Source organism: Triticum urartu, chromosome 2A (assembly GCF_056163025.1).
Source record: "Triticum urartu cultivar PI428250 chromosome 2A, HENAU_Tu73, whole genome shotgun sequence".
Lineage (NCBI taxonomy): Eukaryota > Viridiplantae > Streptophyta > Magnoliopsida > Poales > Poaceae > Triticum > Triticum urartu.
This window is the reverse complement of record NC_141874.1, coordinates 32,712,708-32,784,796: the sequence shown is the minus strand read 5'-3', so window position 1 is coordinate 32,784,796 and position 72,089 is coordinate 32,712,708. Positions and strand designations below refer to the sequence as shown.

Here is a 72,089-nt window from a genome sequence, read left to right as displayed (position 1 = left end):
CCGCGGCCTTGTTGTGGAGGAGGGAACAGGAGCACGGGGCGGCACCATTGCGGCTGGAGCAGGGCTTCACTTCGAGGGTGGTGGACACGGTTGCATCGTGTAGGTAGGGGAGAAGGACAACCGTGTGCCCCGGCGTTCTCTGCGGGGTGGCAGTCATGCGTCGTGCCACGTCGAGACTGGGTGGAGCACGAGCGGCCATTGTGGCTGGGAAGTGAGCTGCTCATCCTCCATCTGGAGAAGAAGCAGAGTGATTCATGACGTAACATAGCCGTGTACGAGCCAACGATGAGCAAATGAGGCAGCGGTGAGCAAGTCCCCCCATTGGAATCTGAATCCTCAAATTCTTTACTCAATTCCTGACATACAGACTAGTTAATTTTGTATGGCTCGCTGCTGAACCTTTTTATTGCACTAGTAAGTGTGCACGTGCGATGCACGTCTAGATTAACATAAAATTAGACAAACATGACGGTCATCAAAATTATTGTTTGTCGTGAAATACATAATTCATTGTCCATCCAAATTGTAAGTCACGCATACGACATGTACATATGAACTAATACAAAGTTACTCAAACCGATAGCAAGCACAAAAGATCGAATTGTGGCATGTCACGGAACAATAAAGCTTTTTTATTCAAATACCAAAAGCTTTATTTTTCTGTATACAAATATAATTATCCTTTTCTAGACAAGATGCATCATGCACTGCCAACAACATAGATGAAACTTGGTGTATTTAAACTATTATTGCCTCAATGAAGGACAGACCCAGTGCTAAGCTTCTACACCAGGACCTCTTGGAACAGGTGGGCAGTATTTCGCCCACTCGAATACATTCACAAAAAAGTATCAAGCTGCTCAGTCAAAAAACCTAAATTCGTCCACGAAAGGCATCCCTAAGCACTTGGATACGTACTGCGTGCAGAAACAATGTCTCATCCAGGATCTTGGACGAACTTCCATGAAAATGAACACATACTTGCGGCAATTTATAATGTGTTACTCCATGAAACTTCTACAATTATTTTCTTTCTAGAATACACCTGATTATTTTTAAATAGCTAAACATGTTTTGGAAATTTCTCCCATCCATTTTAGCACCTTCTTTGGTGTTCCTTTCTTGCTATGCCAGGTACCAACGGCCATAAATGAAGTAGAGAGGTCCCGACACCTCTTAATCATGCACAACTCATAATTTTGAAACTCTCCAGGCCATTACGTAACACCATGCATGACAATGTCACTTTACATAGTAGAGTACAAATGATGAAACATGTTAATTATCATCAGCTATAATGATTAAAGATCATACACATACATATAAATCGATAATAAAGGTTCTGGTAAAAAAAATCAAAACAAAGTGCCGATCCTGTTGAGATCGTGATGGCACGTAATGATGTTCATAAACATCTGAAATTGCCAGGTTTCCACAAATTGGCCTATAGGAATGTTGAACGTGCAGTTGCCCAGTAGTATATATGCATCAATATATGACTGAATTATTCATGAAAAATAGGACTGTGCCACGAGGACCAGATATATACGAATTAGGAGCATGGAGTTGTGTCATGTTCAGAAAGTCAATGAAACATACCTTGAATTTCTTGAGCAAAGAAGATTGTTGCGGAGGGAAGTCCAGCCCTTGTCTTCAACTTGTTCGATATCGTAGTAACTATAAACACCCTTTGCATAAGAAGATAATATTTCATTATCATTAAACTCACATAGGTAGGGGAGGTGTTTTTAGGGTTCTTAGAGCAACAAGTAAGATCACAAATTTCACCAAGATTTCAAGCATAACAAAGCAATCTGTTTATTTGATCCCATAAGAGTCTCCCCTTTTCAGACAAACGGTGACGCACAAAATGAGCATGCTCATATAAAGATTTCCCATCAACTAGGCTAGTTGGGGTTTGAGCATGAGCGCATTAGGATCGAAGATGATCCAAGTAGAAAACTTTAAGTGGATGCATATCAATAGATTTTTAGCAAGCAAAGATGCAAGCAAATAGAGGGCACATGAAAACACAAAGATAGATACATACGGGAAGAAGGCGAACGGAAAAAAGGCGAATAAAACGGCAAGGGTGAAGTGGGGAAGAGGAAAACGAGAGGCAAATGGCAAATAATTTAATGCGAAGGATAAGAGTTGTGATGGGTACTTGGTATGTCTTGACTTGGCGTAGATCTCCCCGGCAACGGCGCCAGAAATCCTTCTTGCTACCTCTTGAGCACTGCGTTGGTTTTCCCTTGAAGAGGAAAGGGTGGTGCAGTAAAGCATCGTAAATATTTCCCTCAGTTTTTTAGAACCAAGGTATCAATCCAGTAGGAGACCACGCGTGAGTCACCTCATACCTACAAAAACAAATAAGAACCTCGCAACCAACGCGATAAAGGGGTTGTCAATCCCTTCACAGCCACTTGCAAGAGTGAGATCTGATAGAGATGATAATAATAAGATAAATATGTTTGGTATTTTTATGATATAGATTGAAAGTAAAGATTGCAAAATAAAATAGATTGGAAACTTGTATGATGGAAAATAGACACGGGGGCCATAGGTTTCACTAGTGGCTTCTCTCAAGGTAGCATAAGTATTACGGTGGGTGAACAAATTACTGTCGAGCAATTGATAGAAAAGAGAATAATTATGAGAATATCTAGGTATGATCATGTATATAGGCATCACGTCCGTGACAAGTAGACCGACTCCTGCCTGCATCTACTACTATTACTCCACACATCGACCGCTATCCAGCATGCATCTAGAGTATTAAGTTCATAAGAACATAGTAACGCCTTAAGGAAGATGACATGATGTAGAGGGATAAAATCATGCAGTATGATGTAAACCCCATCTTTTTATCCTAGATGGAAACAATACAATACGTGTTGTTTCCCTTTCTGTCACTAGGATCGAGCACCGCAAGATTGAACCCAAAGCTAAGCACTTCTCCCATTGCAAGAAAGATCAATCTAGTAGGCCAAACCAACTGATAATTCGAAGAGACTTGCAAAGATAAACCAATCATACATAAAAGAATTCAGAGAAGATTCAAATATTGTTCATAGATAATCTGGATCATAAACCCAAAATTCATCAGATCTCGACAAACACACCGCAAAAGAAGACTACATCGAATAGATCTCCAAGAGAATCGAGGAGAACTTTGTATTGAGAACCAAAGAGAGAGAAGAAGCCATCTAGCTACTAGCTATGGATTCGAAGGTCTGAGGCAAACTACTCACACATCATCGGAGGGGCCATGGAGTTGATTTAGAGGCCCTCCATGATCAATGCCCCCTCCGGCGGAGCTCCTGAAAAGGCCCCAAGATGGGATCTCTTGGGTACAGAAGGTTGCGGCGGTGGAAATAGGGTTTCATGGTGCTCCTGGATGTTTGCGGGGTATATGAACATATATAGGAGGAAGAAGTAGGTCGGTGGAGCTACGAGGGGCCCATGAGGGGGAGGGCGAGCCCCCCTGCCTCGTGGCCGCCTCGTTGATTGCTTGACGTCCACTCCAAGTCCTCTGGATCATGTTTGTTTGAAAAATCACGTTCCCGAAGGTTTCATTCCGTTTGGACTCCGTTTGATATTCCTTTTCTACAAAACACTGAAATAGGCAAAAAAACAGCAATTTGGGCTGGGCCTCCGGCTAATAGGTTAGTCCCAAAAATAATATAAAAGTGTAAAATAAAGCCCATTAGCATCCAAAACAGATAATATAATAGTATGGAACAATCAAAAATTATAGATACGTTGGAGACGTATCACGCCTCCTTCTCCGCCTGTGCGGCGCGCCCGAGCAGCCAGCCTCCTCCTTCTCCGCCTCACCAGCAAGGGGGGAAGAGACCCGTCGCCGCTCCGGCTGCTCTGGCGCGTTGTAGTCCTTCTCCTCCGCCACGTAAGCAATGAAAGAAGACAGCCACAGCCGCTCCGTCTGTTCCGGCATCTAGCAGTACAGCCAGAGGAGGGAGGCAATACAGATTCGGTCCATCTCTCAAGCCTCTAGAGAAGTTACCATACGGGAGGACCGCGGAGGAAACCGCAAAGATCATGGAAACCGAAGTGAAGGACTTCTTTGATGGGGTGAAAGCAAAGAAACATCCACCTCCGGAGGAGAATATAGATTCGGTGAAATTAAAACGCACTATCGATGCCCTGAGGAAACCACCAAAGTCTCTGCCGAAAACAATCTATGAGCGCATTACTGAAATGGTATATATCGAAGTGGAGCGGTCGGGAAGGACTATCAGTGATCGAAGGTTAGCAGAACGACGAGCTGGGAAAAAATTGCCCAGCTCGGCGAACAAGCAAACCAATCGTGCCCCCCGCTCAAGGTGTCTAGCGGTATCGTCGCTAATGATTAGAGGATGGTGCCCGGTTATACCAATCTTGAAGATTACCTGCCCGACGATGTACATTATGAATTCTTGAAGGTGGACGAACACAAATACCATTACGGGAAGCCTCTCGTCAAAGATGAAAAATCTCTAACAACGATGATGTGAAGATTGCATGATTGGTACATGAAAACCTGCAAAGAGTCTGGGGGGACGAATACTTTGATGATGAGAGTTAAAGAGGAGCACGACCTCGTTGGAATTGATCTGTTGTCTATTCCATTTGAGGAGTTCTTCCAGTTTTTCAAGCAAAAGGCCCTCGATAAATTAACGGTCACTTGCTACTGTTTGTAAGTACTACTTCTGTCATTAAGTCTCTATATATAGCTCAGCTCTTTCATTGCATGTATTTATAATTATCCTCACTATATTATGCAGATTGAAGATCGTCGAGTGCAGAAAAGCAGAAATATATGATATTGGGTTCATTAACACAAATCTCATAGATGAATATGTTGTTAAAAAGAATGCCAATGAAGCCGAGGCCAACTGGCTCAAATCGTTGGTAATAAATCAAAACAAAGATAAAATACTCTTTTCTTACAACTTCAAGTGAGTGTTATTGTCTTATGCATATTCGGTTTCCCTTATTACTTGATGTTATAGTAATGTAATTAATTAATGAGTTATGCATGTGTGCGCAGCTTCCACTATATTCTCATGGAGATTAAGCTTGAGCAGGGACTAGTAATTGTCTTAGACTCGAGATGAAAAGATCCTGAGACCTATGCGGACATGACTAAAATTCTCAACAAGTTCAATTGATCATTATCGCACCATATCGACAACTTTTTGTTCATTTCCTGATATCTCAAGTAATAATTACTATCTTTGTCTTGCAGGGTTTGGAAAAAAGTTCACCACAGAAGGTCCGGGACTGCCGAGGGAGCTGCGATATACACCCGAAAGTAAGTACTACTAGCTAGCTACTTCCGGGCATCTCCCGTTGATTCTAGCTACTTTCATCGATGCCATTTATAATGCTTCATTATCAGTTTGATTGACCTCTATTTCTTGTAAAGTGCTTGTGGCAGGAACAAGGGAATGATTACTGTGGATACTACGTGTGCGAGTTCATCAACAATGCGACTTGCAAAAATAAGCGGGGCTACTCTCAAAGACAATTTGATGTGCGTAAGCAATAATATTCACAATTTCATTTTATTACACCATCATTTCTATTGAGTTTCATTCATATATATGTATTAACCCCCTTCTTCAAATTAGATGTGGCAGATGCGGAATGAACTCCTACCAGAAGATCGCATGAAAGCAATTCAAGAGGAACTGGCGGGATTCTTTTTTGACCACGTCATCAATAAAGCCGAAGAATACCATGTTGAAGCTGAGTTCTTATATAATTAGGGGAGATTATATTGTAAGAGATCTTAATATTGTATATATGTAGCCAGTAGCGTCAGATAGATATACGAAAACTTGTTGTTCGCGCAATCTTTCAGAGAAGGAGAGGTCGATATCACTTCTCTTGATATGCATGACGAACTTCTGTACTTAATGGTTTCTTTCATTTGTTTACTAGCTAGCGTGTCGAGGGCCTCTCTATATGTATAGTACGTAGCGTCGACCAAGCATGGAGATAAGACATGACACTTCTCTCTATTAATTAATTAGCTACCTAACACAATATATGAAACACCTTAATTAACCATACAAAACCCCCAAATCCCCCCCCCCCTTTCAGAAAAAAAATAAAAACCCTAACCCCTGAAAAGCTGACGCGTGGATGTCTTTTGGTCCCGGTTGGTGCCACCAACCGGGACCAAAGGCCCTCCTGTCTAGACTCGCCGCAGCAGCCACGTGGAGGCCCATCTGTCCCGGTTCGTATAAGAACCGGGACTAAAGGCCAGGGGCTTTAGTAACGACCCTTTAGTCCCGGTTCCTAAAGCGGGACAGATGGGCCTTACGAACCGGGACAAATGACTATTTTTCTACTAGTGTGGGTATCCTATACTGGGAGTTCAAATATCTACTACAAGTTGGCTTCATACATTATAGAGTGGGTCACTGTTCACGTGATTGTAATGTTCCAGCACATAGGTTGGCGAGTCATTGTAACAGGTTATTCAGTGCAAACAAACTGTGGCGTACTGACCTGCCTCTGGATGTGAGACTGCAGTGGCCAACGATCTTGCCGTGTTCACTAGTTAATGAAATACAGGGTGTTCCATGTACAAAAAGGTCGGTATAGCTATAAAATATCTCTACTACCTGAAAACAATATTTCGCTCGTCCCTTCCTTCATGATCCCTCTTGTTTCAAAATATGTACAGGTCCTTAGTGGTACCTAGTGGTGCACCGAGTTCACCCGTTTGCATGAAGCAAAGCATGAAAATGCGACCGAACATTGTAGAAAAAGTGAGCAAAAACCAGGTGTTGGGTGGCACCGTGGAGGTTCACCGAGTTCACCGCTCCCTGTAGATTAAGTCGGCCATGTACTCCCTCCGTGTAATAATAATGTAAGATGTTTTTGTGAACTAGTTCAGCTTGCAAAAACGTCTTATATTATGAGACGGACGACGTACTTTTATAGGAAGCACCTGTGTACACCACAACAATACAAGAAGTCTATGTAAATTACGCTAAGTACTCAGTGCCATGTCCTGGAGTGCACACGAGGGCGGTCAGGGCACCATCACGCGGCAAGATTCTTTCTGCACTGATTCTTTACCCAGCTTTCTAGACCATGTTTTGATGGCACTGCCAAAGGAAGTCTTTGTTCTTGCTGCAGCAGGTTTGCTTGTAGCTACAGTGGGTTGTACAGCTCCGGTCACAAGAAGTAAAGTACACTGTCGGAGTATATATGCTTGAGTGCTCCTCGCCGTTGTGCGCAAACTTGAGCTGCAGATGGGCCACGATCAGCAGAGAACGACCTACTGTTTGTGTGATCCTCTCGCTCTTCTCCGCCAGCTTGGTGGTCACCACACCACCCCAAGTTACCCAGTGGTGGCTTGGCCTTGAGGAGGTGCGACGCTAGGCACTGGTGGTCCGCCCTCGTCTCAGGCACCAGATTCTATGGTGGACTGACCCGTACATACGATCGTCTCCGCATCTTTTAGCTTCAGATCATGAAGGACTTCACCCATTTGGGTTTTGACTCTCTAACCCAGCATGAAACCGAGTCCCGACGCTTCCCAATCATAACATACTGACTTGTCATTTTTCAGGGTCATTGCTAGAGGACAAGATGTGGTGTACTTATACATTGTCCGAGAGCACGACGTGCCTTGCTCTTGAATAAGAAAAGAGAGCATCGTGTTCGTTCCAATGTTGTGCTCTTAAATAGGAGGACTGATGAGCTGGATTCAACATAGTGCACCAACCGTTCGTCCCAATTTTATAACCATGTGCAGACATGACTTCAGTCGTACATGGGGCATTATTGCGCAAAGCAGGCTATAGCAGCAAAAATCAAATATCTACCATGTGACCGAGATGATCACTCTAGATGTAAATCATTATATTACAATTAAATGCAATGTTTTAAATAGCCGGTTATAGCCCCAAAATTGTAGTTCGGACAGAGTGCTGCTAAATGGTATTCATGTATAATTATGCAGTAATTAAAGTTATGAAAAAGCCGGCTTTAGACGTGCTACAGCTGATTTGGAGGACTGGCGCAAGTTGGCATAGCCCACTATTTAAAACTATGATTAAATGTGCACATTCATAGTGAAGTAGAGTCGGTATAGCTCTATAAATATGTTAACTATCTTATCTTTCATGGAAAGCGTGCTCCAAAAAGTTCTGAAGAAACTACTAAGCCAGGTGAATACAAATTCACGGATGTTTAAGATATACTAGATGTTAGAAGAATCGGGAAACTGAAAGAGGGGAGGTACTTGCAACCCAAAAGCATGAATCCACACCCTTCTAGATATTATCAAACGATAAGAAAAATCCAAGTTTCTTGAGCTTAGATGCATTTCCCATATGTTTTCAATCCCAGTGTTTGTTGCATGATAATACGCATATATTCATATAATAATGATCAAGTTACAAGCCACGTAAACACTGGTCCGACAAAACTGAAAAGACAGTAGAATTTTATGCTTTGCAAAAAGGAACACCTGTCTAGAAAGCAAAGCATAGTAAAACCGAACAATCCTCTTAGCTTGACGCCAACGCGTTCCACCTGCCTATGACCACTGCAATACCTAAAATAAGAAAATGCGGCGGGTCACCTCTTCACCTAAGATCGACGTGGCTCCATCACTAATATGCTGGTTTTTGGACATGCAAAGTAGCTTACCGAAGGTGAAGCCATTGCCGTTGAAAGAATCAAGCTGCGGCAGCACCCCAGACATGCTATTGAACTCCAGAACGGGCACCCCGACACGTCGATGATGTCGAAGGATGAAACCATACCTGCCAGGCGCCAACCATGAACCCAACACATGTCTCCACCATCTTCTAGTTGTCGTCGACGCAGACCACTATCTGCATCCACTCCTACACTACCTTGTGAGCTTAGCGTTGGCGCTGGAGAAAATGCCATCACAATGGTGGAGCCTCGGAACAAACGTTCACCATAGGGATGCTACCGCCACACCATCCCCACTTGCATAGACTAAAAGCAAGATCCATCCCCACGAACGAGCAGAACACCATGTCAAGGAAGGATATGAAGCTTCATTATCATGCGCTGTCGTTGCCCTTGCCGAGGACATGATCTCGAATGACCAAAAACCTAAGATACTAAGGCCCAAGAACCTAAAGCTACGCAATCCATACACACAGGATCTGGTGATCCCCCTCACCACCAATGACTGAGAGGTCGTCGACCGAGGGGAGCCACTGGAGAAAACGACGCCTAAAGATGGTTATCCTCGAAATCCTAGTCACTGCCGCAGGTTTAGGTTTTCACGGAAAAGTCTGAACGAAACACCTTTTCTTACTTCCTTGTTTCATTGACATTGCCAAAGAAAGTATACATTTCATAGCAAACTCTCCATCAACATAACGCACCACAATTAAGAGAGGTGGAGGACATAAAGTTGAGAGGTGGAGTGAAGCGGAGATGTTCCCCAACACAACAAAATTATTTCTCATGTCCTTGACAAGGTGGGTCTGGATCAAAACTATCTTGGATAATTTTGGGTTGAAACGACTAACAATATCCCAATGCTCATTTGTTCAATTGAACCAACTATCAAGCTATTTCAGTCGTTAGTTGGAAAAACTAAACCGACTGAAGCTGCGGAAGTAAACCGATAGAAGTTGCGGAAGTAAAAAAATAATAATCATTGAGGCTGCATATTATCACAATTTTTTCTCCTTTTTTAGTTTTTGCAAAATGGATGTTCTGAATGTTGTGTATCTCAGTTTTTCTATAACTAATTGAGACTAAAGGAGACTTGCAAGCCTTCTTTTATACTATACTGTATGACTAAGGCCTAAACATGGTTTGTTCGTACGGTAACATGTGATTCATCCTCTATAGGCCACAGGGTGTGTTGCATGTACATGTGCTGAGTGGCACCGTGGTGGAGAACCAAGTCGCCTTTTTTTATGAAACCTGGCAACAGATTTTCCATTTTCATTCATTAAGGGAGAAGGGTTTTTATTTTTTGCGGGTGTAAGAGATAAGGTTTTAGACAACTACCTAAGAAGCAGGGAACAATAGACTACTCTCACGGCATATGTATAAACCGTAGACTTCTATAGGAGGCACGTGCCTATACACCACCAAATGCGGGACCATGTGAAACAAAAAGACTATAAGAAATCCCATGTAAATTATGCAAAGTAATCATGCCACGTCCATGGAGAACATGTATGTTGTTATGCGGCATGCAACACTCTTACCTTCGGTAAATCATTTCCAAGTTTCTAATCCTTTCTAGTAGCATTGCCAAAAGAAAGGGAGTCGACGTTAAGTTCCTGCTGGATTACTTGCTAACGTACGTGCAGGGTGCCCTAAAGCTATACGATCAACAAAAGTGAAATATACTGTGAGCGTACATATAGTGAAGAATTTGATCCATTGTACCCGTACTCAAGGTACAGGCATGCCACTGCATGTGCTGTGGTTTCCCCCTCATCCATGAGCACACCAGGCACCACATCCAGAGCTGGCTTGGCCTTGAGGAGGACATGCAAGATGAGATTGTGGTCCGTCATTGCCACGAGCAACAGATCAGGTGGCGGACTGGCCTATGGATATGTTCATCTTCAGCCCTATTAGCCTGAGGTCACGACAGGCAATCCCCACTTGAGGTATGACCCTTCATCCAGTATGAAACGAAGTCCCGATGTTTCCTAATCCTAGAATATTGATTTGTCATCCGGTTTCAGTGGCATTGCTACAACATCAGCTTGTAGGCTATTTCTACAAAGTGCTAGAGCATGCATTGTCTCTCTCTTAAATAAGACCATATGTGTATGTTTTTAGAAAAGGAGGAGGACCCCCGACCTCTGCATCTGGGCGATGCATACGGCCACTTTATTAATTATTCTCCTAAGACCTTACAAAGTGATACAACAGTAAGACTAAAGCCACCGTCTATGCAACAACTATCGCTATACCTATCCAATTGATGAAGGGGCGTTGATAGTCTGGGCCTAATACCAAACAGACATCGCAGCCAAACCTAAACATCTAAGACCTGAGGTCGCAACCCGGACGGCTGCCGGGTATGGGGCACCTACCAGTCAGGTGCACTCCTCAACCAGGACACCTGCCGGGTATGAGACCGCCGCCGCCACCTGCCACCAATCCATCTTCAGCGTGTACTGCTGCACCACCTTGCCCGGCCTATCTGCCATCGACGCCACCACGGCGCCTGATAACGGCACCCTCCTACGCGAGTCCCTTGCCACACATCAGGCGCCGAGTCTCCACCACGCCATACCGCCGAGAAACGCCACCATTAATGTGCAGGATGAAGCACCGCTCCACCAATTATTCCGTCCACTGGTCCCTTGAGCCCGTGTACACCTCCAAGAATGACGCCACAAGAGGAAAATGACACAATAATGTCGCCGTCATCCGATCTACTGATCTAGGGTTTCCCCCGGAGGTAGCAGATAGTGGCCTGGAACTTCTCAACAACGATGCCTTCAACAAGGGAACGACACCGAAAAATGCCGCCATCGCCGGCCTCGGCAGCAGCCGCGAGCAGGTCTTCACCCAGATCTGTTCCAATGGCCTCCATCAAGCGTCTTGTGCACGGATCGTCCACCACCGCGGCCGCTGCATCACCCGTCGCGAGACCACAGCCACCGACACAACCTCCGCCGTCCGGGGCCGCCGCCCCGAGATCCAGCCCTCGCTGGCCGCCAGAGCGAAACCAACGAGCCCCATCAATGGCGGCGCAGCCGCATACCACGCCGCGAGAACGCCACCATAGCGTCGTCGCGCCGACCGCACGCCGCCGCCAGGAGCGCCCGCTGCCACGCCGCCATGCCCCACGCTATCCCAACGCCTTCCATCGATCTAGCCGTCCCGTGCCAGCCAAACGACGAAGGGGAGAGGCGTCCCGCCGCCACCCACGCCAGGCAGGCTTCGCCGGCCGGCGCGCCTGGGCGGCGGCGAGGGGACTGAAGGAAGAGGGGGGACGGGGACCGGCGGCGGCGGGAGGCCTCCCCTGTCGCCCGCGGGAGCGGCAGAGGAGGTCGATCCACTTTTTTCGGGACCCCCACCGGATGTGTATGTGTCCACTCACGTTGTTTATATTGACACTCGGGAATAGGAGCATTGTGTTCAATTCATCACTGTGCTCTTAAATAAGAGGAATGATGCATTTGATTCAACATTGTGCAACAACCACGCATAAGGCTGGCCATAGTGGGAGTAACTTGGGTAATAACATAAAGCACCCCAATTCAAGTTCGCTTCTGTGACAAGTAGTTAATAAGGAGAGATATGTTTGGGGTAACATAATATGTTACCATAACATAACGTTTGCTCAAAATAGGGTTTCCCCCTGCTTTGTATTACAAAGCAACCATCACCGCATTGCTGGAGCGAACAGCACATCATGCCCAAAGATAAAATAAGAAGAACAAGAGAGAAACAAATACCAACAATGGCAGCTTGATGACACATGGATGACCCGCCACCGCTGCACCCACCGAAGTCATCCCACCACACACCCAACACTCCGGAGCGACGCGTACCAAGCAACACCTTCAGGAAGGAGAGCGATGACGACGACGTTGTTGCCCAGACATGTCCTAGGGATTCCCCCGGCATGCGGAGGAATGAGGTGACAGGGGGTCACCCGACGCCCTCCAAGGAGGGGTGGCGGCACCCGCAGGCGTCACCGTGTCGGAGTCAGACGAGCCAACATGGATTTCTCCCACCCACAGAACACCACTACCCAATCGCTCTGGAGTCTTCCACCCAACATGCCACCCACCTGCTTGCGCCACCACGGTCTTGAGGCCACCCACGCCATCTCATTGAGGCCACCACCGCGAGGCCTAGAGGATGGAAAATGAGAACGAATGGAGCCGGAGGCGGCAGCACCGTCGCCGAGTGGGAGGGGACAACCTCCACTGCCGTCGCACCAGATGCCAGTTCCTCTAGCGCCATCGCCGTAGCCCACCAAGACTCTGCTGCCACGTTGCAGCAAGCCAACAACGGCGCCTCCACCACCCACGATCCCAATGCCCCACGTCGCCTCCAGGAAGCCACACCGCAGATCTGAGCTGCCAGCCCGCCCCGGCCCAGATGGGGCCCAGATCTGGGCCGAACGGCGCAGCTAGCCCGCGCCGCCGCGGAGCTACGCCGCCAACGGTCGTGCCCCACGCCTCCGACCACCGACGTCAGCGGCGAGGAAGCCCGCCGCCGCGCCGCACCATCGCCGCCTGCGAGCACCTCCTGAAGCAGTCCCGCCCCGCGCAGGATCCGCCGCAGGAGAAGTAAAGCCGCGGGCTGCCGCCGCCGCACGGGCTGAGCCCGGCGACGCATGCCGGTGACGGCGGGGGAGAGCACTGGGGAGGAGGGATGGACGGCGCGGCCGGCCGCCCGCTTGGGACGGACGCGGTCGCGTGAGGTACACTTGTCTACCATAACGTAATGTAGCCCAAGACAAAATGAGTCTACAACCTAATAAATGCAACCATCTATGATACTACTTCGATGATACTTTGCACTATGAAGGTAGTAAAACAGACAAGTGGCATATGCATGACACTACTCTAACTTACTCCTCACTATGCCTAGCCTAACAATTCATAATCATGTGCAGATGTTATCTTCGACGGGACATGGATCATTATGTCGTAGCCAAAATTGAAATTTCAACTATGTCAACAAAGCAATAGCTCGATATTTAGATCACAATATTAACACTAAAAATTGACATTCATTGAAATTTTTACTATGTGAACGAGGAAATCACTCGATATTTAGATCACAATATTACAATAAAACTATATTTTTGTGAGAAACAATAACTAAACCTTGTTTTAGATCATGGATACAGTTAAACGAATACAATGATGGTTTCATAAAATGATACTGCTGGTGGGGTCAAAAGGGGCTTAAGTGGAACAAACCAGTTTTGGTTGTTTTAGTTTGTTGTGTTACAACTTACAAGTACACGTGCAGAGCCATTGTATAGGCAGAGCCGACACACATTTGTATATCTAAAATATATGAACAGATCTGGGGGAAACTTTTTCTATTGAGTATTCATAGAAAATAATGTAGGGCCACGTGATTTCCCGTCACTCAGTCTCCCATCATCACAATTAAATGTGTAGTTTCACACACATAATTTTTTGTGCAAATCCTTGCTTAAAACTATTCAACTAACACATACATTAACGAAGTACTACCTCGGTTTTCTCAACATGGGTGAACACACAAGAAATTACAAAAGGTAAACAAATGATAAAAACAAAGGGCCCGCTCACGACCACCGTCGGCCTCTCTGCCCGCTACCTCCAGAGCCATCATCTAGGCCCACTTGTTGCCACATCTTCAAGGGCGCAGAATGAAGGAAGGCATGTTATCAGGAGGGGCGGTAATGAAGAACAAAGGTTCTGGAGGTTGGGAAAGCAGACATGAAGGTGAGACAACATGAGTAGGGGCATTGGATAACAAGGGCCATGTTGTTCGGTCTGGAACTTCGGTCATGAAGATGGAAGGGGATAGATGGTGCGAGTAGGGAGTAGGATGGCTAATTGAGAGTTGAGGCAAAAGGGGTGCTTCGTACTGTTCCACTCAGATTTACCAGTGAGGCAGCAGGCAGGTGAAGATGATCCAAACCACAAATCCTCCACCTTTTGGTGTAGTGGAAATGGAATAGGTGGTGGAACCTAGTTCATTTACTTGGAGCCGGAAAATTCATGCTTCACCAACTCCACTTCGGACTCGCACCCTCCTAATTCCAACTTCCTCCTAGAATCTGGTGGAATTGACCCGCAAATGCTATCAGGTATACCTTATACCTATTGCCCGACCAATTTTACTCGGACCACACTTCTCTAGGATCCCCTGCACTCATCCTCTCCTATATTTCTCGTGGTGATTCCCTAGATAGTTTCTTCAACGATTCTCTAGTACATCACTCATCTGCCATAATACCATAGTTTCCCCTCTCACTTGTTTAGTGCAATGTCACAACCCCACTACGCGGCCAGACAACCGGCATTGTTGTTCTCTGTCCAGGTTGTCCTGCCATCTCTCATTTGAATCTCACCACCAATATTTCATTGCAACCCATCGCAGCCCCTCCATGACCATAGTGCCAACTCTAGGACTGCATTGTGATTTTTGGAAAACAAACTAGATCAAGTTACTACTAAGTAATTAAATGATTGTAAGGAAGTAGGAACCCAAGTACCTAAGGTTAATTGTTCCCCCTTTTCGTCTTAGTGCTGGAGTTGTAATGGTTACTAGTGTCGGCTGGACTAAATTTAAATAAAGAAGCAAACTTGACCTAAGTTCATGAAGGTGGGAGTAAACTAAACTAAGAGTGATAAATTTAAAACTAAGAATATAAAGACACTACACGAAAATAGCCGAGACTTCAAGTATATTTTTTATGCCGTTGGTAAACAAATACCAATTTTGAACTAGTGCGATAGCAACAGGTCGAAGCCTAGAGATTCCATGATGCCTCGTGCACATGCCCTTCACGAACAGTAGCACCATAATTAACATTCTAGGGGTATATGCTAAAAATTCACGGTCTCCCCATGGTTCACAAGGATCTTTCCACTCCATTGAGTCTACGGTCAAGGATGTGGGGATTGTTTATGTTATGGCGGTATATGTAATCCCATACCATCTACCCAGTTCAAATCCTAAGTGGTTTTCCTAGTAAAAGCATATATTATGTACCGACACTTCGAAGCAATGTATGTGTAACATCATGCAGGAGATAACCAAAGCAAGAAAGTGACACCATAGGCCTAGAAAAAGCAATAAGATTATGGTAAAAATTCAGTTAAAGTAGTGGGGTTAAAAATTCAGTTAAAAATTCAGATGCAGTCGTAAAAATGCAGTCGTAAAAAATGCAGTCGTAAAAATTCAGTTAAAAATTCAATTTTAGAGCTTGGCTCCTCATCTAAATATAAAGTGTACGGCAAGCTTATATTGCAAGCAGGTTTAAAATTCAATCTAAAACTCAATGTAAAATTCAGTTAAAGTGATCTGAATATAAAAACTCTTGAAGTAAAAATTCAGTCTAAAATTCAGTTAAAGTTTCAGTTTTAGAGTAATTTTCAGTTCGTAAAACTGAGAAGTGTATTTTTTATTTTGAAACTTAGTGTAACTATTCAATTTTAGAGCTTGGCTCCTGATCTAAATATAAAGTGTACGACAAGCTTATATTGCAAGCAGGTTTAAAATTCAATCTAAAACTCAATGTAAAATTCAGTTAAAGTGATCTGAATATAAAAACTCTTGGAGTAAAAATTCAGTCTAAAAGTCAGTTAAAGTTTCAGTTTTAGAGTAATTTTCAGTTCGTAAAACTGAGAAGTGTATTTTTTATTTTGAAACTTAGTGTAACTATTTTCAATTTTGATGGAAAATCAGTCTAAAAGTCAGGAGGGGGGGGTCTCTGTAGATTGCATATACAGATTTCTTGAACAGTGCTATTAATTACAAATAGAGCAATGTTGAAAATGAAACAAAAGGAATTGGAAAACCAGAAAGATAGGCATTCTGTTGTAAGTAAGCTAAGATAAAAAAAATTTTACTTTAAGTAATTATTTACAACAAGCATTGTGTAGGAAAATGTCATGCAGGCTGTAACTTGAACTTGAAAAACTCCTTAGATAGTTTTTTAGTCTCTTTATACAAAGCAAGCTGAAGTTTGAAACCTATTTCTCCTAAGCAGACACTGAAAATTGCAGATAAGTAGACACTAAAAATTGCAGCCATGTCAAAGTGTCATTTCATTTGGGAGCAGTAACGAAAACTGTATGTGCTGTCATAGGTGTTGTGCTGTCAAAAACTGTATGTGCAATCTCCAGAACAATTATGCTTATGTGAAAACTGTATGTGCAATCTCCAAATGTATCATCATAATATAGGTGATGTGTTGTGTAATTCTTCATGCTGAGAACTTCAGCTTTCTCAACTTGCTGGACTATATGTTCATTGGTACTATTTGTGATGCTGCTGCTGTACTACTTGGGAATTTTGTCAACTTGTGATGCTGCTGCTGTACCCCGAGAGGCCCTTGAGTTTGCCGGAATGTCGATTAATTTCCGTTCCGGCAAATTCGGGTACTCCATATGTCCTATTTTCAGCAAAGGTCATGCTGAAATTTTCCGTGAATTTTAGCATGACTTTGCTAAAAATAGGACATATGGGGTACTTGCGACTAATGCATGGGCCGGGGTATCTTAGTACTTAGTTAAGTAGGATCAACTTCCCCGCCATTCTTGCTGCATTAAACCATAGGTGGCAATAGCGCCAAGTGATTAGGCCCAACTTAGAATTCTCGTTAGCATCGATAAACTCTAGATGATAAACCCAACATAGGTGGCAATAGAGCCAAGTGATTAGTGCCAAGTGATTAGGCCCAACCTAGGGTGCCTCGGCATCGATAAACCCTAAATGATGAAAACTTAACTTGGCTTCTATAGGGTGCCTCGGTGTCGATGAGAACCTAAATGATGTACGCTTAGGCTTTTAGGGTGCCTCGGCGTCGACAAAACCTAAATGACGAAAGCTTAGGCTTTTAGGGTGCCTCGGCGTCGACAAACCCTAAATGATAAAAGCTTGGCTTTTAGGGTGCCTCGGTGTCGATAAGAACCTAAATGATGAAAGATTAGGCTTTTAGGGTGCCTCAGCGTCGACAAACCCTAAATGATAAAAGCTTAGCTTTTAGGATGCCTCGGTGTCGACAAACCCAAAATGATGTAGTTTTGAATTATGAACGTAGGATATGTCGTCGTCATCATCGGACGACGAAAGTCTCCCGGGGGAGTGCGACTGGTGCCATGACGATCGAGGTCTGTGCGACATGCCTCACCTGGACGATGATCGGTGCGTCAACATTAAGCTTGAGGAGACCTTCGAAGTTGAAACGGTACACAACGATGATAAGTGTTATTTTCATAATTAAGCATGACTTCAACTATTTCAACGTGTAATTTTCATCTTTTACAATTCGAGTATAGCTTATCCCATGCCATGCAAGACGCTATGTCTTGGAGAGGATGGATTTTGAAGACCATGAAATTTCTGAAACAAAGAAAATTCACCTAAGGACTCATCACGATGTGGACTTTGAAGTAAATCTATATAATTCTGAGAGTGTAACCCATTTTGGTTGCAAAAATTGGGAAGCATTTTGCAAGATGTATGGTTTTGATGAGGGTATGCTTATCACCATGGATCTTGGTAATCCTGACATCAACCAAGACAATATGGACATTTGGGTCCTTGTTGATACGCATCCAGTTCTACCGCCATGTGAGTTTCTCAAACATAGTTATTAGCTAATTTATATTGTTTATTTCAAAATAGTTGACAGCTTATTTCCATTGACAGCTTATTTTTATTGTTCAAAGAATGTGTGGGAGATGGTAGACAAAAACCACTACACCGATGGCTCCGAATTAACAACTTACAAGGAGAAAAATCATCTGGTCGGATTTTGTACTGACATTGAGAATTACAATATCCACAATCAAACTCCTCAACATTATGGTAAATACGTGCCACTAGTGCATGTGTTCAACTACGGTAACTACCATGGAGATACCCTGGTAAGATTTTTACTATTACGACATCCGTGCATCTTTTGCATACTTCTAAAACTAGTACATCATTGCTAACTATGAAGTTATTACTATGTTTTTCAACAGATAATCCCAGAGAATTGTGTGCCTCATATGATGTATCAGAAAGATAGTCTTAATTTTTTGAACATACAGCCAGGTCATCCTACGAATCTCAACTGTCCATACGAGATTTCTAAAAGAAGTGGAGACATGAAAATCAAAGGATGGAAAAAATGTATGGACGGTCGTAAGGAGCTTCTTGGAAGCAAAAGGAAGCGAAGCGCAAGAATTGGAGACAGGATGTTCTCCATTCTCCATAATGGAGAGTCAGGATCTATATTGTTTTATGCTATTTTAACTTAAATAGGGTATTTAGGTCCTGCCTAATATTGATGATCATGTGCTAAGAACAATTAAGTAGGGTTGGTTCGATGACTATCAAGATGATGATCGTATGACTTGTTATGAATAACGAGTAGAAGTTGTATGATGATGATTAGTAGGACTTGTTAGGATTAGTATTACTTCCGACAAACTCGATACTCGCGGTCTCGAGACTTGTAATGTTTTATCTTTGTTCGGTCTTTTGAATTCGGAGACTAATATGATGAATTGTATTCGGAGACTAATCTTCTATTGTATTCGATGAATCTGCGGTTGCTGTGTGCTACTGTCTATATTCTGTCAAATAATATATTTTGTAACCTGTGCAAAAATCAGAAAAGTAAAAAAAACTAATATTCATACTAATGGCGCATCACTACAGAGTGCGCCATTAGTATGCCAAGTATACTAATGGCACATCCATCCGCAGTGCGCCATTAGTGTGCCGAAGCACATGGTTAAATATGGCCCTGGGAGGCATACTAATGGCGCATGGTGTTATATACTAATGGCGCACTAGGTGGTGCGCCATTAGTATACCAGATACTAATGGCGCACCAGTGGTGCGCCATTAGTAATAAATACTAGTGACGTGATACTAATGGCGCACCAGTGATGCGCCATTAGTAGGCAAAACTGGTGCGCCATTAGTAGGCCTTTTCCTAGTAGTGAGAGATGCATGTGTAGTGGGACTCTTTATTTTCTATTCTTTGATGAGGCCCACTAGTGGTAGCTTGCATTGGGGAGAAAAATCAATGTAGATGTCTCAAACTACTTTTTGCTATGAGGCATCTGTATCCATATGCCCCCATTGCACATGCCCTTACAACCGCGATGGTAAACATGTTGGGCAAGACAAAAGGATATGATAGAGTCAGTCATGGAGATGGCATCGGGTGTGCCCAATGGATCCTTCATATTCTTCCCCTCCTTTGTGGTAGATATATATCTTGGAGGTGTGTATGTATTCTTGATGGATTATGGGGACTAACTGGGCAGATTAGAGCCCGCCAGCTAGCACTTGAGAGATGAGTTGAGAGACCAAGTCGACAAAATGCGCCGTTGATCTTCTTCCACTTATTTGACCAAAGGGATCGAAGGTGAATTGAAATCCCCAAGTACCTTCCATATCTTCTCATGATTACAATGAAACAAAACAATGTTAAAATGGGAATGTTATGTATAATTTTGCGTCTTTGTTAGCAAGTTACGGACACCGATACGACTCCCCGTGGTCGTACAACTGGTTGGCTTATATTCTCAATTGGTGCAGGGTTTAGAATTTTGGCCACCAATTTTGCATCAGAACTACGATTTTGGTGATCCTTGACTCCTTGGGTCATATCGGAGTGCCTGCATAATCTCCATGTGGTGCATGTTATACTACATTACAATGTGGTACCTCAAGATCTTTCACATCAAACATCTACATAAAGATTTATAAAGTTCAAGAATTAATAGGTGAAGCTCAGAAATTAAGTGGAGTTGATGTGGATCAGAGATTTCGCAGACACAACCATAGTATTGCTAGCACCCTTGTTGAGGTGGCCTTTGATTAGAATTATCTCTGCCAGTTTATTTTTAGATGACTGAGAATGTCTCAGCAGTCAACACTTGTTTATTTTTCTGAACCAAATGTTAAACTATTCCGGTATACGTATGTTGAGCAAACTAAACTGACTAAAGATGCATATTTAAAAGATCAAATAATGTTGTATATTATAGTTCATCACCAAGTTCTAGTAACTTGGTGATAGCGACTAGAGAACTCTGTCAATCACTATCTTATCTGGAATATTAACTCCTACTTGATTCAAGCAATTGCAGTACCCAGACATTCTGATCACATGCTCACTATTTGAGCTATTCTCCTTCATCTTGTAGGTAAAGTACTTGTCAGATGTCTCATACCTCTTAACACGGGCATGAGTCTAAAATATTATTTTCAGATCTTGGAACTTCTCATATGCTCCATGGTGTTCAAAACATTTTTGAAGTCTCGATTCTAAGCCGTAAAGCATGGTGCACTAAACTATCAATTAGTCATCATACCGAGCTCGTCAAAACGTTCATAACATCTGCATCAGCTCCTGCAATAGGTCTGTCACCTAGCGGTGCATTAAGGACATAATTCTTCTATGCAGCAATAAGGATAATCCTTAGATCACGGACCCAGTCCGCATCATTACTACTATCATCTTTCAGCTTAGTTTTCTCTAGGAACATATAAAAACACAGGGGAGGTACAACGCGAGCTTTTGATCTACAACATAATTTGCAAAAATTATAAGGACTAAGTTCATGATAAATTAAGTTCAATTAATCATATTACTTAAGAACTCCCACTTAGATAGACATCCCTCGAGTCATCTAAATGATCACGTGATCCATATCAACTAAACCATGTCCGATCATTACATGAGATAGAGTAGTCTTCAATGGTGAACATCTCTATGTTGATCATATCTACTATATGATTCACGTTCGACCTTTCAGTCTCCATTGTTCCGAGGCCATGTCTGTACATGCTAGGCTCATCAAGTTTAACCCGAGTATTCCGCACATGCAAAACTTTCTTGCACCCGTTGTATGTGAATGTAGAGCTTAACACACCCAATCATCACGTGGTGTCTTGGCACGACGAACTATCGCAACGGTGCATACTCTGGGAGAACACTTATACCTTGAAATTTTAGTGAGGGGTCATCTTATAATGCTACCGCCGTACTAAGCAAAATAAGATGCATAAAAGATAAACATCAAATACAATCAAAATATGTGACATGATATGGCCATCATCTTGTGCCTTTGATCTCCATCTCCAAAGCACCGTCATGATCTACATCGTCACCGGCTTGACACCTTGATCTCCATCGTAGCGTCATTGTCGTCTTGCCAACTATTGCTGCTACAACTATCGCTAACGCATAGTGATAAAGTAAAGTAATTACATGGCGATTGCATTTCATACAATAAAGCGACAAACATAAGGTTCCTGCCAGTTGTCGATAACTTTTACAAAACATGATCATCTCATACAACAACGTATATCACATCATGTCTTGACCATATCACATCACAACATGTCCTGCAAAAACAAGTTAGACGTCCTCTACTTGGTAGTTGCAAGTTTTACGTTGCTGCTACGGGCTTCTGGTAAGAACCGTTCCTACCTACACATCAAAACCACAATGATGTTTCATCAAGTTTGTTGTTTTAACTTTCAACAAGGACCCGCCGTAGTCAAATTCGATTCAACTGAAGTTGGAGAAACAGACACCCGTCAGCCACCTTTATGCAAAACAAGTTGCATGTCTGTCGGTGGAACCGGTCTTATGAATGTGGTCATGTAAGGTTGGTCCAGGCCGCTTCATCCAACAATATCGCCAAATAAAAATAAGACATTGGTGATAAGTAGTATGACTATCATCGCCCACAACTTTTTTTGTTCTACTCGTGTATATCATCTACGCATAGACCTGGCTCGGATGCCATTGTTGGGAACATAGCATGCAATTTCAATAAAATTCATATGATCATGCAAGATCTATCTAGGAGATGCATAGCAACGAGAGGGGGAGAGTGTGTCCACGTACCCTCGTACACCAAAAGCAGAAGCGTTAGGTTAACGCGGTTGATCTAGTCGAACGTCTTCACGGTCCAACCGATCCAGTACCGAACGTACGGCACCTCCGAGTTCATCACACGTTCAGCTCGATGACATCCCTCGAACTCTTGATCCAGCAGAAGGTCGAGGGAGAGTTTCATCCGCACGACGGCGTGGTGATGGTGATGGTGATGGTGATGTGATCCGCGCAGGGCTTCGCGTAAGCACTACGACGCTATGACTGGAGGAGTAACTGTGGAGGGGGTACCGCACACGGCTAAAAGAACAACTGTTGTGTCTTGGGGTGCCCTCTGCCCCCGTATATAAAGGAGGGGGGAGTAGGCGGCCATCCCTAGGGGGCGCACCATGGGGGGAAACCGAATAGTAATCCAAGTCCTATTCGCACCCCTTGTGGACTGCCTCCCCTCTCTCCTATGGCCCATGTAGGCCCATTACTTTCCCCCGGGGGTTCCGGTAACCCCTCGATAGTCTGAAAAATACCTGAACCACTCTGAAACCATTCCGGTGTCCGAATATCATCGTCCTATATATCAATATTTACCTCTCAACCATTTTTAGACTCCGCGTCATGTCCTTGATCTCATCCGAAACTTCGAATAATCTTCGGTCACCAAAACACATAACTCATAATACAAATCGTCATCCAACATTAAGCGTGCGGACCCTGCGGGTTCGAGAACTATGTAGACATGACCGAGACACATCTATGATCAATAACCAACAGTGGAACCTGGATGCTCATATTGGTTCCTACATATTCTACAAAGATATTTATCGGTCAAACGACATAACAACATATGTTGTTCCCTTTGTCATCGGTATGTTACTTGCCGGCGATTCGATCTTCGGTATCATCATACCTAGTTCAATCTTGTTACCGACAAGTCTATTTACTCATTCTGTAATGCATCATCACACATTGCTTGCAAGGCTCATAATGATGTGCATTACCGAGAGGGCCCAGAGATACCTCTCCGATACACGGAGTGACAAATCCTAATCTCGATCTATGATAACTCAACAAACACCATCGGAGACACCTGTAGAGCATCTTTATAGTCACCCAGTTACGTTGTGACGTTTGATAGCACACAAGATGTCCCTCCGGTATTCGGTAGTTGCATAATCTCATAGTCAAAGGAATATGTATAAGTCATAAAGAAAGCAATAACAATAAAACTAAACGATCATTATGCTAAGCTTACTGATGGGTCTTGTCCATCACATCATTCTCCTAATGATGTGATCCTGTTCATCAAATGACAACACATGTCTATGGTCGGGAAACTTAACAATCTTTGATTAACGAGCTAGTCAAGTAGAGGCATACTAGGGACACTTTGTTTTGTCTATGTATTCACACATGTACTAAGTTTCCGGTTAATACAATTCTAGCATGAATAATAAACATTTATCATGATATAAGGAAATATAAATAATAACTTTATTATTGTCTCTCAGGCATATTTCCTTCAGTAGTACCCGGGGGTGCACGGGGCGGCTGCTGCTGCCACGGCGCGAGCTGGGCGGGTGGGGGCGGGGTACCGCGAGAGGTGCCGGCGGTGAGGGCATGGTGCTGCACGCGCTTCTTCACCCCTTCATCCGGCGCTCCTCCAACCACAATTACGCCACAAACTTGGGGAAGGAGGGCTCCGGCATTAAGGTGAGGTTGGCGGCGGCGTTGCCGAAGTCCTCGTTGAGGCCAGCGGTGAGCGTGCTAAGGAGGAGGTCGTCATCAACCTTGGCGTCGATGTCATGGTGTTCATCCGACAACGTCTTGAGGCGGCGGCAGTAGTCATCGATGGACTATTCCTCCTGATGACAGTCAGAAAATTCCTGCTGCAGAAAAACGTGAAGATGAAGCTTGTTGTCGGTGAAGAGGCTGTTGAGCTTGACCCACACGGCGTGGGCGTCATCACCATCACTCTCGACCGTGTGAAACAGGTCCTTGGAGATGGTGGTGAAGAACCGCCAGATGAGCGTAGCGTCGATCGCGGTCCACTGGGAGTTGCCCACCATGACGCGAGAGTCAACGGTGCCGTCAATATGATCCACGAGATTGTTCTCATGGAAGAGGTGTGAGAAAGAAGTCTTCCACGCGAAGTACGTGGAGTTGGTGGAATTGAGGATCACTGGAACGCGGTCATGGATGTTGATGGTGCGGATGTCGACGGGGTCCGGCGCGGTGAAGGGGTTGAAGTAGGTTGAGGCGGCGTGTGTGGGGAAGGCGAGGGGTGGTGGCTAGGGTGGGGAGTGGCGGCTATGGTTGGGAGGGGAAGGCGGCGGCGTGGCAAGGGTGTTGCTGCGCGGCAGCTAGGGGAGGGGCGGCTGCGGGGAGGGGAGCAACGGCATGGGAGGGAGGAGGCGGCGGCGGCTAGGGTTGCAGAAGCGGGTTTAGGCAAGGATCGATGCGGTATCTAATACCATGTAAGTTTGGGAGAAAGGGATTGTGTGCATCGATATTCTCATTGATCGTGCACTAGGCACATATATAGGTATAAGGGATGCGACCGGTGTCTTGTCTCCTAAGATACAAGTAGATACAGGAAGGAGAGAGACACTACAGGTGGGGCATACAAGACCCAGACCTACATAGATAAATACATATTCAACAGCACCTATGCCTGTCAACGACTAACGCAACATCGAACTAAATCCTGACATATGTATCGCATTTCTTTCCTTTTTTGCAGAGGCTACACTATTACTCAGATATAACGTATCTCTCACTATTCATTGGTAATGCCAGAGTAATACCACGCATACCTTATCTTGCTTTCAAATAAGACCCACGACATTGTGTTTTGTCCGATATGTTTCTTTTGGTGCCAATAAAAGAAGATGTTCCAGTTTTGTGCCCTTAAATAAGAGATTGGTTTGGTTAATTTTATCATTCCCAGTCTGCAACCACGTGCACTAGTGTGATGTCGCACATGGGTGTTATGATGTGAGTCAATTGCAAAAAAATCACCATATTTGTGGCTAGGTTTATAGGAAACCACTAACTTTGCAGAAAACAGCGTAAAATCTGTTAACTCGTTGCAAAAAGCATTGATCGGACGTTTAGTCTCGTTTGATCTCTTTTCCGACAGGTGGGTCCCGAAAACGCCTACGTGGCATGACGGCCAGGCAGATGACGCCGTTAGGACGAAAATGGTCAAGACGCCGTGTCAGTCGGTCCTGATCAGACAATCCCCCTGCGCCCCTCTCCTTTCTCTCGCCCCGTGCCGCTCTCCTCTCTCGCCCTGCGCACCGCCGGTGATGGCTACCTCACGTGGCGGTGATGATGCGGCGGCGGTGGTGCTGGCGATGCATCTGGTCGCAGTGGTGCTCGTGCAGATCCAGCAGAGATTTGCGGCAGTTCATACCCATCTCAGGCTCCGCCTCCGCAGAAGCCGTCGTCGGCTTACTGTGTTGAACACACGGAGGCGAGGGCGTTCACCAAGGCCGTCAAGGAATATATAGAGGGGAGCCATCACTACGCATCCGTCTTCGGCGGTGTCTCGTAAGTTTTCTCTTTCCCTACCCCGATTTGGCTTCTAGAGTTAGGGTTCTAGGGTTAGGGTTCTAAGTCTATGTAGTTCTAGGGTTCTAGGATTATTGTTGTAGGTTGTTTATATGGTTAGACATGTAAGTGAAGTGCTTACGTAGTTCTAGGGTTCTAAGTGTATGTAGTAGGCACCTAAACTTTAACTGAAATTACTGAATGTTAAAATCAATTTCAACTCACTCAATGTTAACTGAATGTTTTACTAAATTTTAAATGAAACTATTACTGAATCTGTAATTGAATTTTTAACTTTAAGTGAAACTTTAACTGGATTGTTTACTCTAACTGAATCTTTTACTGAATTTTTAAGTGAACATTTACTTTAACTGTATTTTTAACTGAATCTAAACTGAATTTTTAACTAAAACTTTAACTGAATCTTAAAGTGAAACTTTAACTGAATTGTTTACTCTAATTGAATCTTTTACTGAATTTGTAAGTCAACAGCTTACTTTAACTATATTTTTAACTAAATCTATAACTGAATTGTTAACGGAAACTTTTACTTATTGTTTACTTGAACTAAATTGTTAACTCAATGTTAACTTATATTTTATTTGTAGATTGAATGATGAAGTGTGGGAAGTCAGATTCCATTTCCATGACAGAGATAATATTTAAAGAAGCCTAAATGTGGATGATATAACATTTTACAATCTGATTGCACTAATAGAGCTTGAAGGATATGGGATGGCAGACTTTATGTATTATGTTAGAGATCCAGGTGTTTGGGGTTTCAGGAATGGAAGAACTGACAGATGATAATAAGGTGGAGGAAATGTTGGATGACCTAGTTATCAAAGGTCATAAGGTGGTGAACGTAACAGTCATCAAAAGTGATGCTCCAATACCTAGTGATTTGAACATTGGACTAGTTTGTGAAGAGCAGGTTCCATTGTCTGAAGTAGATGTGCCAGTCGTGTATGAGATACATAAAACAGGAGTATTGTTTCCTAGCCCAACAAAGCCACAACCAGTGCCAGTGCAGATCATTAACACATAGGTTCATTTTTGAAGCAACAGTGTATACGAGTACCAGAATTTGCATTGGAGATTGGTGAAGAAAGGCATGAGTATTTCATGGAGCAAGACCAAGATCAAGAGCAAAAGAAAGGGGCCAACCACAAGATCTCATGCTAGTTTGGATGATATTATTGAGGAAGATTGGTTGCCTTCATCTGATGAGGAGAGCAACCCTGGTGACCTAAGTTAGGAGGACAATGATGGGGCTCAAAAACCATATGTTAAGCTTCCAGATGATAGGAAGAGGAGGGCTAAAAAGAAGAAGCCCAGAGTTTGGTATGACGAGCAAAGGGAGAACCCATAAGAGAAATTTATGAAGAAACTTTGTTTCCTAGATGTGACCCAGTTCATGAGGAACTGTGGAAGGCATGGTTCCTATTCATACATCTTTGATGTTAAAAAATTATGAAAAAATTTGGAGACACTCATCCATCTTTGGTGTACAAAATTTCAGCTCCTAATTCAAACTACACTTAGAGGACCAAAAAAATCAAATTGTAGATTGAGTTTTGAGCTGAATTTTTTTGGAGTTGTAGACATAAACCGCAAGTATGTTGTAAATTATTTTCAGAATTTTTTGAATTTTCTAGATATGTAAACTTTAGGTTGATCCTATGTTCTCACCTAAAGTGTTGATCCCATACTAGTCTCCCCCACAAATACCTATCATGGATTGCTAATATTCCAGATGCCTTCTAAGCTCACCATGTTTTTTTGCTATGAACATTGGATACCGTGCTCACATCATTCAAAAAGTGTGGTATATATGCGTGCTCATGGGGTGTGAAAAACTTGCCAGGCATACCGATATTTTTCTGACCTTGAAGCCACGCCTCATAGACAACAATTTCTACCTTAGACAAGCAGAAACTGAAAATGTAGAGCCAAGATGTATATACGATAGTTAGTTTACACTCTTGCATACTAAAATATATGATTTGATCACTTCCAAGTTGGAATATTACCTTGTCTAGTTCATCAGATAGAAAAATATTACCTTGTCTAAGACCTGACTTCTGATAACGTGTAGGTGCAGACCATTGCTTCATATACACTTTCTGAAGCAGGATTTGGATCTGGAACGTCATAGAACTTTAGTTCAACTGGAAAATCTTGATAATACCACAAGGAATAGGAAGAAACCATTAAAAAATATGTGAATGCATCCTAACTCGTGCCTCTCCAAATTAAATCATGTCACTCACCTGAAGAACTTCCAGATTGCGGCCAATTCCACAATTTATGTCGTATTCTACTAAAAACTCTGTGCAAGCTCCTGTCCTTCTCCAGTTGATTACATCATCTAAACCAGATTAAATTTTATTAGTTTACCCATGCTAAATTATGTATCAAAACCAATGTAAGAACTATTCAAAGGTAAAGAAGTATAGAATGACATGTAGCCTGATCTTCCCAAAACATGCACTAAGCAGAATATTAATGATAGGGGTGGAGATGGGAAGGCCATGGAAACAAAGGGTTTCTTGGATCCAACCTGGTCTGATCTCAAGATGGCAACAGGGACGAAACCCACCGGGTTTTGCTTGCCCAAACCCATCCCCACGAGAAAATCGCAAACACGTCCCCGTCCCCAACAACATGCGTGGGGTTAAATTTTTGCCCGTCCCCTAAACCCATCGGGTTTTCAAAACCCATAGGGAACCCGTCCCCACGAACAGTCAATGAAAACAGCAAGATTTGGAAGAAAACTAGGAGCATATTATAGCAGCAGGCGACGTCTGGGGGACCTAGGTTTAGGTCTAGGTGTCGTGTTGTGCAGGAGAGAGAGTCCTAAAGAGCGAGCAACACTGCAGCGACCGAGTGAGGGTTGGTTTGTACTCCAGGGCGTCGATGTTGTGGGGCTCGGCTCCTCGGGCACTGTGGCTTTGGGCCACTTGAGTCAAGATGGATCGGTTCGTGCTAAATAATGTATTTTGACGGGTTTTGTCGGGTTTCGGGTTCGGGTAGTACTCAAACGGGTTTAAACCCGTGAAACATGCCGGGTTTAATAATGTACCCACGAGCAGCCCCACGGGGATAGAAAGTCACCCATCCCCGTCCCCTAATAGGGTAAAAACCCGCGGGGACGCGGGTTTCGGGGCCCCATTGCTATCTTGGGTCTGATCAGGTCATTAGGGTCAGTCCTGCAGCACGGGGCGGCAGAGCTCGGCGGCAGACGGCCATATTGATCCTGTAGGAGCACGGGGCCTCCACGGGACACACACGCCCAACACACTACATACAACACACTCGCATTGCACGCACACACAAAGCACAGTCACCACACCGAGCAACCATGTGCGCGGTCAATCCAACAGCGCCACCATAAGGCCTAGCGGAGGGGAAACACGCCTTAAGGGTATATAAGTTGCGACAAATAAGGTACCATACTTTTATTTTTCAAAAATCCATCTTTCTGTTAAAGCAATTGGAAGCTGGACCAAGTTGTAGGTTACCTAGATCAAAGGAACAAACGCCCTCCAACTGTGTGCGCTATTTACCCGAGTGATAGAACATGTTGCCAGTTTGTTAGTTGATTCCATGTAATTAGAATGGCAAGAAGAGAGAAATACTACTAACCTGTTTTTTAAAAAAGAAGATGACATAAATATTTATAATAGCATGGCATAAAAGTTGGCACAATGGATTCATTTTAACCATCCAGAGTGAAAAGATGATGTATATGTCAAGGGCATGTTAATCTTACATAACTGTTGGTTGATATTCATGACAGCAAAATAAGTCTAGTTGAACGGTTCTGGCATCTTTGGGTCATAGTTGGCTATTAAAGCAAGTGCATGCCCAACCCACCCATGCTTGAGGCATGGCCTCCGTGGTGTGCGCTCATAGCTGTATATTCTAATTAAAACCGACACACAATTTTTGGTGTCAAAAAATATGTTAAGAACAAAGATCTTGATAGCCAACAATCTCGGTTAAGCTAGAATGATTAACTCTTACCGACCCTGTTTCCATGAAAATCTGGAGGGACATGGGTGTTTTGACTGAAGGCAGAAATAAAAAGGCATACTTTGTTCATGTGCCATCAAAAGCAATATCTTGTTCATCAACTCATAAATGGACACACCTGGATAATTTATTAAGAATATTACACGCCTTCACGGTACGTCATCAAAGATAATCTACATCATGTAAAAAAAGGTAATCTGCATCAGCAAACATGCAACTTACTTGGAGAAGTAGCTTGATTAACCAAAAGGCAGGCCGCAACATGGTTTCGAGCAATGTAATCAAGCAAAGCGCCAGTTGCACTTTGGCCACATTCCATGAGCCAAAACTCAGGTATCATCGCTGAATGTGCAATGAAAAGGTAAGCATTAAAATTTCAAGAAATAAAAGCATTAACTTAACATAGCCAACATAAGATTGTGGAGAGCAAACCACATAGACAAATTAATAGAGATGCTGTCAAGGGACATAATAAGGAAATAAAATATATGAAGGAAACTATACCAGACAAAAATGGTTCCCAAACACCAGGGATAAATAGCTTATTCTTTGAAACAGCCATGTGGCATGTAGATGTTCTGCAAACCAAGACGATGCGATGGCTTATTGCTTCTTCCTCAAACACTACAAAAAAATGTTTCACATAAATAAATGTGAAACTTTAGAAGGAGTAGTAGTTTATTTAGAAAAACACGGGGGATTCAACACTAACTAATGGCTTTAAAATCTGCATTTGCAACACTTTCCATGACTCCAAGACACCCGTCATAAGCATTAATAAGCGAAGTTCCCACAGGAGTCCCGAAAGCAAGCATAACTCCTGAAATTGGAGGTAAACGACATTACAAAGTGAAATACTGGAATTAACATCACAGACATTTATTCTCTTGCTTCTAACATAAAAATACAAAGAAAGCACTTAGGTAATCAATTTTATCTTTGTTCACTCATGAAAACAGTTAGCATTAACAGCTTAAATAGTGTCATTTTAAATGAACTGCAAAACTGATTTGCTTGCCTTTGCAGAAGTATGTGTCAAACCAGAAGCTAGAGGATGTCCAGAAAACACAATGTAGTGTCCTATTTGGTTTCCAACCTGGCACAACTCTCCCAGAGCGTTATGGCATACTGCCTGCTCTACCGAGACGATGGTGGCTGTGTAAGGCCCCTTGGGCTTGTAGGTGTTGAGAGGCAGCTCCTTGGCACTATCGGGGTTGAGTGGCGTGATGGAAACCTTGCTCTTGCTCGACTGCTGGACGGACCTGCAGACATGCTTCCACTGCGCTGCGGCCTTGCTGTCGCACGATAATGCCGTGCGTATCCATGATTTGTTGCCGAATCTAAGATCGTTGCTACACTGAAATGTAACAAGGGAAAAATTTAGCATACTGTTGGTGTTGGGAGCACCATGGTCCATGTGACAAGGCTGTGAGTTTGAGATGTGCAGCATATCATGCAAAAGCCCCGAGGATTTCCTGAATGTGTATGTATGTACATCTACTGATATGTGTGTATGGGTAAGTGATGCTAGCTAATCTGTGCAATCCAGGTATATAGCACGAAGCTAGTCGGAGTGCTAATGAATACTAAACCTGCTCCCTTCTCGGACAAATTCGCCCAGATGTGCAATCCAGATTCCAATGCCCAACAAATCATGCACTAATAACACATGATTTGCGCACCATGCCACAACATAATGGGATGTGGAGACACGCAGTTGGATCCCGGAACTCCTGCCGCTGCGATCCTGCAGGCTAGAAGAGGAACAACAATTAGATGAATACACATATTTCATATGTCACAACACATCAATACCATGCGTTAAAAGAAATCACAAAACACAAAGATGAGAAGAATGAGTGTTCATCAGGTCCGCCAAAGTAACTGCATCAAGGAATTACAATTGTTTGAAGAGCTGGGTCAATGTTTTGGCTGTCAGGTTAAATATCTCTTGTGTTTACTACATGAGACGAATTAAGACACTTGAGTAAATGAACCATGCATTTCTCATCGTGAGAGCAAGTATCACTTCTGATCCATAAAACATACGGTCTCTCATTTTCTAATCATTATATAGCAGTTTATATCTATAAAAGATGTAAAATTTCAACCAAATTACGATCTCAACTCAACATAGAGAGTGAAATCAAATCGCGATATCTCACTGAATTCAACATTACATATGTTTTCCAACCCGATTTCAAGACTTCAAGTAGTCATTGAAATCAAGAATACATTTTACCTCAAGTAGGCCAAACAACAACAAATGAGTGGAAAGTTCCAATCTAGAAAGCCATATTGGGGAAATTGTACAGCAATTGGAACTGATTTTTAGCAGAGGGGGAAAGAGAAGAGGAGCACTCATCTGCCTTGTTCTATTATGTTCATCAAACCAACGGGAAATCTACAGTAAAAATCGTGAAACATCGAGTCACTAGTGCAGAACCGGGCAATAGCACCAGTTCGTAAGGCCCTTTAGTGCCGGTTTGGTAACCGGCGCTAAAATGTAGGCACTAAAGCCCCCCCCCCCCTTTAGTACCGGTTCAGCACGAACCGGTGCTAAAGGGCAACCACGTGGCACGAGCCAGCTTCGGGGGCAGGGAGCCCTTTAATACCGGTTGGTGTCACCAACCGGTATTAAAATGTTGGCGGGGGTTTGGGTTTATGATTTCTTTTTCATTTAATTTTGTGTTTTCCATTTAATTATTTTTCGTTTGCTGGTATTTTACGATACTACATATTGTACACATTATGCATATATATAAATAGAATTTCTAGTAGAACCGATCATAATATATATATATCATCGAATGTCTCACAACCACCATTAATTAATTCACACATATATACACACATGTATATATATATACAATTTCTCCTAATTGGTGCATTCGGAGCCAGTGGCATTAGCCTAGCTAATTGGTGCCTTTGGAGCACGATAACAATTGGAAGTGGTTCATGGGGGCGGTAGCGGGTAATAGTATTCTTCTTTGGGATCTATGACCTGGTCGAGCAAAAATCCAGCTATTTCCTCTTGAATTGCTTCTATGCGGTCCTGTGCTAGGAGCTTGTCCCGCACCTCTTTGAACTGTTAAGAAGGAGATCAATATGCATGTGTATAAGTTGTGTGACTAGCTTTCGATAATGGTGTAAAAATTGTGAATAGTGTTCTGACAATCGATATCGTACCCACTCCTATCCTTGAGATTTGCTCCTTTCGGACGCCATCATGCGAATGTTCTCGCAAACGTAGTATGCACATAGATCATTCCCCGGCGCCTACTTCAGGGCCTTTACGAGAATGGAATTTGATCAGATAATAATTAATCAAGCATGATAATTAAAGAGATGGCAGCTAGCTAGTACTACTTAATTACTTACCTTGGGTCGATACCATTACAGATTTTGTTTCCATGGGCCTGGAGTGGCCCTGATGAACTTTGCCCAAGCCCTGCCCGCCGACAAAGAAAATGAATAAATGGGTTATTAAATAGTTGTTATCAGGAAATGACGAACTAATTAAATAGGCCGAGATATAGTTAATCATGATTGAAATTACCTGTTGACTATCCCCTTCACGATGGTGTAGTCACTTGCTTTCTTAAGTAGTGAGTCTAGTACTTCAACTGTTCCTTCATCAACTTTAATGATTAACAAGATCCAGTGAAGTCTGCATGCACACACGTTTGCATGTCTTAATTAAGCGGGCATATGTAAGAAAAAACATGTAGCTATAGCTAGTAGGGAAAAACAGAATTTGTAGTACAAGACAGTGTGACTCACTGGAAGTTGTAAGGAAGTAGTATATCTTCATTGTATTTGAGTTCCTTGAAGAACTGTAGCATGCTTTCCTCTACACTTTTTCATGATATGGATCTATTTTCCATGTGTATTCATTAATGGTATTTGGGTCAACGAACCCAATGCCATAGCGTCCACCTTTTTTCATTTCATAAATCTTCATCCTGCATAATACCATAGAAAAGAATATAGTGAGGATAATTACAGGTAATGATTGATCAAAATGATCACTACAGATAGCTTGAGACTTAAATTACAGAAAGAAATCACTTACAGAAAATAGCAACTGACGATAGATTTGTCGAGTGCGTCTTTATTGTATAGCTGAAATAGTTCTGAATACTCAACGGTCACAGCTTTCTCATGGTAGTAATGCTCCTTGTTGACATTCACCATGAGGGACTCTCGATTGGAAATCTTGGTAATGTCCATGTACCATTGATGCAATTCATACATTCTCGTTGGGAGCTTATTGACCTCCTCTGGCTTGACCAAAGGTTGGCCCCGGGCATATTTCTGTTTTATTTCCTCCTCTCTAGTCGGAGACATGGGCTCGATATCGAGGAGTTGTCCAACAGTGATCCCGATCGATTCGGCCTGCGCAATATGCTCCTCGGTTATTACCACATCGCCCACCCCGGGAACGTTAACGGTTTGCCCATAATAATATTGGGCGCGCCTACTCTCATGTGTTGTTGGCACAACAAGCGGGGGGATTGATTGCGCCGCCTGTTCTCCCAGCTGGGGAACGGTTTTACCGCTCCTTTTGCCAGCTGATTTGCTCGAGCTCGAGCTCGCCTCTTTCTGTAGACGTGCTTGATTTAACTTCTTGATGTGGTGCTCATAGTCTGTGTCAACAGGCTTGGGAGCTGGTGCTCTAGCCATACGAATGAAGTGGTCAATCTTTTCCACAGGCACTTTCTCCCTTGGCGACAGTGGCGGTTTCGGTGCAAAATGGGCTTCCACCTTGGCCTTCGATATGGCTACGTTTTCCTCCTCGGACTTGTCATAAGGCCTCTGCAGAAGAGGCGCGAGGCTTGGACCATATTGAAATCGCTTGCCTCCGCCTGTGCCTCCAATACTACCTCGACTTGTACCGCTACGCACCGTAGCTGAGGCAGCTCTCTTCCGTGATTGCTGAGGCGGCGAAGACGGCTGACGTGGCTGAGTTGGAGGAGGAGGAGTGGCCTGAAGCTATGCCGGACTTGGAGGAGGAGTGGCCTGAAGCTGTGCCGGACTTGGAGGAGGAGTGGCCTGACGCTTTGCCGGACTTGGAGGAGGAGGAGTGGCCTGAAGCTGTGCCGGACTTGAGGAGGAGTGGCCTGACGCGTTGGTGGACTTGGAGGAGCGGGAGTCTGCTGACTGGGTGGCGGACTACGACGAGGAGTCGGATGACGCGGTGTCGGTGGCCTTCGAAAGATGATGCAATCCTTTCTCCATACGATGATATGATGGTTGGCCTCTCCTAATGTGTGCTCATCGTCACCTCCAGGAATGTCAAGCTCTAGCCCCGAATATTGGTCCACCACCTCATCAACCAAGACACGAGCATAGCCCGCTGGAATCGGGTTGCAATGGAAGGTTGCCTCGAGGGGATTTGTAAAAGCAAGGGCGTCCGCCACCTTCATGCATATGTTCTTCATTTTGAAGTGTAGCTCGCAGTTAGTGTTCTCCATGATGTCATCCACTGGGTAGCTATCCAGCAATGCGTCACCCGGGGCGGAACCCATGCTGCTTCTCGGCATGGATGGGACAGTGCTATCCATTGGTGGATCATCCGCTAGCTGCTGAGACCCCCTTTGCTGGCTAAGTGAGTCGATCTGCTCCTGCTGCCGCTGGAATTTGACTGCCAAGTCCGCGTGCGCTGATTCTAGGCCTTGAAGGCGTTCATAGTCTAGCTTCCTCTGCTCCTCCTCCATCTTCCTCTTCTTCTCCTCCGCAATCTTCTTTCTCGCACGGGTTCTGTAGTCGGCGTTCCAGTCCGAGAACCCCTCATACCACGGAATAGCGCCCATGCCTCGTGTTCTTCCCGGGTGTTCAGGATTTCCCAGGGCACGCGTAAGCTCGTCGTTCTCTCTGTTGGGCTCGAACAACCCCGATCGAGCCTCTTCTATTGCAACAAGTAGCTTATCTTCGGCTCCGTTCAGACATGCCTTCTTCGAAACTTTGCCTGTCTTCCTTCCTTCGTTGACGTACTTGGCCCATTCATGAATCTTGTGGTTCTTGAATGCAACCGCCATCTTCCTAAGAGCAGCGCCCTTGACTTTCTCCACATCTGCATCTGTGAAATGATCTGGTAGGGTGAAATGTTCCATGAGCGTTTCCCAAAGCAAATGTTTTTGTCTGTCATCGACAAAAGTAACTCCTGGACGTGGCTTTGCTGGCTCTCTCCATTCTTGAAGTGAGATCGGGAGTTGGTCCTTCACAAGAACTCCGCACTGACGAATGAACTTGTCCGCAATCTTCTTAGGCGCTAATGGTTCGCCATTAGGTCTGATTGCCTTGATATTGTACTTTAAGCCCTCCTTCAACTTTTTGTTCGGGCTTCGTTTCGTCATGTTGCCTAAAGATTTGCTCGATCCGGATGGCTGAAAGAAGAAAGATCGATTCGTTAATATATCTTCAAGTCATTTAAAACATGTGATGATCACCAGATGCCTGCTTATATAAATATATATACCTCGCCGGTCTTTGTTGTTTCAAGATCAACATTTTCTTCGTCATGTTCATAGTTCATGACTTCATCAATCCGGTCGTCGCGATCGAATATCATATCACCCTCCCCGGTGTTGTTTAGATATTCGGAGCCGTCATAATCTTCTTCATTCTGATCATCATCTGGCCCGCAAGGATTGCGTATGATATTGAACAGGGCCTCTTCTCCCTCTCTGCCGGTATTGTCCGCCATAGGTTTTGTTTAACTAATCCAAAAGAAATATATTCAAATTGCAATGCATGGATGCAATCAATTAATAAGAAAAACTGAATCAATCATAGTACATAATAAGCATCATCGAATATAATCTCAAATACGTCGTCTCGAATAATAGATATAATCTCGAATACATTTTCTCGAATAATAGATATAATCTCGAATACATCGTCTCGAATAATAGATATAATCTCGAATACATCGTCTCGAATAATAAATATAATCTCGAATACATCGTCTCGAATAATATATAATCTCGAATACATTGTCTCTAATATTATATATCGAATACATCACTGGCTAGGTAGCTAATAAAGATCGAATACTACAGAAGAATATAGGACACTCGAGGTTCATGCGGCGCGGGCGGTGGACACCCAAAGAGAAAGAACCCTCACAGGATCATAGCTGAAGTGAGATCCCTGAAGAAACTGCCAGGTATTGCAGAACCTGCCGCCCTCTAACGCAACCATGTAGGGATGGACGTGCTCGTCCTCCTCCCTGACACGGTGACGTACCACCTCCGGCGGGGCCGGCTCCCTCCGCACCGAAACTGGCCCACACGAACGCCACCAAACGAGATCAGGGTCGACGACGGGACCCGGGGCCGGGTTCCTCACCAAGCGGCGCGCCCCTCCAGGCAGCACCTCCCAGTGCCAGCCTGGCGGAGCCCAGTCCCGGACATGGGTCATCCGGACGTCGTCGCGGACAGGTCGACGGCGAGGATGCGGGCCGGGCATCGTCGAGAACAAATACTAGCTATATGCCCGCAAAAAGTAACATTTTTTAATGATTGGATTTTGATAACTAAAATTTCTAACATTTCTATATAACTAACATTCCTATAACATTTCTAACAATGCTATATAACTAACATTTCTGTAACATTTCTAATATTTCTATAACTAAAAAACAGAAAAAAATATTATAACATTTCTATATATATAACTAACATTTGTATAACATTTCTAATATTTCTATAACTAAAAAAAGAAAAATTTCTAACTTTTTTATAACTATTTCTATAACTAAAAACAGAAAAATTTCTAACAATTCTAACTTTTTTATAATCTATAACTAAAAAACAAAAAAATTTCTAACAATTCTAACATTTCTATAACATTTCTAACAATGCTATATAACTAACTATTTCTATAACTAAAAAAGAAAAATTTCTAACATTTTTTAACTATTTCTATAACTAAAAAACTAAAAAATATGTATGTGTGTGTGCTCACCGGCGAGGCGAGAGGCGGCGGGGGGCGGCAACGGGGACGCCGACGGGCGCGGCGATGACGGGGATGGCGACGACGGGGACAGGGACGGGGACGGGGCGGCGATAACGTGGACGGGGATGACGCGGGACGGGCCGGGACGGCGCGGCGGTGACGACGGGGACGACGGGGCCGGGGACGACGGGGCGGCGACGACGGGGACGGGGCGGCGACGGGGGCGGCGACGAGGGATATGGAGATGGGGGCGGCGGGCGACGGGGCAGAGGAGAAGAAGCAGATGAGAAACTGAAATTTTTGAAGTGTTTAGTTATATAGGATGGACCTTTAGTACCGGTTGGAGCCACCAACTGGTACTAAAGGCCTATTTTGGCCAGGCCAAGCGGCGGGAAGCGCACCCCCTTTAGTACCGGGTGGTGGCTCCAACCGGTACTAAAGGCCCCCCCTTTAGTACCGGTTGGTGCCACCACCCGATACTAAAGGGGGTGCGCTGGCGCAGGTGCGGTGCCGCAAGTTTAGTCCCACCTCGCTAGCCAAGGGGCATCCGCACTGGTTTATAACCCCCCGTGCGGTAGCTCTCTCGAGCTCCTCTCCAAAGCAGGCCTACTGGGCCTACATGTTCTGTGCTGCCCTATGGGCCTACTAGGCCTTTGCGGGCCTGCATCCTGGCCCAACAACAGGTTGGGTTTCTAGTCGTATGCAGGCCGCTCTGGCCCAGTAGGCGGGATTTTTTTTATTTTTTTTGCTTTATTTATTTTTGAGTTGTTTTTTTGTGTATTTAGAGTTTCTTTGTGAATATTTTTGCTTTAGGTACAAAAAATTACAAACTTTTTGTTAGTGCCCGTAGTTTTCAAATTTGAATAGTTTAAATTTTGAATTATTTGAAATTAGTGTGAATCACTAGTTTGTGAATAACTTAACTTTAAAAATCAGTGTATTTAGAGTTTCTTTGTGAATATTTTTGCTTTAGGTACAAAAAAATACAAACTTTCTGTTAGTGCCCGTAGTTTTCAAATTTGAATAGTTTAAATTTTGAATTATTTGAAATTAGTGTGAATCACTAGTTTGTGAATAACTTAACTTTAAAAATCAGTAAAGGCATGAAAGAATTTGTTTGCACATAAAATTTCTTCGCGTTTCAAATGCCAAAACACATAACTACCCTAACTATTACAGAGATTCCCTCTTGGGTGTGAAACACAGAAGAAAGTGATGATAGTGAAGCCGATCACATCCCAGATCTTTGGGTGTGAAAATTTTTCTTCGCGTGTGTCCCTTTGCGCCGTAACCATGGAAAATCTTCATCATTTAATGGGATGCTCGGGTCAATATTCACTGTGAATGGAGCAATTTCATCTAACTTTTCATAATCTTCTGACATGTCTGTCTTCTCATCCACTCCCACGATGTTTCTCTTCCCAGAAAGAACTATGTGCCGCTTTGGCTCATCGTACGATGCATTCGCTTCCTTATCTTTTCTTTTTCTTGGCTTGGTAGACATGTCCTTCACATAGAAAACCTGTGCCACATCATTGGCTAGGACGAATGGTTCGTCTACATACGCAAGATTGTTGAGATCCACTGTTGTCATTCTGTACTGCGGGTCTTCCGTTACCCCGCCTCGTGTCATATTGACCCATTTGCACCGAAACAAAGGGACCTTCAAACCACATCGATGGTCAAGTTCCCATATGTCCTGTATATAACCATAATATGTTTCCTTTCCCGTCTTGGTTTCTGCATCAAAGCGGACACCATTGTTTTGGTTGGTGCTCTTCTTATCTTGGGCGATCGTGTAAAATGTATTACCATTTATCTCGTACCCTTTGAAAGTCATTATATTCGAAGATGGTAACTGGGACAGCAGGTACAGGTCATCTTCAATAGAGGTGTCATGCATGGTACGTGTCTGCAACCAGCTGGCGAAACTCCTGGTTTGTTCACGTGTAATCCAGTCATCAGACCGCTCCGGGTGTTTGGAGCGTAGCAAATTCTTGTGTTCATCCATATACGGAGCCACCAAGGCAGAATTCTGTAGAACTGTGTAGTGTGCTTTAGTGAGAGAATGTCCGTCCATACATATTATTTGTTCCCCTCCTAGCATGCCTTTTCCATCTAGTCTGCCCTTATGCCGCGATTCAGGAACACCAATCGGCTTAAGGTCAGGAATAAAGTCAATACAAAACTCAATGACCTCCTCATTTTCATGGCCCTTGGAGATGCTTCCTTCTGGCCTAGCACGGTTATGAACATATTTCTTTAAGACTCCCATGAACCTCTCAAAGGGGAACATATTATGTGGAAATACAGGACCCAAAACGTTAATCTCTTCGCATAGGTGAACTAGGACGTGCGTCTTGATGTTGAAGAAGGATGGTGGGAACACCAACTCGAAACTGACAAGACATTGCACCAAATCATTCTCTAACCTTGGTATGATTTCTGGATCGATTACCTTCTGAGAGATTGCATTGAGAAATGCACATAGCTTCACAATGGCTAATCGAACGTTTTCCGGTAGAAGCCCCCTCAATGCAACCGGAAGCAGTTGCGTCCTAATCACGTGACAGTCATGAGACTTTAGGTTCTGGAACTTTTTCTCTGCCATGTTTATTATTCCCTTTATATTCGATGAGAAGCCAGATGGTACCTTAATACTAAGCAGGCATTCAAAGAATATTTCCTTCTCTTCTTTGGTAAGAGCGTAGCTTGCATGACCCTGATGTATGCCATCTTTTCCGTGCATATGTTGCTGGTCCTCCCATGCCTCAGGTGTATCTTTTGTCTTCCCATACATGCCCAAGAAGCCAAGCAGGGTCACACAAATATTCTTCGTCATGTGCATCACGTCGATTGCGGAGCGGACCTCTAGGTCTTTCCAATAGGGCAGGTCCCAAAATATAGATTTCTTCTTCCATATGGGTGCGCGTCCGTAAGCGTCATTCAGAACAGGTTGTCCATCGGGACCCTTTCCAAAGACCACCTTCAAATCATTGACCATATCATGTACATCAGCGCTAGTACGATGGCGAGGCTTCGTCCGGTGATCCGCCTCACCTTTGAAATGCTTGCCTTTCTTTCTTACGGGATGCCTGCTCGGAAGAAATTGACGATGTCCCAGGTACACATTCTTCTTACAATTAGCCAAATATATACTGTCGGTATCGTCCAAACAGTGCGTGCATGCACGGTATCCCTTGTTTGTCTGTCCTGAAAGGTTACTGAGAGCAGGCCAATCATTGATGGTCACGAGCAGCAACGCCTTTAGGTCAAATTCTTCCCCCATGTGCTCATCCCATGCACGTACACCTGTTCCATTCCACAGTTGTAAGAGTTCTTCAACTAATGGCCTTAGGTACACATCAATGTCGTTGCCAGGTTGCTTAGGGCCTTGGATGAGCACTGGCATCATAATGAACTTCCGCTTCATGCACAACCAAGGAGGAAGGTTATACAAACATAGAGTCACAGGCCAGGTGCTATGGTTGCTGCTCTGCTCCCCAAAAGGATTAATGCCATCTGCGCTTAGACCAAACCATACGTTCCTTGCGTCATCTGCAAGCTCCTTCCCGTACTTTATTTCGATTTTTCTCCACTGCGACCCGTCAGCGGGTACTCTCAACTTTCCGTCTTTCTTACGGTCTTCTCTGTGCCATCGCATCGCCTTGGCATGCTCTTTGTTTTGGAATAAATGTTTCAACCGTGGTATTATAGGAGCATACCACATCACCTTGGCAGGAATCTTCTTCCTGGGGCACTCGCCCTCGACATCACCAGGGTCATCGCGGCTGATCTTATAGCGCAATGCACCGCATACCGGGCAAGCGTTCAAATCCTCGTACTCACCACGGTAGAGGATGCAATCATTAGGGCATGCATGTATCTTCTGCACCTCTAACCCTAGAGGGCAGACAACCTTCTTTGCTTCGTACGTACTCTCGGGCAATTCGTTGTCCTTTGGAAACATATCTTTTATCATTACCAGCAACTTTCCAAATCCCTTGTCAGATACACCATTCTCTGCCTTCCATTGCAGCAATTCCAGTGTGGTGCCCAGCTTTTTCTTGTCACCTACGCAATTCGGGTACAACAATTTTTTGTGATCCTCTAACATGCGCTGCAACTTCTTCTTCTCCAAATCACTTGCGCAGTTTCTCTTTGCATCGGCAATGGCCCAACCTAGATCATCAACGGGCTCATCAGATGCCTCTTCTTCAGCTTCTTCCCGCATTGCCGGCTCAGCTTCTTCCCGCATTACCGGCTCAGCTTCTTCCCTCATTGTTGTATCATCGTATTAAGGGAACCCATGGCCAGGATAGCTGTCGTCGTCCACTACAAGAAACTTGTTAATACATGACAAATTCAGACCGTCACGGATGTGCTCAAAACCATCATGGAAGGGCGCCCATGACGGATTTGAAATCCGTCATGTATACCGCGTCATAATTTATCCACCACGCAGTCCATGACGGATATTGGACGTCATGGATCCATGACGGATTTTGACCGTCACAGGTGAGTATTTAACGGACGCGCTCATAACGACGTTAAGGTGCATTCCATGTCATCATCTAACGTGGCGGCCTCCGTGAATCTAAGGTGGCAGCCCATTTGATCACCGGCCCAGTTAAAATTTTGGCCCACTACATTTGGCTATAATTAATATTTCAACCCAATATTTCCAATACGGCCCAAATAGCACAGCCCATTCAATTCACCCAGCTAGCACAGCCCAATACATACAATACAAGTAAGTTTTCACAGCCAAAAATTTCTCCATCAGCAAAACACATAATTTTGCCGAGCCCACAAATTTCCATTAAATTGTTTCATTCAATTACAATAACCATCAGAGGTACATCGCTGAAACCATATTGCCATCATTTACAAAAAATGTCCAAAACATCAGACATTACACACAATAATCACTAACAAATTACAAATGTGCGTGTCAAATGCAACACCATGGGTTGCATGAGATTTGTCCTTGAGATGAAGCAGGTAGAAGTCGATGATGTCATTCTTGGTCTAGTACAGGCAGCTCCTAAGCAGCTGTTAAAATATTACACCAATGGGCTTCTAGCTGATATGGAATAAGGAAATAGGAAATGATCATTATATGCACAGTACAATACATATTATGGAGGAAAGGAAACAATTGTTCCTCAAAGAGAATGTGCATCACACATCTCACTTGTATTACTATTTCATAGACAAACCCAGTTTACAATTGTGAGAAGACCTATTTTCCATTCAAAAATATATAATTCTAATGCGATATGTATTTTCCTATTTGATGTTAAGTACATAAATGAAAGATCACACTGCAGAATAAAAGTAGTTTTTTTTTTGCAAATTTGCAAACCTCATAGAAGGCACATTCACAAATATGACTACACTTGACTCAACAAAATCAATTCATTAGTATTTACCACTCCTACCAAACATTCACTATTCCAGCATTTAGAGGCAATGCAAGTGAAGTAGATCACTACGAACAGAGGCAATACAGATACACTCAATATACATGTCTATTCAAAACTACAATAAAGAACTAGCAGTATAAACACTTTAATGTGGCAAATCACAACTCAAGTCTAGTATGGCAATTTCGGTTCTTATCCATTTATACTATTCTAGTTAAGATGTAGCTAGAAGCCATGGAGAAGTAAAACAACCAACCTGCAAATCACCACAGTACCATGCCAAAATTCTAAGTAACATCCTAGGCAAATTGTTCAGTAGCATGCGTATTGAATATAACCCCACTAAACCTAAATAGAAACCAAAATTATCAGTGGAACAAGAATTCAGATTGAAATTCCACAAGCCAAAAATTCAGGAGGCTGATGAAATTCAGAACAGAAAACAATTGTTCAGAGTAGGCGAGTCCAATCCTGGACCAAATGTGTAAACCAGGGATGATGGATAGAAAGGGATACCTCGTTGGCAGCTTAACTTTGTACTGTGATCTGTGCATCAAATCAAGTTCTCAATCACTTTTAGTTTTGAAGTACAGTTTCCGAAAAAATATTTCAGACAAAAAGTTGGAGGGCACTAGATTTGTCCTCAAACCACAATCTTGTCCATGTGCTTACCTGATATCTAAGTTGGAAATAATTTGGGAATATTAAACCTAGAAAGGACCTAATAATGCATTGAAACTAATGTTCAATTCGAAATATGGATCATTCAATAGCGTAATTCTGATCCTAAGGTAATTTCACATATTGTGATTGGATGCAAAGCATTTTTGCAGTTTTTTGAAAATAATGTAGTTTCTGAATAACTTTGGTATTAAATACTTTGAGGTGTTTTGATAAAACAAATACTGTACTTTCACATAACAAGGTATCTATCATACTGTGGTTTTTTTGCCATATTTAAAAAAGAGGTCGGGACCTCTTTTTTCTAAAATGAACTGAGAGAACTCGTCAGCTCGTCTACATCCAAAGTTGATAAAATCCGATTGCCGCCTCTGATCCCTCTATATATTGTCTTTTCAATGAAGTGCTCCTGATTATTAGGCGCTTCAGGTTTGGTAGTTAGTTTCTCTACAGAGACGGCGCGCCTGTTACATTCTTCTGACGATCTTGCACGCTTCTATTGGAATGATGGCTGCAAATTACACGAGTAGCGCATGATTTAAACAAAGTTGCTCCTAGAGTATATCCATTGGTCGTTGGAGCACTTGTATGCAGTAGGCTAAAAGCTACCTACCCAATCAATTCGACGCGCATATAGGCTATGCGCCCGTACACGCACAAAACAATTTTGCCCCGGCTAGCTAGGAGGGGATTTAACGTGCATGACATGCTGCATGCATTGGGCGTCGTTTCTACATGCGGATCAGCTCCATTAGTATAGTTGAGCAAGGCACAGCAAGTCAAAACAACACTTGCCAAACACATAGGTGGTTTTATCAAAACTGAGGGAAAATATGGTTTTTAGAAACTTAAGTATTCATTTCTCACACATTTAAAAACTGAGGTTTCAGATTACTATGGTTTTTCAGAAACGGTGCTGCCAAACTAAGCTGTTTTCAGCTTCAATCTGAAACGGCAGAATCAAATACATCATTATTTCAATCCTAAGGAAGCATCCCAACTTAATTCTGAAGTATCTAATTTGACAACATAACATAGCAAAACAAATCTCAGAATAGAGGGTAGAGATGCAGATATGAACTACTAATAAATCTGTAGTAAATCTTAGAAACAGGGGATTCGACAATAGCTACATTGGTTTATCAAATAACCATAGTTCCAACCCCAACTAATCATATCGAGTGCATGGGAATAGAACAACGACTGCACCCACTAGAAGAAATTCCAGATGGATGCACGTACCGGAGACAGTGTTGGTGGGGTTCATTGCGAGCTGGTTCGGGCGATGTAGGAGGGCGTGGTGTGGTATGCGGTTGCTCTGGTCATTGGCCATGATCTCGACCTGCTGCCACACGCTGACGTAGGAGTACACTAGTAGAAAACAGGGCTATGGTCCAGGCCGGCTCAGCCCATTAGTCCCGGTTCAGTGTAGAACCGGGACCAATGTGAGCATTGGTCCCGGTTCGTGAGCCCAGGGGGCCGGCCGGGCCACGTGGGCCATTGGTCCCGGTTCGTCTGGACCCTTTGGTCCCGGTTGGTGGGACGAACCGGGACCAATGGGCCTCGCTCCTGGCCCACCACCATTGGTCCCGGTTGGTGGCTTGAACCGGGACGAAAGACTCCCCTTTAGTCCCGGTTCATGCCACCAACCGGGACCAATGAGGTGCCTATATATACCCCCTCGCGCAAGAGTAGAGCACAGTGCTCTGTTTTTTCTGGCCGAGGGGGAGAGGGCTTTGTGGTGCTCTAGCTCACCTCCTATGCACATGAGGTGTTCGATGGAATGCCCGAGCCACACTACTTAACCTTTCTCCTCTCGAAGCTCGACCTCCAAGCTCCATTTTCCTCGAGATTTGTACACTTCTATTAATTTGGACACTTAATTATATATAATGCACGCAGATGAACCGGCAATGGATGTACGATGATACACACCCGCGAGTACATTAAGGGCGTGCATGAGTTTCTCGATGCGGCTGAGGCAAACAAGCAGAATGGTTTTATGTGTTGTCCATGCACTGAATGTGGGAATACAAGGTCTTACTCTAACCGGAAAATCCTTCACTCCCACCTGCTTTACAAGGGTTTCATGCCACACTATAATGTTTGGACGAGGCACGGAGAAATAGGGGTTATGATGGAAGACGGCAAAGAAGAAGAGTACGATGACAACTATGTGCCCCCTGAATACGGTGATGCTGCAACGGAGGGAGCTGGTGAAGATCAAGAGGAACCAGACAATGTGCCCAATGATGCTGCCACGGGTGAAGCTGCTGAAGATCAAGAGGAACCAGACGATGTGCCCGATGATGATGATCTCCGCCGGGTCATTGTCGATGCAAGGATGCAATGCATTAGTCAAAAGGAGAAGCTGAAGTTCGATCGCATGTTAGAGGATCACAAAAAAGGGTTATATCCCAATTGCGAAGATGGCAACACAAAGCTCGGTACCATACTGGAATTGCTGCAGTGGAAGGCAGAGAATGTTGTGGCTGACAAAGGATTTGAGAAGCTACTGAAAATATTAAAGAAGAAGCTTCCAAAGGATAACGAATTGCCCGACAGTACATACGCAGCAAAGAAGGCCGTATGCCCTCTAGGATTGGAGGTGGAGAAGATACATGCATGCCCTAATGACTGCATCCTCTACCGCGGTGCATACAAGGATCTGAACGCATGCCCGGTATGCGGTGCGTTGCGGTATAAGATCAGACGAGATGACCCTGGTGATGTTGACGGCGAGCCCCTCAGGAAGAGGGTTCCTGCGAAGGTGATGTGGTATGCTCCTATAATACCACGGTTGAAATGTCTGTTCAGAAACGAAGAGCATGACAAGTTGATGCGATGGCACAGTGAGAACCGAAAGAAAGATGGGAAGTTGAGAGCACCCGCTGACGGGTCGCAGTGGAGAAAAATTGAGAGGAAGTACTGGGATGAGTTTGCAAAGGACCCAAGGAATGTATGGTTTGCTTTAAGCGCGGATGGCATTAATCCTTTCGGGGAGCAGAGCAGCAATCACAGCACCTGGCCCGTGACTCTATGTATGTATAATCTTCCTCCTTGGATGTGCATGAAGCAGAAGTTCATTATGATGCCAGTTCTCATCCAAGGCCCTAAGCAACCCGGCAACGAAATTGATGTGTACCTAAGGCCATTAGTTGAAGAACTTTTACAGCTGTGGAATGGAAACGGTGTACGTACGTGGGATGAGCACAGACAGGAGGAATTTAACCTTAAGGCGTTGCTGTTCGTGACCATCAACGATTGGCCCGCTCTCAGTAACCTTTCAGGACAGACAAACAAAGGATACCACGCATGCACGCACTGTTTAGATGACACTGTATATACCTGGACAAATGCAGGAAGAATGTGTACCTGGGCCATCGTTGATTTCTTCCGACCAACCATCAATGTCGAAAGAAAGGCAAGCATTTCAAAGGCGAGGCAGATCACCGGAAGAAGCCCGCCATGCGCACCGGTGATCACGTGCTTGCTATGGTCAATGATTTACACTACGTAATCTTTGGAAAGGGTCCCGGTGGACTAGCTGTTCCGAATGACGCTGAGGGACACGCACCCATGTGGAAGAAGAAATCTATGTTTTGGGACCTACCCTACTGGAAAGACCTACAGGTCCGCTCCTCAATGGACGTGATGCACGTGACGAAGAACCTTTGCGTGAACCTGCTAGGCTTCTTGGGCGTGTATGGGAAGACAAAAGATACACCTGAGGCACGAGAGGACCTGCAACATTTGCACGAAAAAGACGGCATGCCTCCGAAGCAGTATAAAGGTCCTGCCAGCTATGCTCTTACAAAAGAAGAGAAAGAAATCTTCTTTGAATGCCTTCTCAGTATGAAGGTCACGACTGGCTTCTCGTCGAATATAAAGGGAATAATAAATATGCCAGAGAAAAAGTTTCAGAACCTAAAGTCTCATGACTGCCACGTGATTATGACGCAACTGCTTCCGGTTGCATTGAGGGGGCTTCTACCGGAAAACGTCCGATTAGCCATTGTGAAGCTATGTGCATTCCTCAATGCAATCTCTCAGAAGGTGATCGATCCAGAAATTGTACCAAGGCTAAGGATTGATGTGGCGCAATGTCTTGTCAGTTTCGACCTGGTGTTCCCACCATCCTTCTTCAATATCATGACGCACGTCCTAGTTCATCTAGTCGACGAGATTGTCATCCTGGGGCCCGTATTTCTACACAATATGTTCCCCTTTGAGAGGTTCATGGGATTCCTAAAGAAATATGTCCGTAACCGCGCTAGGCCACAAGGAAGCATCCGCCATCAAACAGAGGATGTTATCGGGTTTTGTGTTGACTTCATTCCTGGCCTTAACAAGATAGGTCTCCCTAAATCGCGGTATGAGGGGAGACTGACTGGAAAAGGCACTCTTGGAAGAGACTCAATAATATGCAGGGACGGATATTCTTGGTCTCAAGCACACTACACAGTTCTACAGAACTCTACCTTGGTGAACCCGTATGTCGATGAACACAAGAACAGTCTGCGCTCCAAACACCCGGAGCTGTGCGACGACTGGATTACATGCGAACACATCAGGACTTTCAGCAGTTGGTTGGAAACACGTCTCAGAGGTGACAACACTGTTTGTGATGAGTTGTACTTGTTGTCTAGGGGACCATCTTTAACTGTATTGACTTACAAAGGATACGAGATAAATGGGAATACATTTTACACGATCGCCCAAGATCAAAAGAGCACCAACCAAAACAGCGGTGTCCGCTTTGATGCAGCAACCGAGAGCGGAAAGGACACATATTATGGTTACATAGTGGACATATGGGAACTTGACTACGGACCTGATTTTAATGTCCCTTTGTTTAAGTGCAAATGGGTCAATCTGTTAGGCGGCGGGGTACAGGTAGACCCACAGTACGGAATGACAACAGTGGATCTGAAAAATCTTGGGTACACTGACGAACCGTTCGTCCTAGCCAATGATGTGGCACAGGTTATCTATGTGAAGGACATGTCTACCAAACCGAGAAAAAGAAAAGATAAGGAAGCGAATACATCATACGATGAGCCAAAGCGCCACATAGTTTTTTTAGGAAAAAGGGACATCCTGGGAGTGGACGGCAAGACAGACATGTCTGAAGATTATGAAAAGTTTCATGAAATTCCTCCCTTCAATGTCAAGGCTGACCCAAGCATCCTGATAAACAATGAAGATTATCCATGGTTACGGCGCAATAAGCAAATGACACAAGCGAAGAAAAAGTGAAGACTTTCTCCCGCAATAAGCAAATGCTATGTGGGTGAAATTATGATACCATCCCAACTTTCAACTTTTTCAGAGTTCATTTGAAATGCTTTCATGTCTTATGGTTTGAAACTTTGATACTTCGAAAGTGATTGTCCATTTTGTACACGAAGTGCTTCAAGTTTTTGTCGTAACCCTCTCTACTTTTTGGAACATGCTATGTGGGTGAAATGATGAGACCATGCCAACTTTCAACCTTTTCAGAGTTCATTTTGAAATGCTTTCCAATTTCTGAGTCATTTAGCTCAAAGAATGAATTAATAGCAAACAGAATGAACTACAAAACTTTTATGAAAATAAAAACAATCAATTAAAATATTATGTTATGATCAACTAAAATAAAACTATAATATTCTTCAATAGCAAAAATAATATAATTTGTATGACCTAAAATCAAACTATAATTTGTGTGACCTAAAATAAAAAATAAATAGCAAAGAAGAAAAAAATTCTAATTTTATAGTAAAGTTATTCATAAACTAGTGATTCACACAAATTTTTAAAAATTCAAATTTAAACTATTTAAAATTTAAAACTAATGGCACTAACAGAAAGTTTATAATTTTTGTGACCTAAAAGCAAAAAGAAATCACTAAAAAACTGTAAGTATTTAGTTGTAAGTAGAAATAAAAAATAAATAGAAAAAAATTCTAATTTTATAGTAAAGTTATTCATAAACTAGTGATTCACACAAATTTTTAAAAATTCAAATTTAAACTATTTAAAATTTAAAACTAATGGCACTAACAGAAAGTTTATAATTTTTGTGACCTAAAAGCAAAAAGAAATCACTAAAAAACTGTAAGTATTTAGTTTTAAGTAGAAATAAAAAAATAAAAAACCAAAAAAATGTAGAAATAAAAAAGAAAAAACCAAAAAAAATGCCACCTACTGGGCCTCCACGGCCTGAATACGACTAGAAACCCTACATGGGCCAGGATTCAGGCCCGCAGAAGGCCCAATAGGCCCATAGGCAAAGCAGTGTCAAATTAGGCCCATAGGCCTGCAGTTCAGAGGAGTTCGAGAGGGAGGAGGCAGCAGAGCTTATAAACTGGTGTTGGGCGCTGTCAACTAGCGATGTGGGACTAAACTTTTGGGCGCGGGGCGCACAAGGGCATTGGTCCCGGTTGGTGGCACCAACCGGGACTAAAGGGTGCATTCGTCACGGTTCGTGGCAACAACCGTGACCATTGCCCTCCTTTAGTCCCGGTTGGTGCCACCAACCGGGACCAATGGGCTTCGCTTCCCGCCCTTTGGGCTGCCGAAAAGAGGCCATTGGTCTCGGTTCGTGGAAGCAACCGGGACTAATGCCCACCTTTAGTCCCGGTTGCTGCCACGAACCGAGACTAAAGCCTCTGCTATATAAGGCCACACTTTGGAATTTTTCATTCTCATCTTGCAGTTGCAGTTGCCGACGCCGCCACGCTGCCCGACACCGCCCGCCCCCATCGTCGTCGTCGCCTGCGACGCGCGCCGCCCCGGCCCGCCCCCGTCGCCGTCGCCCTCGTCCCTGCCCCGACGCGCACCGCCCCGTCCCGCCCTCGCAATCGCCCGCGCCGGCCGGCCCCTTGCCCGACGCCCGCCGCCCCGGCCCATCGTCGCCGTCGCCCGCGACGCGTGCCGCCCCGGCCCGCCCCCGTCGCCGTCGCCCTCGTCCCTGCCCCGACGCGCACCGCCCCGTCCCACCCTCGCCGTCGCCCGCGCCGGCCGGCCCCTTGCCCGACGCCCGCCGCCCCGGCCCGCCGTCGCCGTCGCCCGCGTCTCCTACCCCAAGCGCGCGCCCACTGCCCCGTCGCCATCCTCGCCGCCGACTCCGCGGTCCTCCTCTGGTCCGGCCGGCGCCCTAGCTAGCATTTTTTTCATATATATGCTTTTTTCATATATATATGCTTTTATATATATATATGTATACATATGTTCTCTGTGTATATATCTATGTTCATGTATATATGCAAAAGATAGTTTTTTAGAAAAATTAGGATTTTTTTCTGTTCATAGATTTTTTTGGTGATATTAATTATTGTAAATATGAAAATGTTTGTATATTCATATGAACAAATGAATTAGAAGAGGGAGAAGAAGAGGGGGTCGAGAGGAGGTCTAGGGTCGCCGAGGGGTCGAGGGTCATCGAACATGAGAGGAGGAAGAGGATAAAAAAAGAAGAGGAATAAGAAAAGAAAAAAGATGAGAAGAAAGAATAGAGGAGATGATCTTCTCCTCTATTCTTTCTTCTCCTCTTTTTTTCTTCTTCTTCCTCTTTTTTTTATCGGGAACGAGGGTCGTCGAGGGTCGCCGAGCGGTAGAGGAAGAAGAGGATAAAATAGAAGAGGAAGAAAAAAAAGAGAGGGGTCGACGGTCGCCTAGGGGTCGAGGGTCGAGAGGGGGTCTAGGGTCGCCGAGAGGGGAGAGGAAGACGAGGAGAAATAAATAAGAAGAAGAAAAAAGAAGAAAAAGAAGAGGAGAAGAAGAAAGGAATAGAGGAGAAGAAGAGAAATATAGAATATATATTCTATTTTTCTCTTCTTCTCCTCTATTCCTTTCTTCTTCTCCTCTTTTTTTTCTTCTTTTTTTTCTTCGACACGTGGGGGGGTCGAGAACGCCGGACATTCATGAGAGAGGCGAGGAAGAAGGGGAAGAAGAGGAGAGGAAGAAGAGGAATTCTTCTCCTCTATTCTTTCTTCTCTTCTTTTTTCTTCTTCTTCTTCCTCTTTATTTTATCGGGAACGAGGGTCGTCGAGAGGGTCGCCGAGCGGTAGAGGAGAAACCCTAAATAGAAAGTATCGTCGGTGTGAGATACATGTACCGTCGGTGTCAGACACTACATCCACATCCCACAAGTGGCGCGGGCTTCGACGCCCACGTCACTTGTGGGACGTGGATGTAGTGTCCGACACCGAAGGCCACATGTATCTCACACCCACGATACTTGCTAGCTATTTAGGGTTTCCTCTACCGAAAAGAAGAGGAGAAATAAATAAGAAGAAGAAAAAAGAAGAAAAAGAAGAGGAGAAGAAGAAAGGAATAGTGGAGAAGAAGAGAAAATAGAATATATTCTATTTTCTCTTTTCTCCACTATTCCTTTCTTCTTCTCCTCTTTTTTTTCTTCTTTTCTTCTTCTTCTTCTTCTTCTTCTTATTAGCCGGAAGTAGAGAGAGGTTTCCTAGTGTCAAAGTATTGAAGAAACCCATGCCTTCATCATTAGCCGGAAGTAACCAGGGCATGTTGGTACGAAGTTCTGCAAAGTTATTCTGGAATGGAGTCCCGGATAGAATAATCCGCTTTTTGGTACGAATTCAGCAAAGGCCTTCCAAATAGCGATATTCGGAAGGCTCTTGCTGAACTTTGTACCAAAAAGCGAATTATCCTATCTGGGAATCCGTTCCAGAACAACTTTGAAGAGCTTCGTACCATCATGCACATGTTACTTTCGCCTAATGATGAAGACATGGTTTTGTTGAATCCTTTGACACTAGGCAACCTCCCGACCCCTCGGCGATCCTCTCGAACATGAGAGGAAGAAGAGGGTCGTCTAGGGGTCGAGGGTTCCAGGGTCGTCGAGGGTTCGAGGGGTCGAGGATCGCCGAGGGGTCGAGACAGGTTTCCTAGTGTCAAAGTATTGAAGAAATCCATGCCTTCATCATTAGCCGGAAGTAACCAGGGCATGTTGGTACGAAGTTCTGCAAAGTTGTTCTGGAATGGAGTCCTGGATAGAATAATCCGCCTTTTGGTACGAATTCAGCAAAGGCCTTCCAAATAGCGATATTCGGAAGGCTCTTTCTGAACTTTGTACCAAAAAGCGAATTATCCTATCTGGGACTCTGTTCCAGAACAACTTTGAAGAGCTTCGTACCATCATGCACATGTTACTTTCGCCTAATGATGAAGACATGGTTTTGTTGAATCCTTTGACACTAGGCAACCTCCCGACCCCTCGGCGATCCTCTCGAACATGAGAGGAAGAAGAGGGTCGTCTAGGGGTCGAGGGTCCTTCTCCTATATTCTTTCTTCTCCTCTTATTTTTCTTCTTCTTCCTCTTTTTTTTATCGGGAATGAGGGTCGTCGAGGGACATAGATGTAGTGTCGTCGTTGTCGATATATACCCCCTCCCGATAGCTTACTATGATTAGGTAGCTAGTTCTACGTTTGGCACTAATATATCCATCTGTCATGTTTGAATAATAATTGCATGTTGTAAATATTTGTAGAAACTATGGACACCGCCCTAGACGAAGCAACAAAAGAAGCGTTGTTGAGGGACATAATCGCAGAAGGAAGTGATGCCCTCTCGTTGTTTCTCAACGAAACCGATGGTCTGGAAGGAGAGGGTGAACAAGCTGGCTACGGTGACCTAATGCTGGTGCAAGAAAAAGAACATGAGGACGGCTCCGGTGACCCAATGCCGGTGCAAGAAGGAGACCGTGATGACGGCTCCGGTGACCGAACCGAGTCCGGCCAGGTATATATATTAGTTAAGCCTATGCTGACTAGCTGATTGATGCATTCATTGTTTTGGTATGTACACATATTAATTAAGTCTTTGTTCTTTTTTCTAGCCCTCCGAATCGAGCACAACTTCGGTAAAGAGACGAGGCCCGAAGAAAAAGTTGAGCTCGGATGAAAAGTTTGAGATCATAGCAATCGCGCCCGACGGCCAACCTATTGAACCCCTCCGGACAAAGAGCGCATTTGTTGCTCAGTGCGGGGTTCTGGTTAGGGACAAGATCCCGATAAGCATCCAGCAATGGTTTAAGCCGGCTACAGAAGACCCTGAGGTGTCTTATGTCAATGATATGCAGAAAAATGATCTTTGGACTGAGCTGAAGTTAAATTTCACCCTACCGCCTGAGGATAATCCAGAGAACCCAGTTAAAGAGAAATTAATCAAGTCTTTTGCTCTAAAGAGGATGGCAGAACTATTCAGGAGGTGGAAGAAAGAGCTGAATAAGTTTGTCGAAAATAATGAGACACCAGAATTCAAGGGCAGATATGAGAAGATCAGAGATCACTGGCCCACATTTGTGGCCCACAAGACATCAGAAAAGAGTAAGAAGATGTCGGCGACAAACAAGCAAAATGCTGCGAAGAAGAAGCTTCACCATCGCACGGGGTCAGGTGGCTACCTCGTAGCCCGGCCTAAGTGGTTCAAGACTGAGAATGATCTGGTTCATAAAGGGATCGAACCAGAGACAATTAACTGGCCAGACCGTTGCCGGACTTGGTTCTTCGGGGCTGGCGGAACACTGGACCCTGTTGTTGGGGAACGTAGTAATTTCAAAAAAATTCCTACGCACACGCAAGATCATGGTGATGCATAGCAACGAGAGGGGAGAGTGTTGTCTACGTACCCACGCAGACCGACTGCGGAAGCGATCACACAACGTAGAGGAAGTAGTCGTACGTCTTCCCGATCCGACCGATCCAAGCACCGTTACTCCGGCACCTCCGAGTTCTTAGCACATGTACAGCTCGATGACGTTCCCCGGGCTCTGATCCAGCAAAGCGTCGGGGAAGAGTTTCGTTAGCACGACGGCGTGGTGACGATCTTGATGTTCTACCGTCGCAGGGCTTCGCCTAAGCACCGCTACAATATGATCGAGGTGGAATATAGTGGCAGGGGGCACCGCACACGGCTAAGGAACGATCACGAGGATCAACTTGTGTGTCTATGGGGTGCCCCTTGCCTCAGTATATAAAGGATGGAGGAGGAGGAGGCCGGCCAAGGCCATTGGTGCGGCCAGGACTGGAGTCCTAGTAGGAGTCCATCAGGAGGGGAGGAAGGGAGAAGGAAGTGGAGGAGTAGGAAAGGTGGCCGGCCCCCTTTTCCCTAGTCCAATTCGGACTAGAGGGGAGGGGGGGCAGCAGCCTTTTTCCTCTTCCCACTAAAGCCCATCAAGGCCCATTACTTCTCCCGTAACTACCCGGTACTCCGAAAAATACCCGAATCACTCGGAACCTTTCCGATGTCCGAATATAGTCGTCCAATATATCGATCTTTACGTCTCGACCATTTCGAGACTCCTCGTCATGTCCCCGATCTCATCCGGGACTCCGAACTCCTTCGGTACATCAAAGCTCATAAACTCATAATATAACTGTCATCGAAACCTTAAGCGTGCGGACCCTACGGTTCGAGAACAATGTAGACATGACCGAGACACGTCTCCGGTCAATAACCAATAGCGGGACCTGGATGCCCATATTGGCTCCTACATATTCTACGAAGATCTTTATCGGTCAGACCGCATAACAACATACGTTGTTCCCTTTGTCATCGGTATGTTACTTGCCCGAGATTCGATCGTCGGTATCCAATACCTAGTTCAATCTCGTTACCGGCAAGTCTCTTTACTCGTTCCGTAATACATCATCTCGCAACTAACTCATTAGTTGCAATGCTTGCAAGGCTTATGTGATGTGCATTACCGAGAGGGCCCAGAGATACCTCTCCGACAATCGGAGTGACAAATCCTAATCTCGAAATACGCCAACCCAACATCTACCTTTGGAGACACCTGTAATGCTCCTTTATAATCACCCAGTTACGTTGTGACGTTTGGTAGCACCCAAAGTGTTCCTCCGGCAAACAGGAGTTGCATAATCTCATAGTCATAGGAACATGTATAAGTCATGAAGAAAGCAATAGCAACATACTAAATGATCGGGTGCTAAGCTAATGGAATGGGTCATGTCAATCAGATCATTCACCTAATGATGTGATCCCGTTAATCAAATAACAACTTTTTGTCCATGGTTAGGAAACATAACCATCTTTGATTAACGAGCTAGTCAAGTAGAGGCATACTAGTGACACTCTGTTTGTCTATGTATTCACACATGTATTATGTTTCCGGTTAATACAATTCTAGCAAGAATAATAAACATTTATCATGATATAAGGAAATAAATAATAACTTTATTATTGCCTCTAGGGCATATTTCCTTCAGTCTCCCACTTGCACTAGAGTCAATAATCTAGTTCACATCGCCATGTGATTTAACAACAATAGTTCACATCACCATGTGATTAACACCCATAGTTCACATCTTCATGTGACCAACACTCAAAGGGTTTACTAGAGTCAGTAATCTAGTTCACATCGCTATGTGATTAACACCCAAAAAGTGATCATGTTTTTCTTGTGAGAGAATTTTAGTCAACGGGTCTGCCACATTCAGATCCACATGTATTTTGCAAATTTCTATGTCAACAATGCTTTGCATGGAGCTACTATAGCTAATTGCTCCCACTTTCAATATGTATCTAGATCGAGACTTAGAGTCATCCAGATCAGTGTCAGAACTTGCATCGACGTAACCCTTTACGGCGAACCTTTTTGTCACCTCCATAATCGAGAAACATATCCTTATTCCACTAAGGATAATTTTGACCGTTGTCCAGTGATCTACTCCTAGATCACTATTGTACTCCCTTGCCAAATCAGTGCAGGGTATACAATAGATCTGGTACACAGCATGGCATACTTTATAGAACCTATGACTGAGGCATAGGGAATGACTTTCATTCTCTTTCTATCTTCTGCCGTGGTCGGGCTTTGAGTCTTACTCAACTTCACACCTTGTAACACAGGCAAGAAACTTTTTCTTTGACTGTTCCATTTTGTACTACTTCAAAATCTTGTCAAGGTATGTACTTATTGAAAAACTTATCAAGCGTCTTGATCTATCTCTATAGATCTTGAAGCTCAATATGTAAGCAGCTTTACCGAAGTCTTTCTTTGAAAAAACTCCTTTCAAACACTCCTTTATGCTTTACAGAATAATTCTACATTATTTTGTCATGACAGGTTTTCCAATAAAAATATTTATTGAGAAACCAATCTTTTGAGTCCAGTATGAGAAAATTTCTCCTTACCGGTAGACAGATTCTTGATACAATAAGCCAGTAGCATAAAATATATTACAGGGTCGAGCTACGGTTGCTCAACCAAATTATTACAAGCACGCCGATAATTATACATAATGGCGGACATGACACAGTGGTGTGGAGGCATACTACTGACTCGAGGATAGGGTGGTGGAAAAACACAACGGGGAGTGAGATACATGACTCTAAAACTGGCATCTCATCGAGCGTCGTGGTGAGGCTCGATGAATTTATTTGGTAGCGGAAGCGGATATAATACAGTGACCAAATCCAGGGTCGCACGAGACTGACTGGGATTCCTCTAGGTGTCGGACTCGCTATCGAACTCTTCATCCATGAGATCGCCTTCGTCAGCATCTGGCCAAATCAACAAGCCAGTGAGTACTTTGAAAGTACTCGCAAGACAGTTCGGACGTAAGATATAACAAATGCATGCATGAATGCGTCATGATTACTTCACCATTGTATTTTCAAAATTAGCATAACGAAGTAAGAAAAAGGGAAACGGCGGTAGTCCGCCTGAAGTCCCAACAAAACATAAATGAAACCGATCGGGTGTCTGAAGCGACGCCTCGAAGGGTGAACAAATAAATATAAGAAAAAGATGCCACAGTCGGGCGTCTTAGAGACACCACATAAAGGGCTTTAAAGAAAATGCCACAGTCGGACGTCTGAGCGACATCGCAGAAAGGGCTTTAAAAGAAATGCCACAGTCGGACGTCTGAGCGACATCGTAGAAAGGGCTTTAAAAGAAATGCCACAGTCGGACGTCTGAGCGACATCACAGAAAGGGCTTTAAAAGAAATGCCACAGTCGGACGTCTGAGCGACATCACAGAAAGGGCTTTAAAAGAAATGCCACAGTCGGACGTCTGAGCGACATCACAGAAAGGGCTTTAAAAGAAATGCCACAGTCGGACGTCTGAGCGACATCGCAGAAAGGGCTTTAAAAGAAATGCCACAGTCGGACGTCTGAGCGACATCACAGAAAGGGCTTTTAAAAGAAATGCCACAGTCGGACGTCTGAGCGACATCGCAGAAAGGGCTTTAAAAGAAATGCCACAGTCGGACGTCTGAGCGACATCACAGAAAGGGCTTTTAAAAGAAATGCCACAGTCGGACGTCTGAGCGACATCACAGAAAGGGCTTTAAAAGAAATGCCACAGTCGGACGTCTGAGCGACATCACAGAAAGGGCTTTTATTCACAAGTAAATAATACTCATAATCAACATTCAATTTATGAAGATAAACGGGTTAGTCCATCCACAGTAATAATCATTTAACCGGACTTAGCACTCATAAGATTCACCGGAGTCTCTGTCATCAAAACTGACACTTGTCAGGATAAGATGATACTGAACTTGGACATAGAATAGATGATTCAAGGAATATATGACTCTGCAGAGTTTGTACAAAAATTTCCCACAGCCAACGGATTTCCGTAGTCACGAAGGACTAGTTCCGTTTACGGTATTTCGGTAGAAAACACAGCTAACCAGTACACACCCATCCTACCTCTCGATGCTAGGAATCACCCTAGACATCGTCCAAGAAAAACTTTTGAGACGGGGAGATCACAATCTCGAATAGCATGGGATCAAATTTATATACGCGCGCTCTAAGGGGTGCCCCCCTCTCGGTCCCAACCGGAAACACCCATGCCCCCTGACCGGATGACTGGCTTTAATCCAGGGCCATGGAACCATCATCCCAGCCTCTCCTTTTGGTGTATACCAGGAAAGCGGTTTGCAACTTACTAAGCCATATTCCTTGCGAAAAACATGTGGTAGTACAGGGAAGAAATGGGAGGAACTGGACCAATACGGTTTGACACTGCAGTCACATAGGCTGGCATAAGACTGGCATACTACAACACTGCCATCTTACCCATCCTCATGCCAACACATGGCCATTCATATCCACATCCATCCACTTATGGATCATCTAACTCACTTACCTCAACAAGGCAATGGAAATAACGTTCATTAGTATGCTCATCAACATGCCATGAGACTAACTAAATGCAAAACATGCCAAGACACTCATCATATCAAAAGTTCAAACATGCTTGCCTGGTTCGGAGTAGTCGGAGCCTAGCTCGGTGAAGTTTGCGGTCCCGTCACCTCCTTCGGTATCTATGGTATAAAGAAAATATATGTGCTATCGTAAATACCACGAGGTGCACAAAAAGTATTCCAAAAAATTTTCAAATAAATATGATAAAAAACTAGACAAAAATCTGAAGAGAACAGAAAAAGAATCAATCAAAAATATTATTCTGTTTAAAAGTTATAAAGGTTTTTGTCCAGGGACTCATCTGTAATGAAACAGAAAGTTCCCAGGGGCTAGCTCATAAAAACAGAAAACGTTCCAGTATTGAATACGCCAGCCCAGAGGGGAAAACGCATTTTGCCCGAAGGCGCTACCAGAAAACGTTTCACATAGAGATGACAGAGAGGCTGACGGTGGGGTCCCACTCGTCAGGTTTAAACTTTCAAATGGGGGGACGAAGCTCGTCGGCGTCCGAGAGCCGCGGTGGTCGCCGGCGGCGATCCACGGCGAGGCAGGGGGATCGGAGGGTACCTCCGTGATCAGGGCTCCTTCCCGCGTCGGTTGGTGGTGGTGGTGGTCGCCGGTGAGTACCACGTCGACGGCGAGCTTTGCTCCGGCGGACGGCGGCTCGGGTGGTCGAGGGACTCGTCGGAGAGAGCTGCGAAGGACAAATTGATGCTGGCGTTAGCTTACTGGGTACTAGAGGGAGTAACTGACGGGATTTGGGCGCCGGAGACGGCCTCACCGGAGCGAATCGTGGTGGTGGCCGAGGCGGATCGGGGCGGCCGGAGTTGGGGGAGGAGACCTCCTCGAGGTCCTCCGGGTGGCTTGGCAGAGCCTTGGTGAGGTGTGGTGATGATGCATGCACGAGGGTGAGCTCGGGAGCCCTTTATATAGGCGGTCCGAGGCGGTGGCCGTGAACGGGGGTCTCCGGTGACGATTACGGCGGCGCAGGGCTTGGTCGGGGTAATTAGGACGTTGTGCGTCATCGTGGAGGTCCGCGGTTCCGTTTTGGTGCTAATCGAGCTGGAGTTTGGTGCTTTGGGGGTCAGTTCGACAGAACGGGGCGGCGCGGGCCCGTCGGCGGCAGGGAGCGCGTCCCGTGCTTGCCGGCCACGGTGGCGGTGCCACGGGCGTGCGCTGGCACGCATGAGGCCATGCGGAGAGCAGAGGGGCGATGGGCGGCGCGGAACGGCGTTGAGCCGCCGTTCTTGTCCCTTGTCGGCTGTAACGGGGTTTCGGCCGCCGCAAGACACGCCGGCGCGGGCGGCCAGGGGCGCCACCGACGCCGGGAAGACGCCAAGCGCGCGTGCGGGGGTGCTAGCCAGGGAGAAGAGGCCGCGCGCAATGCGCCAAGCGCACTGTCGACGCGTGAGTGAAGCTGACGGACGAAAAACAACACTGAAATCTGAATTTACTGAATTTTGAACAGCAACAGTGCATGCAAGGTGTTCGACAGAATGAATTTGGCCTCTGGGGGTTTTTCCCTGAGCTGATTTTTGGTGGAGTGGCTTCTCATTGCTCAAGTAGGCTGCCTGAATTTTGGTGGAATTTTTGGAGAAGTGTAGATATGAATTTCACCAAATTTGGCAAATCTGGTCCAAACTTGCAGAGACTGAATTTTGAAAATTTTGAAAAGGGGAGGAGTGGATCAAGATGGTTCTGGGTTGTGGGTTCAAAGGACTATCCAGGAGAGTTGGTTTGAGGTAAAAACTCAAAAGCAAAAGGGTACTTGCTTTGAAAACCACTCAGGCTCCAAATAATTTGTAGAAATGGTTTTGAGGGAAAAATGATTAGAATAAAATCCAAAACTTGCTTGGATGATTTGGGACAGAGAACTTAGGTTGATTACAAGGAGGAGGGGAGGTTTTGGAGGAGTTTTACCAGATGGGCAAAAATACAAAGTCATGGGTGGTTTCCAAGATATGAAAATCCCAAATTTTCATAGAGTTACTTTTTAAAAGAAAAAGATTAAACTCCCAAAATAATTTGAGAGGGAACCAACAGAGAAGAAGTTTCAAAAGATGAAACACCATAGTTTTAAAAAAAAATCCTTGCCAAAGAAAAGGAAGTTTTAAGAGGAAGGATTTCGGGAAAAGGAATTTTAAATGCCCTCTAAAAAAAATCAACAAAGTTTTTGATGAAAATCCATTAAAAATTTTGGGAGTGTCACATATTTCCGATCAACAATATGTCATTCACATATACTTATCAGAAATACTGTAGTGCTCCCACTCACTTTCTTGTAAATACAGGCTTCACCACAAGTCTGTATAAAACTACATGCTTTGATCATACTATCAAAGCGTTTATTCCAACTCCGAGAGGCTTGCACCATTCCATAAATGGATCGCTGGAGCTTGCACACTTTGTTAGCTCCCTTTGGATCGACAAAACCTTCTGCTTGTATCATATACAACTCTTCTTTAATAAATCCATTAAGGAATGCAGTTTTGTTTATCCATTTGCCAGATTTCATAAAATGCGGCAATTACTAACATGATTCGGACAGACTTTAAGCATAGATACGAGTGAGAAACTCTCATCGTAGTCAACACCTTGAACTTGTCGAAAACCTTTAGCGACAATTCTAGCTTTGTAGATAGTAATACTACTATCAGCGTCCGTCTTCCTCTTGAAGATCCATTTAATCTCAATGGCTCGCCGATCATTGGGCAAGTCAATCAAAGCCCATACTTTGTTCTCATACATGGATCTCATCTCAGATTTCATGGCCTCAAGCCATTTTGCGGAATCTGGGCTCATCATCGCTTCCTCATAGTTCGCAAGTTCATCATGGTCTAGTAACATGACTTCCAGAACAGGATTACCGTACCACTCTGGTGCGGATTTCACTCTGGTTTACCTACGAGATTCAGTAGTAACTTGATCTGAAGTTACATGATCATCATCATTAGCTTCCTCACTAATTGGTGTAGTAGTCACAAGAACAGATTTCTGTGATGAACTACTTTCCAATAAGGGAGAAGGTACAATTACCTTATCAAGTTTTCTACTTTCCTCCCACTCACTTCTTTCGAGAGAAACTCCTTCTCCAGAAAGTTTCCGAATTTAGCAACAAAAGTCTTGCCTTCGGTCTTGTGATAGAAGGTGTATCCAATAGTTTCTTTTGGATATCCTATGAAGACACATTTCTCCGATTTGGGTTTGAGCTTATCAGGTTGAAACTTTTTCACATAAGCATTGCAACCTCAAACTTTAAGAAACGACAGCTTAGGTTTCTTGCCAAACCATAGTTCATATGGTGTCGTCTCAACGGATTTAGATGGTGCCCTATTTAACGTGAATGCAGCTGTCTCTAATGCATAAACCCAAAATGATAGTGGTAGATCGGTAAGAGACATCATAGATCGCACCATATCTAATAAAGTACGGTTATGACGTTCGGACACACCATTACATTGTGGTGTTCCAGGTGGCATGAGTAGTGAAACTATTTCACATTGTTTTTTTAACTGAAGGCCAAACTCGTAACTCAAATACTCTTCTCTACGATCAGATCGTAGAAACTTTATTTTCTTGTTACGATGATTTTTCAGTTCACTCTCAAATTCTTTGAACTTTACAAATGTTTCAGACTTATGTTTCATCAAGTAGATATACTCATATCTGCTCAAATCATCTATGAAGATCAGAAAATAATGATACCTGTCGCGAGCCTCAATATTCATCGTACCATATACATCAGTATGTATGATTTCCAACAAATCTGTTGCTCGCTCCATTGTTCTTAAGAACAGAGTCTTAGTCATCTTGCCCATGAGGCATGGTTTGCAAGCATCAACTGATTCATAATCAAGTGATTCCAAAAGCCCATCAGCATGGAGTTTCTTCATGCGCTTTACACCAATATGACCTAAACGGCAGTGCTACAAATAAGTTGCACTATTATTATTAACTTTGCATCTTTTGGTTTCAATATTATGATTATGTGTATCACTACGATCGAGATCCAACGAACTATTTTCATTGGGTGTGTAACTATATAAGGTTTTATTCATGTAAACAGAACAACAATTTATTCTCTTACTTAAATGAATAACCGTATTACAATAAACATGATCAAATCATATTCATGCTCAACGCAAACACCAAATAACACTTATTTAGGTTCAACACTAATCCCGAAATTATAGGGAGTGTACGATGATGATCATATCAATCTTGGAACCACTTCCAACACACATCGTCACTTCACCCTTAACTAGTCTCTGTTTATTTTGCAACTCCCGTTTCGAGTTACTAATCTTAGCAACTGAACTAGTATCAAATACTGAGGGTTTGCTATAAACACTAGTAAAGTACACATCAATAACATGTATATCAAATATACTTATGTTCACTTTGCCATCCTTCTTATCCGCCAATCACTTGGGGTAGATCCGCTTCCAGTGACCAGTCCCTTTGCAGTAGAAGCACTTAGTCTCAGGCTTAGGACCAGACTTCGGCTTCTTCACTTGAGCAGCAACTTGCTTGCTGTTCTTCTTGAAGTTCCCCTTCTTCCCTCTGCCCTTTTCTTGAAACTAGTGATCTTGTCAACCATCAACACTTGATATTTTTCTTGATTTCTACCTTCGTTGATTTCAGCATCACGAAGAGCTTGGGAGTTGTTTCCGTTATCCCTTTGCATATTATAGTTCATCACGAAGTTCTACTAACTTGGTGATGGTGACTAGAGAATTCTGTCAATCACTATCTTATCTGGAAGATTAACTCCCACTTGATTCAAGCGATTGTAGTACCCAGACAATCTGAGCACATGCTCACTAGTTGAGCGATTCTCCTCCATCTTTTAGCTATAGAACTTGTTGGAGATTTCATATCTCTCAACTCGGGTATTTGCTTGAAATATTAACTTCAACTCCTGGAACATCTCATATGGTCCATGACGTTCAAAACGTCTTTGAAGTCCCGATTCTAAGCCGTTAAGCATGGTGCACTTAAACTATCAAGTAGTCATCATATTGAGCTAGCCAAACATTCATAACGTCTGCATCTGCTCCTGCAATAGGTCTGTCGCCTAGCGGTGCATCAAGGACATAATTCTTCTGTGCAGCAATGAGGATAAACCTCAGATCACGGATCCAATCCACATCATTGCTACTAACATCTTTCAACACAATTTTCTCTAGGAACATATCAAAATAAGCATATGAAAGCAACAACACGAGCTATTGATCTACAACATAAATATGCTAATACTACCAGGACTAAGTTCATGATAAATTAAAGTTCAATTAATCATATTACTTAAGAAATCCCACTTAGATAGACATCCCTCTAATCATCTAAGTGATCACGTGATCCAAATCAACTAAACCATGTCCGATCATCACGTGAGATGGAGCAGTTTCATTGGTGAACATCACTATGTTGATCATATCTACTATATGATTCACGCTCGACCTTTCGGTCTCCGTGTTCCGAGGCCATATCTGTATATGCTTGGCTCGTCAAGTATAACCTGAGTATTCCGCGTGTGCAACTGTTTTGCACCCGTTGTATTTGAACGTAGAGCCTATCACACCCGATCATCACGTGGTGTCTCAGCACGAAGAACTTTCGCAACGGTGCATACTCAGGGAGAACACTTCTTGATAATTAGTGAGAGATCATCTTATAATGCTACCGTCAATCAAAGCAAGATAAGATGCATAAAAAGATAAACATCACATGCAATCAAAATATGTGACATGATATGGCCATCATCATCTTGTGCCTTTGATCTCCATCTCCAAAGCATCATCATGATTTCCATCATCATCGGCATGACACCATGATCTCCATCATCTTGATCTATATCAATATGTCGTCACATGGTCGTCTCGCCAACAATTGCTCTTGCAACTATTGCTATCGCATAGCGATAAAGTAAAGCAATTATTTGGTGCTTGCATCTTATGCAATAAAGAGACAACCATAAGGCTTTTGCCAGTTGCCAATAACTTCAACAAAACATGATCATCTCATACAACAACTTATATCTCATCACGTTTTGGCCATATCACATCACAACATGCCCTGCAAAAACAAGTTAGACGTCCTCTACTTTGTTGTTGCATGTTTTACATGGCTGCTACGGGCTTAAGCAAGAACCAATCTTACCTACGCATCAAAACCACAACGATAGTTTGTCAAATAGACTCCGTTTTAACCGTCGCAAGGACCGGGCGTAGCCACACTCGGTTCAACTAAAGTTGGAGAAACTGTCACCCGCTAGCCACCTTTATGCAAAGCACGTCGGGAGAACCGGTTTCGCGTAAGCGTACGCGTAATGTCGGTCCGGGCCGCTTCATCCAACATTACCGCCGAACCAAAGTATGACATGCTGGTAGGCAGTATGACTTATATCGCCCACAACTCACTTGTGTTCTACTCATGCAAATAACATCAAACCATAAAAACCTAGGCTCTGATACCACTGTTGGGGAACGTAGTAATTTCAAAAAATTTCCTACGCACACGCAAGATCATGGTGATGCATAGCAACGAGAGGGGAGAGTGTTGTCTACGTACCCACGCAGACCGACTGCGGAAGCGATCACACAACGTAGAGGAAGTAGTCGTACGTCTTCCCGATCCGACCGATCCAAGCACCGTTACTCCGGCACCTCCGAGTTCTTAGCACACGTACAGCTCGATGACGTTCCCCGGGCTCCGATCCAGCAAAGCGTCGGGGAAGAGTTTCGTCAACACGACGGCGTGGTGACGATCTTGATGTTCTACCGTCGCAGGGCTTCGCCTAAGCACCGCTACAATATGATCGAGGTGGAATATAGTGGCAGGGGGCACCGCACACGGCTAAGGAACGATCACGAGGATCAACTTGTGTGTCTATGGGGTGCCCCTTGCCTCAGTATATAAAAGATGGAGGAGGAGGAGGCCGGCCAAGGCCATTGGTGCGGCCAGGATGGGAGTCCTACTAGGACTCCAAGTCCTAGTAGGAGTCCATCAGGAGGGGAGGAAGGGAAAAGGAAGTGGAGGAGTAGGAAAGGTGGCCGGCCCCCTTTTCCCTAGTCCAATTCGGACTAGAGGGGAGGGGGGCGCAGCAGCCTTTTTCCTCTTCCCACTAAAGCCCATCAAGGCCCATTACTTCTCCCGTAACTACCCGGTACTCCGAAAAATACCCGAATCACTCAGAACCTTTCCTATGTCCGAATATAGTCGTCCAATATATCGATCTTTACGTCTCGACCATTTCGAGACTCCTCGTCATGTCCCCGATCTCATCCGGGACTCCGAACTCCTTCAGTACATCAAAGCTCATAAACTCATAATATAACTGTCATCGAAACCTTAAGCGTGCGGACCCTACGGTTCGAGAACAATGTAGACATGACCGAGACACGTCTCCGGTCAATAACCAATAGCGGGACCTGGATGCCCATATTGGCTCCTACATATTCTACGAAGATCTTTATCGGTCAGACCGCATAACAACATACGTTGTTCCCTTTGTCATCGGTATGTTACTTGCCCGAGATTCGATCGTCGGTATCCAATACCTAGTTCAATCTCGTTACCGGCAAGTCTCTTTACTCGTTCCGTAATACATCATCTCGCAACTAACTCATTAGTTGCAATGCTTGCAAGGCTTATGTGATGTGCATTACCGAGAGGGCCCAGAGATACCTCTCCGACAATCGGAGTGACAAATCCTAATCTCGAAATACGCCAACCCAACATCTACCTTTGGAGACACCTGTAATGCTCCTTTATAATCACCCAGTTACGTTGTGACGTTTTGGTAGCACCCAAAGTGTTCCTCCGGCAAACGGGAGTTGCATAATCTCATAGTCATAGGAACATGTATAAGTCATGAAGAAAGCAATAGCAACATACTAAACGATCGGGTGCTAAGCTAATGGAATGGGTCATGTCAATCAGATCATTCACCTAATGATGTGATCCCGTTAATCAAATAACAACTTTTTGTCCATGGTTAGGAAACATAACCATCTTTGATTAACGAGCTAGTCAAGTAGAGGCATACTAGTGACACTCTGTTTGTCTATGTATTCACACATGTATTATGTTTCCGGTTAATACAATTCTAGCATGAATAATAAATAGTTATCATGATATAAGGAAATAAATAATAACTTTATTATTGCCTCTAGGGCATATTTCCTTCACCTGTAACAGGGAAGTGCATTTGGACGAACGATCAAATGGACATACCAGTCAGTAAGCTTAAGCAGTATATCGAAGCAGCGCAGGAAGGGACGTTCTTTCCAGACAGAGAGAACGACGAGCTCACAATGGCCCTCGGGAATCCTGAGCACCCTGGACGGACACGAGGCACGCCAGGCTCCATTCCGTGGAAGGTTGGGTTTCCGGACGCAGGCGGTTACAAATCCCATGAGAGGAGGAAAAAAGTGCAGCAGACCCAAATACAGGCGCTGCAAGCAAGGGTAGACGCGATAGAGGAACGAGAAGCAAATCGCAGCAAACGTACTGCCGAAGCCTCCCCCGAAGCTACCCCGCCATCTCAGCGCAGAAGCAGCGTGGCTTCCACCGAGCTGCTTCAGCTGGAGCATGCCTTGACGGCTCCTGCCAGCTATCCCGTGGATGCTATAACGGAGTCTCAAAACTGTCACCTTATGACGCAATGGATGAATTTGAAGGTCAAGGCGGCTGTTGGCTCTGTTTATCCTACTGAACCCGGCGCAACTTTTCACTGCCGGCCGATTCCAGAAGGATATGCTAGGGTGATGGTGGATGAGATAACGGAGGGATTTGAGGACCTCCAGCTTGACCACCCTACCGGTGAAGGGGAGACTCGGCTGGGGTCTGCTCTGAAGACTCCATGCCTATGGCGGAAGGAGCTCATCAACCTTCCGAACTGGACGCCACCGCCTCCTCCTCCTTCTCCGGCGAGTCAGGGCACTCCGCCTCCACCGCCTCCTCCTCCGGCGAGTGACGATCAGGGCCCTCGGCCGGCTCCTTCTCCGGCGCGTGGCGGCACTCCGCCTCCTTCTCCGCCTGCGCCGACGCGCCCGAGCAGCCAGCCTCCTCCTTCTCCGCCTCGTCAGCAAGGGCGGAAGAGACCTGCCGCCGCTCCAGCTGCTCCGGCGCGTCGTAGTCCTTCTCCTCCGCCGCTTAAGCAAGTAAAGAAGACAACCGCTCCGTCTGCTCGGTCGGCGTCTAGCAGTACAACCAGAGGCGGGAGGACATACAGACTCGGTCCTTCTCTGAAGACTCCAGAGAAGTTACCATATGAGAGGACCCTGGAGGAGAACGCCGAGATCGCGCGAGAAGAAGTGAGGAACTTCTTTGAAGGGGTGAAAGCAAAGAAACATCCACCTCCGGAGGAGAAGGTAGATCGGATGAAAGTGAAGCGCACTCTGGCTGCCCTGACAAAACCACCGAAGTCTGATCCGCCGAAAGGAAACTATGACCGCATTATTGGAAAGGAATTTGCCGAAGCGGAGCGGTCGGGAAGTACTGTCAGTGATCAAAGGCGGAAAGAACGACGAGCTGGGAAACAAATTTCCCAGCTCGGCGAACAAGTGAAGCAATCGTGCCCCCCGCTCAAGGTGCCTAGCCACAACGTCGATAATGATCCGAGGATGGTGCCCGGTTATAGCAATCTTGCAGATTACCTGCCCGATGAAGTACATTATGAACCCATGGAGGTGCAGATACAAAGATACGAGTACGGGAAGCCTCTTGTCAAAGATGAAAGATCTCTATCAACGATGATGCAAAGATTGCATGATTGGTACTTGAAAATCTACAGAGACTCTGGGGGGAGGAGTACTTTGTATGCGAGAGTTAAACCGGAGCATGACCTCGTTGGAATTGATCTGTTGCCTGTTCCATTTGAGGAGTTCTATCAGTTTTTCAATCAATTGGCCCTCGATAAAACAACGGTCGCCTGCTACTGTCTGTAAGTAGTACTACTTCTGTCATTAAGTTTCTCTATATAGCTTAGCTCTTTCATTGCATGTATTTATAATCATCCTCACTATATTATGCAGATTGAAGATCGCCGAATTGAAGAAAAGACAAGTCGGTGATATTGGGTTCATTAACACATATCTCATAGATGCAACTCAGGTTAAACTTCATGCCGCAGCTACCGAGGCCAGCTTGCTACGATCGTTCGTAATAAATCAAAACAAAGATATAATACTCTTTCCTTACAACTTCAGGTGAGTGTTACTGTCTTGTGCGTATTCGGTTTCCCTTATATATTAGTCAAGGTTATAGTAATGTAATTGATGAGTTATGCATGTGTGCAGTTACCACTATATTCTCCTAGAGATTAAGCTTGAGCAGGGAGTAGTAACCGTCTTGGACTCTAAACGAAAAGATCCCAAGGAGTATGCGGACATGACTGAAATCCTAAAGAAGTAAGTTAAATCGATCATTATCCACCATATCAGCAACTTTGTTCATTTCCTGATATCAAGTAATTGTTTTCTTTGTCCGGTAGGGTTTGGAGAAAATTCACCAAAACAGTTCCAGGACTGCCGAAGGAGCTGGAATTTAGACACCCGAAAGTAAGTACTATAGTAGCATGTTCCGCGCATCTCCTAGTGATTCAAGCGCTAGTTTCATCAATACCATTTAGCATTCTTGCTTATCAGTTTGATTGACCTCTATTTCTTGTAAAGTGGTTGTGGCAGGAACAAGGGAATGATTTCTGTGGATACTACATCTGCGAGTCCATCCGCCACACGACCTGTGAGCGGGGCGGGTACTCTAACGAACAATATGAAGTACGTAAATAACAACATTCACAATTTTATTTTATTACCATCATTTGTGTTGAGTTTCATTCATTTATATATATATATATATGTATTGACCCCCTTCTTCAAATTAGATGTTTTGGAAGCGGGATGAACTCCTAGCACCAGCTCGCATGCGAGCAATTCAAGAGGAATTGGCGGCATTCTTTCTTGACCACGTGATCCCTGAAGACGGATAATTATTGTATATATGTAGCCGGTAGTGTCAGATAGATATACGAGAACTTGTTGTTCGACCAATCTCTCGGAGAAGGAGAGGTGGTCAATATCACTGCTCTCTGTATATATGCATATATGTTCATGACGATCTTCTGTTTCCTTCGTTTGCTTACTAGCTAGCGTGTCTAGTCCTCTCTATATACGTATGTATAGTACGTAGCGTCGACCAAGCACGGACATAACAGAGGACACTTCTCTCTATTAATTATAACTAGCTAACACAATATATGAAACACCTAAATTAACCCCCCAAAACCCCCAACCCCCTCCCCTTTCAAAAAAAACAAAAACCCCAGCCACAGAAGTGCTGACGCGTGGATGCCTATTGGTCCCGGTTCGTGCCACCAACCGGGACCAAAGGGTCTCCACGTGGGCAATGCGCAGAGCCCAGTCAGGAGACCCTTTGGTCATGGATGCCTATTGGTCCCGGTTCGTGCCACCAACCGGGACCAAAGGGTCTCCACGTGGGCAGTGCGCAGAGCCCAGTCAGGAGACCCTTTGGTCCCAGTTGGTGGCACCAACCGGGACCAAAGGGTCTCCTGACTGGGCTCTGCGCACTGCCCACGTGGAGGGCCTTTAGTCCCGGTTCTGGATTGAACCGGGACTAAAGGGGGGAGGTATTAGTACCGACACTTTAGTCCCGGTTCCTGAACCGGGACTAAAGGCCCTTACGAACCGGGACTATAGGCCATTTTTCTACCAGTGGTAGGTCGTCCCAAGGTCGATGCCGATCAACGGAACCTCGCCCTTGGTCATCCCCTCCTCTGCTCTCTTTGGGGTTTGCTGAAAGACGCTAGCAGCGCTCTTTCTCGCGCGCGCTCTTCCGTTGAACACAGAACCGCACGCCCACCGGAGCCCGCGCTTGGGTTCAGTGGATGCGATTTGGGCGCCGATGTTGGCTTCCGTGGTCGCGCCCCGGTGAGGTGGTGTCCGCCCGTATCGCGCCTTCCTCTGGCCGGAGCAGTCGCGCGCACCTTGCACGTTTCTATTGCCTGCTGCTGACGGAGGAGTAGGCGGGGAGGACTAGAAGATCGAGATCCGGCCACTGCCTCGGCGGATCCGGCCACTGCCTCGGCGGATCTGGCCACTGGCTCGGCGGATCCGGCCGCTGGCTCAGCAGATCCGGCAGGTGCGGTGGGGCGACGTCCTTTCCTCGACCTGCAAATGAATCATGGGAGGTGGGACGGCAGAGATCACGGAAGGTGGGAGAGAAAACCGGGGGACCAGGGGGCTTCGTTCCTCTAGGTGGAAGAGCAGCCGGCGGCTCGGGGTGGAGAAGCAAGGAGAGAGAGAGGCGGTTGTCCCTACCGTTGGATCCCGAGGAATGGACGGTGCTTATGCGTGATCCGTGGGAGAGTCGTATCAACCAATCAGAAAGCAGCTTCGGCAACACACAGGATCGAGGGAAGCAGGACACATCAGCATGAGCAGTCCGTGACGGTCTGGATGGTTTAGAAAAAAAAGTTTAGGCTCAGCTGGTCGATCTGTGACAGATTCCGAGAACGTCATCAGAAATCCGTCATGGATTAACAGGTTTCTTGTAGTGGTCCTCTTCTTCTTCATTGTCTTCCATCATAACCCCTCTTTCTCCATGCTTGGTCCAA

At 44.6% G+C, this 72,089-nt stretch overlaps 1 protein-coding gene across 1 annotated transcript; it reads right to left on the bottom strand.

Moving 5' to 3' along the window:
* Positions 1-43,206: 43,206 nt before the first annotated feature.
* Positions 43,207-71,241, bottom strand: LOC147983254 (heat shock 70 kDa protein-like). Its single transcript, XM_087539467.1, has 4 exons — positions 71,195-71,241; positions 45,493-45,620; positions 44,086-44,115; positions 43,207-43,226 (listed from the first exon to the last, which is right to left on the bottom strand). Exons 1-4 carry the CDS (start codon positions 71,239-71,241, stop codon positions 43,207-43,209), a joined length of 225 nt encoding a protein of 74 aa, XP_087395593.1.
* Between the last annotated feature and the right edge of the window lie 848 nt (positions 71,242-72,089).

Coding starts and splice junctions, on each gene's coding strand:
- LOC147983254 (XM_087539467.1), bottom strand. CDS start 71,241: ATGACCAAGGGCGAGGTTCCGTTGATCGGCATCGACCTTGGGACGAC. Junction 45,621..71,194: donor GGCATCGACCTTGGGACGAC/CTACCACTGGTA, acceptor TTTTCTACTAGT/GTACTCCTACGTCAGCGTGT. Junction 43,227..44,085: donor AAAGTTAAGCTGCCAACGAG/GTATCCCTTTCT, acceptor ATTCCATATCAG/CTAGAAGCCCATTGGTGTAA.